Below are 71,728 nucleotides of genomic sequence, written 5' to 3'. Positions count from 1 at the left end.
ATTTTCTGCTCTAATTCCATCTTTTCCGCCTTCCGTTTCCTGCGATCTTCTTCATACCACCTCTTCCTCCCTTTCCTCAGTTCTTCCCACATAATATCTTCCTGAACTCGGAAGCTAGAAGTTGTGCGCTTCACCTATAAATGAAAACAAAGCGATTAGTGGACGTTCAGATTTACATTACATTGGCAGTAATTTGGATTTTCTCTTCTGTTCTTCTCTCTTTAGCTCTGCTTTTCTCCAATTAGCTTCCTCCTTCCTGCGAATTTCATCCATCCGCTGCATGTCTTCTATTTTTTTGTTTTCCCATTTTCTCTCCTCCTCCTCTCGGAGTTTTTCCATCTTTTTCTGTTCCTCCTTTCTTTCTCCTCTGTTCTGCTTTTCTCTTTTCCTCTGTTTTTTTCCATTTCGCTTCCTCCCTCTTGCAAAATTCTTCCTCTTCTCTTTTTTTGTTTTGCCACTTTCTCTCCTCCTCCTCTCTGATTATATCCACCATTCTCTGTTCCACCTCCTCCTTTCTCTTCTGTTCTTCTCTCTTTAGCACTGCTGTTATCCAATTCGCTCCCTCCCTCCTGCGAATGTCATCCATCCGCTGCGTGTCTCGTGCTTTTTTCTTTTCACATTTTCTCTCCACCTCCTCTCTTTTTTCCTTCCTTCTCTGTTCCTCCACCTCTCTTTTTTCCTTCCTTCTCTGTTCCTCCGCCTCTCTTTTTTCCCTCCTTCTCTGTTCCTCCTCCTCCTTTCTCTTCTTCTCCATCATCTTCTGCTCTAATTCCATCTTTTCCGCCTTCCTTTTCCTGCGATCTTCTTCATACCACCTCTTCCTCCCTTTCCTCAGTTCTTCCCACATAATATCTTCCTGAACTCGGAAGCTAGAAGTTGTGCGCTTCACCTATAAATGAAAACAAAGCGATTAGTGGACGTTCAGATTTACATTACATTGGCAGTAATTTGGATTTTCTCTTCTGTTCTTCTCTCTTTAGCTCTGCTTTTCTCCAATTAGCTTCCTCCTTCCTACGAATTTCATCCATCCGCTGCATGTTTTCTATTTTTTTGTTCTCCCAATTTCTCTCCTCCTCCTCTCGGAGTTTTTCCATGTTTTTCTGTTCCTCCTCTTTCTTTCTCCTCTGTTCTGCTTTTCTCTTTTCCTCTGTTTTTTTCCATTTCGCTTCCTCCCTCTTGCAAAATTTTTCCTCTTCTCTTTTTTTGTTTTGCCACTTTCTCTCCTCCTCCTCTCTGATTATATCCACCATTCTCTGTTCCTCCTCCTCCTTTCTCTTCTTTCCTTCTCTGTTTAGCACTGCTGTTATCCAATTCGCTCCCTCCCTCCTGCGAATGTCATCCATCCGCTGCGTGTCTCGTGCTTTTTTCTTTTCACATTTTCTCTCCACCTCCTCTCTTTTTTCCTTCCTTCTCTGTTCCTCCACCTCTCTTTTTTCCTTCCTTCTCTGTTCCTCCGCCTCTCTTTTTTCCCTCCTTCTCTGTTCCTCCTTTCTCTTCTTCTCCATCATTTTCTACTCTAATTCCATCTTTTCCGCCTTCCGTTTCCTGCGATCTTCTTCATACCACCTCTTCCTCCCTTTCCTCAGTTCTTCCCACATAATATCTTCCTGAACTCGGAAGCTAGAAGTTGTGCGCTTCACCTATAAATGAAAACAAAGCGATTAGTGGACGTTCAGATTTACATTACATTGGCAGTAATTTGGATTTTCTCTTCTGTTCTTCTCTCTTTAGCTCTGCTTTTCTCCAATTAGCTTCCTCCTTCCTGCGAATTTCATCCATCCGCTGCATGTCTTCTATTTTTTTGTTTTCCCATTTTCTCTCCTCCTCCTCTCGGAGTTTTTCCATCTTTTTCTGTTCCTCCTTTCTTTCTCCTCTGTTCTGCTTTTCTCTTTTCCTCTGTTTTTTTCCATTTCGCTTCCTCCCTCTTGCAAAATTCTTCCTCTTCTCTTTGTTTGTTTTGCCACTTTCTCTCCTCTTCCTCTCTGATTTTATCCACCATTCTCTGTTCCTCCTCCTCCTTTCTCTTCTGTTCTTTAGCACTGCTGTTATCCAATTCGCTCCCTCCCTCCTGCGAATGTCATCCATCCGCTGCGTGTCTCGTGCTTTTTTCTTTTCACATTTTCTCTCCACCTCCTCTCTTTTTTCCTTCCTTCTCTGTTCCTCCACCTCTCTTTTTTCCTTCCTTCTCTGTTCCTCCGCCTCTCTTTTTTCCCTCCTTCTCTGTTCCTCCTTTCTCTTCTTCTCCATCATTTTCTGCTCTAATTCCATCTTTTCCGCCTTCCGTTTCCTGCGATCTTCTTCATACCACCTCTTCCTCCCTTTCCTCAGTTCTTCCCACATAATATCTTCCTGAACTCGGAAGCTAGAAGTTGTGCGCTTCACCTATAAATGAAAACAAAGCGATTAGTGGACGTTCAGATTTACATTACATTGGCAGTAATTTGGATTTTCTCTTCTGTTCTTCTCTCTTTAGCTCTGCTTTTCTCCAATTAGCTTCCTCCTTCCTGCGAATTTCATCCATCCGCTGCATGTCTTCTATTTTTTTGTTTTCCCATTTTCTCTCCTCCTCCTCTCGGAGTTTTTCCATCTTTTTCTGTTCCTCCTTTCTTTCTCCTCTGTTCTGCTTTTCTCTTTTCCTCTGTTTTTTTCCATTTCGCTTCCTCCCTCTTGCAAAATTCTTCCTCTTCTCTTTTTTTGTTTTGCCACTTTCTCTCCTCCTCCTCTCTGATTATATCCACCATTCTCTGTTCCACCTCCTCCTTTCTCTTCTGTTCTTCTCTCTTTAGCACTGCTGTTATCCAATTCGCTCCCTCCCTCCTGCGAATGTCATCCATCCGCTGCGTGTCTCGTGCTTTTTTCTTTTCACATTTTCTCTCCACCTCCTCTCTTTTTTCCTTCCTTCTCTGTTCCTCCACCTCTCTTTTTTCCTTCCTTCTCTGTTCCTCCGCCTCTCTTTTTTCCCTCCTTCTCTGTTCCTCCTCCTCCTTTCTCTTCTTCTCCATCATCTTCTGCTCTAATTCCATCTTTTCCGCCTTCCTTTTCCTGCGATCTTCTTCATACCACCTCTTCCTCCCTTTCCTCAGTTCTTCCCACATAATATCTTCCTGAACTCGGAAGCTAGAAGTTGTGCGCTTCACCTATAAATGAAAACAAAGCGATTAGTGGACGTTCAGATTTACATTACATTGGCAGTAATTTGGATTTTCTCTTCTGTTCTTCTCTCTTTAGCTCTGCTTTTCTCCAATTAGCTTCCTCCTTCCTACGAATTTCATCCATCCGCTGCATGTTTTCTATTTTTTTGTTCTCCCATTTTCTCTCCTCCTCCTCTCGGAGTTTTTCCATGTTTTTCTGTTCCTCCTCTTTCTTTCTCCTCTGTTCTGCTTTTCTCTTTTCCTCTGTTTTTTTCCATTTCGCTTCCTCCCTCTTGCAAAATTTTTCCTCTTCTCTTTTTTTGTTTTGCCACTTTCTCTCCTCCTCCTCTCTGATTATATCCACCAATCTCTGTTCCTCCTCCTCCTTTCTCTTCTTTCCTTCTCTGTTTAGCACTGCTGTTATCCAATTCGCTCCCTCCCTCCTGCGAATGTCATCCATCCGCTGCGTGTCTCGTGCTTTTTTCTTTTCACATTTTCTCTCCACCTCCTCTCTTTTTTCCTTCCTTCTCTGTTCCTCCACCTCTCTTTTTTCCTTCCTTCTCTGTTCCTCCGCCTCTCTTTTTTCCCTCCTTCTCTGTTCCTCCTTTCTCTTCTTCTCCATCATTTTCTACTCTAATTCCATCTTTTCCGCCTTCCGTTTCCTGCGATCTTCTTCATACCACCTCTTCCTCCCTTTCCTCAGTTCTTCCCACATAATATCTTCCTGAACTCGGAAGCTAGAAGTTGTGCGCTTCACCTATAAATGAAAACAAAGCGATTAGTGGACGTTCAGATTTACATTACATTGGCAGTAATTTGGATTTTCTCTTCTGTTCTTCTCTCTTTAGCTCTGCTTTTCTCCAATTAGCTTCCTCCTTCCTGCGAATTTCATCCATCCGCTGCATGTCTTCTATTTTTTTGTTTTCCCATTTTCTCTCCTCCTCCTCTCGGAGTTTTTCCATCTTTTTCTGTTCCTCCTTTCTTTCTCCTCTGTTCTGCTTTTCTCTTTTCCTCTGTTTTTTTCCATTTCGCTTCCTCCCTCTTGCAAAATTCTTCCTCTTCTCTTTGTTTGTTTTGCCACTTTCTCTCCTCTTCCTCTCTGATTTTATCCACCATTCTCTGTTCCTCCTCCTCCTTTCTCTTCTGTTCTTTAGCACTGCTGTTATCCAATTCGCTCCCTCCCTCCTGCGAATGTCATCCATCCGCTGCGTGTCTCGTGCTTTTTTCTTTTCACATTTTCTCTCCACCTCCTCTCTTTTTTCCTTCCTTCTCTGTTCCTCCACCTCTCTTTTTTCCTTCCTTCTCTGTTCCTCCGCCTCTCTTTTTTCCCTCCTTCTCTGTTCCTCCTTTCTCTTCTTCTCCATCATTTTCTGCTCTAATTCCATCTTTTCCGCCTTCCGTTTCCTGCGATCTTCTTCATACCACCTCTTCCTCCCTTTCCTCAGTTCTTCCCACATAATATCTTCCTGAACTCGGAAGCTAGAAGTTGTGCGCTTCACCTATAAATGAAAACAAAGCGATTAGTGGACGTTCAGATTTACATTACATTGGCAGTAATTTGGATTTTCTCTTCTGTTCTTCTCTCTTTAGCTCTGCTTTTCTCCAATTAGCTTCCTCCTTCCTACGAATTTCATCCATCCGCTGCATGTCTTCTATTTTTTTGTTTTCCCATTTTCTCTCCTCCTCCTCTCGGAGTTTTTCCATCTTTTTCTGTTCCTCCTTTCTTTCTCCTCTGTTCTGCTTTTCTCTTTTCCTCTGTTTTTTTCCATTTCGCTTCCTCCCTCTTGCAAAATTCTTCCTCTTCTCTTTGTTTGTTTTGCCACTTTCTCTCCTCTTCCTCTCTGATTTTATCCACCATTCTCTGTTCCTCCTCCTCCTTTCTCTTCTGTTCTTTAGCACTGCTGTTATCCAATTCGCTCCCTCCCTCCTGCGAATGTCATCCATCCGCTGCGTGTATCGTGCTTTTTTGTTTTCACATTTTCTCTCCACCTCCTCTCTTTTTTCCTTCCTTCTCTGTTCCTCCACCTCTCTTTTTTTCCTTCCTTCTCTGTTCCTTCTCCTCCTTTCTCTTCTTCTCCATCATCTTCTGCTCTAATTCCATCTTTTCCGCCTTCCTTTTCCTGCGATTTTCTTCATACCACCTCTTCCTCCCTTTCCTCAGTTCTTCCCACATAATATCTTCCTGAACTCGGAAGCTAGAAGTTGTGCGCTTCACCTATAAATGAAAACAAAGCGATTAGTGGACGTTCAGATTTACATTACATTGGCAGTAATTTGGATTTTCTCTTCTGTTCTTCTCTCTTTAGCTCTGCTTTTCTCCAATTAGCTTCCTCCTTCCTGCGAATTTCATCCATCCGCTGCATGTCTTCTATTTTTTTGTTTTCCCATTTTCTCTCCTCCTCCTCTCGGAGTTTTTCCATCTTTTTCTGTTCCTCCTCTTTCTTTCTCCTCTGTTCTGCTTTTCTCTTTTCCTCTGTTTTTTTCCATTTCGCTTCCTCCCTCTTGCAAAATTCTTCCTCTTCTCTTTTTTTGTTTTGCCACTTTCTCTCCTCCTCCTCTCTGATTATATCCACCATTCTCTGTTCCTCCTCCTCCTTTCTCTTCTGTTCTTCTCTCTTTCGCACTGCTGTTATCCAATTCGCTCCCTCCCTCCTGCGAATGTCATCCATCCGCTGCGTGTCTCGTGCTTTTTTCTTTTCACATTTTCTCTCCACCTCCTCTCTTTTTTCCTTCCTTCTCTGTTCCTCCACCTCTCTTTTTTCCTTCCTTCTCTGTTCCTCCGCCTCTCTTTTTTCCCTCCTTCTCTGTTCCTCCTCCTCCTTTCTCTTCTTCTCCATCATTTTCTGCTCTAATTCCATCTTTTCCGCCTTTCGTTTCCTGCGATCTTCTTCATACCACCTCTTCCTCCCTTTCCTCAGTTCTTCCCACATAATATCTTCCTGAACTCGGAAGCTAGAAGTTGTGCGCTTCACCTATAAATGAAAACAAAGCGATTAGTGGACGTTCAGATTTACATTACATTGGCAGTAATTTGGATTTTCTCTTCTGTTCTTCTCTCTTTAGCTCTGCTTTTCTCCAATTAGCTTCCTCCTTCCTGCGAATTTCATCCATCCGCTGCATGTCTTCTATTTTTTTGTTTTCCCATTTTCTCTCCTCCTCCTCTCGGAGTTTTTCCATCTTTTTCTGTTCCTCCTCTTTCTTTCTCCTCTGTTCTGCTTTTCTCTTTTCCTCTGTTTTTTTCCATTTCGCTTCCTCCCTCTTGCAAAATTCTTCCTCTTCTCTTTTTTTGTTTTGCCACTTTCTCTCCTCCTCCTCTCTGATTATATCCACCATTCTCTGTTCCACCTCCTCCTTTCTCTTCTGTTCTTCTCTCTTTAGCACTGCTGTTATCCAATTCGCTCCCTCCCTCCTGCGAATGTCATCCATCCGCTGCGTGTCTCGTGCTTTTTTCTTTTCACATTTTCTCTCCACCTCCTCTCTTTTTTCCTTCCTTCTCTGTTCCTCCACCTCTCTTTTTTCCTTCCTTCTCTGTTCCTCCGCCTCTCTTTTTTCCCTCCTTCTCTGTTCCTCCTCCTCCTTTCTCTTCTTCTCCATCATCTTCTGCTCTAATTCCATCTTTTCCGCCTTCCTTTTCCTGCGATCTTCTTCATACCACCTCTTCCTCCCTTTCCTCAGTTCTTCCCACATAATATCTTCCTGAACTCGGAAGCTAGAAGTTGTGCGCTTCACCTATAAATGAAAACAAAGCGATTAGTGGACGTTCAGATTTACATTACATTGGCAGTAATTTGGATTTTCTCTTCTGTTCTTCTCTCTTTAGCTCTGCTTTTCTCCAATTAGCTTCCTCCTTCCTACGAATTTCATCCATCCGCTGCATGTTTTCTATTTTTTTGTTCTCCCATTTTCTCTCCTCCTCCTCTCGGAGTTTTTCCATGTTTTTCTGTTCCTCCTCTTTCTTTCTCCTCTGTTCTGCTTTTCTCTTTTCCTCTGTTTTTTTCCATTTCGCTTCCTCCCTCTTGCAAAATTTTTCCTCTTCTCTTTTTTTGTTTTGCCACTTTCTCTCCTCCTCCTCTCTGATTATATCCACCATTCTCTGTTCCTCCTCCTCCTTTCTCTTCTTTCCTTCTCTGTTTAGCACTGCTGTTATCCAATTCGCTCCCTCCCTCCTGCGAATGTCATCCATCCGCTGCGTGTCTCGTGCTTTTTTCTTTTCACATTTTCTCTCCACCTCCTCTCTTTTTTCCTTCCTTCTCTGTTCCTCCACCTCTCTTTTTTCCTTCCTTCTCTGTTCCTCCGCCTCTCTTTTTTCCCTCCTTCTCTGTTCCTCCTTTCTCTTCTTCTCCATCATCTTCTGCTCTAATTCCATCTTTTCCGCCTTCCGTTTCCTGCGATCTTCTTCATACCACCTCTTCCTCTCTTTCCTCAGTTCTTCCCACATAATATCTTCCTGAACTCGGAAGCTAGAAGTTGTGCGCTTCACCTATAAATGAAAACAAAGCGATTAGTGGACGTTCAGATTTACATTACATTGGCAGTAATTTGGATTTTCTCTTCTGTTCTTCTCTCTTTAGCTCTGCTTTTCTCCAATTAGCTTCCTCCTTCCTACGAATTTCATCCATCCGCTGCATGTCTTCTATTTTTTTGTTCTCCCATTTTCTCTCCTCCTCCTCTCGGAGTTTTTCCATGTTTTTCTGTTCCTCCTCTTTCTTTCTCCTCTGTTCTGCTTTTCTCTTTTCCTCTGTTTTTTTCCATTTCGCTTCCTCCCTCTTGCAAAATTCTTCCTCTTCTCTTTTTTTGTTTTGCCACTTTCTCTCCTCCTCCTCTCTGATTATATCCACCATTCTCTGTTCCTCCTCCTCCTTTCTCTTCTTTCCTTCTCTGTTTAGCACTGCTGTTATCCAATTCGCTCCCTCCCTCCTGCGAATGTCATCCATCCGCTGCGTGTCTCGTGCTTTTTTCTTTTCACATTTTCTCTCCACCTCCTCTCTTTTTTCCTTCCTTCTCTGTTCCTCCACCTCTCTTTTTTCCTTCCTTCTCTGTTCCTCCGCCTCTCTTTTTTCCCTCCTTCTCTGTTCCTCCTTTCTCTTCTTCTCCATCATTTTCTACTCTAATTCCATCTTTTCCGCCTTCCGTTTCCTGCGATCTTCTTCATACCACCTCTTCCTCCCTTTCCTCAGTTCTTCCCACATAATATCTTCCTGAACTCGGAAGCTAGAAGTTGTGCGCTTCACCTATAAATGAAAACAAAGCGATTAGTGGACGTTCAGATTTACATTACATTGGCAGTAATTTGGATTTTCTCTTCTGTTCTTCTCTCTTTAGCTCTGCTTTTCTCCAATTAGCTTCCTCCTTCCTGCGAATTTCATCCATCCGCTGCATGTCTTCTATTTTTTTGTTTTCCCATTTTCTCTCCTCCTCCTCTCGGAGTTTTTCCATCTTTTTCTGTTCCTCCTTTCTTTCTCCTCTGTTCTGCTTTTCTCTTTTCCTCTGTTTTTTTCCATTTCGCTTCCTCCCTCTTGCAAAATTCTTCCTCTTCTCTTTGTTTGTTTTGCCACTTTCTCTCCTCTTCCTCTCTGATTTTATCCACCATTCTCTGTTCCTCCTCCTCCTTTCTCTTCTGTTCTTTAGCACTGCTGTTATCCAATTCGCTCCCTCCCTCCTGCGAATGTCATCCATCCGCTGCGTGTCTCGTGCTTTTTTCTTTTCACATTTTCTCTCCACCTCCTCTCTTTTTTCCTTCCTTCTCTGTTCCTCCACCTCTCTTTTTTCCTTCCTTCTCTGTTCCTCCGCCTCTCTTTTTTCCCTCCTTCTCTGTTCCTCCTTTCTCTTCTTCTCCATCATTTTCTGCTCTAATTCCATCTTTTCCGCCTTCCGTTTCCTGCGATCTTCTTCATACCACCTCTTCCTCCCTTTCCTCAGTTCTTCCCACATAATATCTTCCTGAACTCGGAAGCTAGAAGTTGTGCGCTTCACCTATAAATGAAAACAAAGCGATTAGTGGACGTTCAGATTTACATTACATTGGCAGTAATTTGGATTTTCTCTTCTGTTCTTCTCTCTTTAGCTCTGCTTTTCTCCAATTAGCTTCCTCCTTCCTGCGAATTTCATCCATCCGCTGCATGTCTTCTATTTTTTTGTTTTCCCATTTTCTCTCCTCCTCCTCTCGGAGTTTTTCCATCTTTTTCTGTTCCTCCTCTTTCTTTCTCCTCTGTTCTGCTTTTCTCTTTTCCTCTGTTTTTTTCCATTTCGCTTCCTCCCTCTTGCAAAATTCTTCCTCTTCTCTTTTTTTGTTTTGCCACTTTCTCTCCTCCTCCTCTCTGATTATATCCACCATTCTCTGTTCCACCTCCTCCTTTCTCTTCTGTTCTTCTCTCTTTAGCACTGCTGTTATCCAATTCGCTCCCTCCCTCCTGCGAATGTCATCCATCCGCTGCGTGTCTCGTGCTTTTTTCTTTTCACATTTTCTCTCCACCTCCTCTCTTTTTTCCTTCCTTCTCTGTTCCTCCACCTCTCTTTTTTCCTTCCTTCTCTGTTCCTCCGCCTCTCTTTTTTCCCTCCTTCTCTGTTCCTCCTCCTCCTTTCTCTTCTTCTCCATCATCTTCTGCTCTAATTCCATCTTTTCCGCCTTCCTTTTCCTGCGATCTTCTTCATACCACCTCTTCCTCCCTTTCCTCAGTTCTTCCCACATAATATCTTCCTGAACTCGGAAGCTAGAAGTTGTGCGCTTCACCTATAAATGAAAACAAAGCGATTAGTGGACGTTCAGATTTACATTACATTGGCAGTAATTTGGATTTTCTCTTCTGTTCTTCTCTCTTTAGCTCTGCTTTTCTCCAATTAGCTTCCTCCTTCCTACGAATTTCATCCATCCGCTGCATGTTTTCTATTTTTTTGTTCTCCCATTTTCTCTCCTCCTCCTCTCGGAGTTTTTCCATGTTTTTCTGTTCCTCCTCTTTCTTTCTCCTCTGTTCTGCTTTTCTCTTTTCCTCTGTTTTTTTCCATTTCGCTTCCTCCCTCTTGCAAAATTCTTCCTCTTCTCTTTTTTTGTTTTGCCACTTTCTCTCCTCCTCCTCTCTGATTATATCCACCATTCTCTGTTCCTCCTCCTCCTTTCTCTTCTTTCCTTCTCTGTTTAGCACTGCTGTTATCCAATTCGCTCCCTCCCTCCTGCGAATGTCATCCATCCGCTGCGTGTCTCGTGCTTTTTTCTTTTCACATTTTCTCTCCACCTCCTCTCTTTTTTCCTTCCTTCTCTGTTCCTCCACCTCTCTTTTTTCCTTCCTTCTCTGTTCCTCCGCCTCTCTTTTTTCCCTCCTTCTCTGTTCCTCCTTTCTCTTCTTCTCCATCATTTTCTGCTCTAATTCCATCTTTTCCGCCTTCCGTTTCCTGCGATCTTCTTCATACCACCTCTTCCTCCCTTTCCTCAGTTCTTCCCACATAATATCTTCCTGAACTCGGAAGCTAGAAGTTGTGTGCTTCACCTATAAATGAAAACAAAGCGATTAGTGGACGTTCAGATTTACATTACATTGGCAGTAATTTGGATTTTCTCTTCTGTTCTTCTCTCTTTAGCTCTGCTTTTCTCCAATTAGCTTCCTCCTTCCTGCGAATTTCATCCATCCGCTGCATGTCTTCTATTTTTTTGTTTTCCCATTTTCTCTCCTCCTCCTCTCGGAGTTTTTCCATCTTTTTCTGTTCCTCCTTTCTTTCTCCTCTGTTCTGCTTTTCTCTTTTCCTCTGTTTTTTTCCATTTCGCTTCCTCCCTCTTGCAAAATTCTTCCTCTTCTCTTTTTTTGTTTTGCCACTTTCTCTCCTCCTCCTCTCTGATTATATCCACCATTCTCTGTTCCACCTCCTCCTTTCTCTTCTGTTCTTCTCTCTTTAGCACTGCTGTTATCCAATTCGCTCCCTCCCTCCTGCGAATGTCATCCATCCGCTGCGTGTCTCGTGCTTTTTTCTTTTCACATTTTCTCTCCACCTCCTCTCTTTTTTCCTTCCTTCTCTGTTCCTCCACCTCTCTTTTTTCCTTCCTTCTCTGTTCCTCCGCCTCTCTTTTTTCCCTCCTTCTCTGTTCCTCCTCCTCCTTTCTCTTCTTCTCCATCATCTTCTGCTCTAATTCCATCTTTTCCGCCTTCCTTTTCCTGCGATCTTCTTCATACCACCTCTTCCTCCCTTTCCTCAGTTCTTCCCACATAATATCTTCCTGAACTCGGAAGCTAGAAGTTGTGCGCTTCACCTATAAATGAAAACAAAGCGATTAGTGGACGTTCAGATTTACATTACATTGGCAGTAATTTGGATTTTCTCTTCTGTTCTTCTCTCTTTAGCTCTGCTTTTCTCCAATTAGCTTCCTCCTTCCTACGAATTTCATCCATCCGCTGCATGTTTTCTATTTTTTTGTTCTCCCATTTTCTCTCCTCCTCCTCTCGGAGTTTTTCCATGTTTTTCTGTTCCTCCTCTTTCTTTCTCCTCTGTTCTGCTTTTCTCTTTTCCTCTGTTTTTTTCCATTTCGCTTCCTCCCTCTTGCAAAATTTTTCCTCTTCTCTTTTTTTGTTTTGCCACTTTCTCTCCTCCTCCTCTCTGATTATATCCACCATTCTCTGTTCCTCCTCCTCCTTTCTCTTCTTTCCTTCTCTGTTTAGCACTGCTGTTATCCAATTCGCTCCCTCCCTCCTGCGAATGTCATCCATCCGCTGCGTGTCTCGTGCTTTTTTCTTTTCACATTTTCTCTCCACCTCCTCTCTTTTTTCCTTCCTTCTCTGTTCCTCCACCTCTCTTTTTTCCTTCCTTCTCTGTTCCTCCGCCTCTCTTTTTTCCCTCCTTCTCTGTTCCTCCTTTCTCTTCTTCTCCATCATTTTCTACTCTAATTCCATCTTTTCCGCCTTCCGTTTCCTGCGATCTTCTTCATACCACCTCTTCCTCCCTTTCCTCAGTTCTTCCCACATAATATCTTCCTGAACTCGGAAGCTAGAAGTTGTGCGCTTCACCTATAAATGAAAACAAAGCGATTAGTGGACGTTCAGATTTACATTACATTGGCAGTAATTTGGATTTTCTCTTCTGTTCTTCTCTCTTTAGCTCTGCTTTTCTCCAATTAGCTTCCTCCTTCCTGCGAATTTCATCCATCCGCTGCATGTCTTCTATTTTTTTGTTTTCCCATTTTCTCTCCTCCTCCTCTCGGAGTTTTTCCATCTTTTTCTGTTCCTCCTTTCTTTCTCCTCTGTTCTGCTTTTCTCTTTTCCTCTGTTTTTTTCCATTTCGCTTCCTCCCTCTTGCAAAATTCTTCCTCTTCTCTTTGTTTGTTTTGCCACTTTCTCTCCTCTTCCTCTCTGATTTTATCCACCATTCTCTGTTCCTCCTCCTCCTTTCTCTTCTGTTCTTTAGCACTGCTGTTATCCAATTCGCTCCCTCCCTCCTGCGAATGTCATCCATCCGCTGCGTGTCTCGTGCTTTTTTCTTTTCACATTTTCTCTCCACCTCCTCTCTTTTTTCCTTCCTTCTCTGTTCCTCCACCTCTCTTTTTTCCTTCCTTCTCTGTTCCTCCGCCTCTCTTTTTTCCCTCCTTCTCTGTTCCTCCTTTCTCTTCTTCTCCATCATTTTCTGCTCTAATTCCATCTTTTCCGCCTTCCGTTTCCTGCGATCTTCTTCATACCACCTCTTCCTCCCTTTCCTCAGTTCTTCCCACATAATATCTTCCTGAACTCGGAAGCTAGAAGTTGTGCGCTTCACCTATAAATGAAAACAAAGCGATTAGTGGACGTTCAGATTTACATTACATTGGCAGTAATTTGGATTTTCTCTTCTGTTCTTCTCTCTTTAGCTCTGCTTTTCTCCAATTAGCTTCCTCCTTCCTGCGAATTTCATCCATCCGCTGCATGTCTTCTATTTTTTTGTTTTCCCATTTTCTCTCCTCCTCCTCTCGGAGTTTTTCCATCTTTTTCTGTTCCTCCTTTCTTTCTCCTCTGTTCTGCTTTTCTCTTTTCCTCTGTTTTTTTCCATTTCGCTTCCTCCCTCTTGCAAAATTCTTCCTCTTCTCTTTTTTTGTTTTGCCACTTTCTCTCCTCCTCCTCTCTGATTATATCCACCATTCTCTGTTCCACCTCCTCCTTTCTCTTCTGTTCTTCTCTCTTTAGCACTGCTGTTATCCAATTCGCTCCCTCCCTCCTGCGAATGTCATCCATCCGCTGCGTGTCTCGTGCTTTTTTCTTTTCACATTTTCTCTCCACCTCCTCTCTTTTTTCCTTCCTTCTCTGTTCCTCCACCTCTCTTTTTTCCTTCCTTCTCTGTTCCTCCGCCTCTCTTTTTTCCCTCCTTCTCTGTTCCTCCTCCTCCTTTCTCTTCTTCTCCATCATCTTCTGCTCTAATTCCATCTTTTCCGCCTTCCTTTTCCTGCGATCTTCTTCATACCACCTCTTCCTCCCTTTCCTCAGTTCTTCCCACATAATATCTTCCTGAACTCGGAAGCTAGAAGTTGTGCGCTTCACCTATAAATGAAAACAAAGCGATTAGTGGACGTTCAGATTTACATTACATTGGCAGTAATTTGGATTTTCTCTTCTGTTCTTCTCTCTTTAGCTCTGCTTTTCTCCAATTAGCTTCCTCCTTCCTACGAATTTCATCCATCCGCTGCATGTTTTCTATTTTTTTGTTCTCCCATTTTCTCTCCTCCTCCTCTCGGAGTTTTTCCATGTTTTTCTGTTCCTCCTCTTTCTTTCTCCTCTGTTCTGCTTTTCTCTTTTCCTCTGTTTTTTTCCATTTCGCTTCCTCCCTCTTGCAAAATTTTTCCTCTTCTCTTTTTTTGTTTTGCCACTTTCTCTCCTCCTCCTCTCTGATTATATCCACCATTCTCTGTTCCTCCTCCTCCTTTCTCTTCTTTCCTTCTCTGTTTAGCACTGCTGTTATCCAATTCGCTCCCTCCCTCCTGCGAATGTCATCCATCCGCTGCGTGTCTCGTGCTTTTTTCTTTTCACATTTTCTCTCCACCTCCTCTCTTTTTTCCTTCCTTCTCTGTTCCTCCACCTCTCTTTTTTCCTTCCTTCTCTGTTCCTCCGCCTCTCTTTTTTCCCTCCTTCTCTGTTCCTCCTTTCTCTTCTTCTCCATCATTTTCTACTCTAATTCCATCTTTTCCGCCTTCCGTTTCCTGCGATCTTCTTCATACCACCTCTTCCTCCCTTTCCTCAGTTCTTCCCACATAATATCTTCCTGAACTCGGAAGCTAGAAGTTGTGCGCTTCACCTATAAATGAAAACAAAGCGATTAGTGGACGTTCAGATTTACATTACATTGGCAGTAATTTGGATTTTCTCTTCTGTTCTTCTCTCTTTAGCTCTGCTTTTCTCCAATTAGCTTCCTCCTTCCTGCGAATTTCATCCATCCGCTGCATGTCTTCTATTTTTTTGTTTTCCCATTTTCTCTCCTCCTCCTCTCGGAGTTTTTCCATCTTTTTCTGTTCCTCCTTTCTTTCTCCTCTGTTCTGCTTTTCTCTTTTCCTCTGTTTTTTTCCATTTCGCTTCCTCCCTCTTGCAAAATTCTTCCTCTTCTCTTTGTTTGTTTTGCCACTTTCTCTCCTCTTCCTCTCTGATTTTATCCACCATTCTCTGTTCCTCCTCCTCCTTTCTCTTCTGTTCTTTAGCACTGCTGTTATCCAATTCGCTCCCTCCCTCCTGCGAATGTCATCCATCCGCTGCGTGTCTCGTGCTTTTTTCTTTTCACATTTTCTCTCCACCTCCTCTCTTTTTTCCTTCCTTCTCTGTTCCTCCACCTCTCTTTTTTCCTTCCTTCTCTGTTCCTCCGCCTCTCTTTTTTCCCTCCTTCTCTGTTCCTCCTTTCTCTTCTTCTCCATCATTTTCTGCTCTAATTCCATCTTTTCCGCCTTCCGTTTCCTGCGATCTTCTTCATACCACCTCTTCCTCCCTTTCCTCAGTTCTTCCCACATAATATCTTCCTGAACTCGGAAGCTAGAAGTTGTGCGCTTCACCTATAAATGAAAACAAAGCGATTAGTGGACGTTCAGATTTACATTACATTGGCAGTAATTTGGATTTTCTCTTCTGTTCTTCTCTCTTTAGCTCTGCTTTTCTCCAATTAGCTTCCTCCTTCCTACGAATTTCATCCATCCGCTGCATGTCTTCTATTTTTTTGTTTTCCCATTTTCTCTCCTCCTCCTCTCGGAGTTTTTCCATCTTTTTCTGTTCCTCCTTTCTTTCTCCTCTGTTCTGCTTTTCTCTTTTCCTCTGTTTTTTTCCATTTCGCTTCCTCCCTCTTGCAAAATTCTTCCTCTTCTCTTTGTTTGTTTTGCCACTTTCTCTCCTCTTCCTCTCTGATTTTATCCACCATTCTCTGTTCCTCCTCCTCCTTTCTCTTCTGTTCTTTAGCACTGCTGTTATCCAATTCGCTCCCTCCCTCCTGCGAATGTCATCCATCCGCTGCGTGTATCGTGCTTTTTTGTTTTCACATTTTCTCTCCACCTCCTCTCTTTTTTCCTTCCTTCTCTGTTCCTCCACCTCTCTTTTTTTCCTTCCTTCTCTGTTCCTTCTCCTCCTTTCTCTTCTTCTCCATCATCTTCTGCTCTAATTCCATCTTTTCCGCCTTCCTTTTCCTGCGATTTTCTTCATACCACCTCTTCCTCCCTTTCCTCAGTTCTTCCCACATAATATCTTCCTGAACTCGGAAGCTAGAAGTTGTGCGCTTCACCTATAAATGAAAACAAAGCGATTAGTGGACGTTCAGATTTACATTACATTGGCAGTAATTTGGATTTTCTCTTCTGTTCTTCTCTCTTTAGCTCTGCTTTTCTCCAATTAGCTTCCTCCTTCCTGCGAATTTCATCCATCCGCTGCATGTCTTCTATTTTTTTGTTTTCCCATTTTCTCTCCTCCTCCTCTCGGAGTTTTTCCATCTTTTTCTGTTCCTCCTCTTTCTTTCTCCTCTGTTCTGCTTTTCTCTTTTCCTCTGTTTTTTTCCATTTCGCTTCCTCCCTCTTGCAAAATTCTTCCTCTTCTCTTTTTTTGTTTTGCCACTTTCTCTCCTCCTCCTCTCTGATTATATCCACCATTCTCTGTTCCTCCTCCTCCTTTCTCTTCTGTTCTTCTCTCTTTCGCACTGCTGTTATCCAATTCGCTCCCTCCCTCCTGCGAATGTCATCCATCCGCTGCGTGTCTCGTGCTTTTTTCTTTTCACATTTTCTCTCCACCTCCTCTCTTTTTTCCTTCCTTCTCTGTTCCTCCACCTCTCTTTTTTCCTTCCTTCTCTGTTCCTCCGCCTCTCTTTTTTCCCTCCTTCTCTGTTCCTCCTCCTCCTTTCTCTTCTTCTCCATCATTTTCTGCTCTAATTCCATCTTTTCCGCCTTTCGTTTCCTGCGATCTTCTTCATACCACCTCTTCCTCCCTTTCCTCAGTTCTTCCCACATAATATCTTCCTGAACTCGGAAGCTAGAAGTTGTGCGCTTCACCTATAAATGAAAACAAAGCGATTAGTGGACGTTCAGATTTACATTACATTGGCAGTAATTTGGATTTTCTCTTCTGTTCTTCTCTCTTTAGCTCTGCTTTTCTCCAATTAGCTTCCTCCTTCCTGCGAATTTCATCCATCCGCTGCATGTCTTCTATTTTTTTTTTTCCCATTTTCTCTCCTCCTCCTCTCGGAGTTTTTCCATCTTTTTCTGTTCCTCCTCTTTCTTTCTCCTCTGTTCTGCTTTTCTCTTTTCCTCTGTTTTTTTCCATTTCGCTTCCTCCCTCTTGCAAAATTCTTCCTCTTCTCTTTTTTTGTTTTGCCACTTTCTCTCCTCCTCCTCTCTGATTATATCCACCATTCTCTGTTCCACCTCCTCCTTTCTCTTCTGTTCTTCTCTCTTTAGCACTGCTGTTATCCAATTCGCTCCCTCCCTCCTGCGAATGTCATCCATCCGCTGCGTGTCTCGTGCTTTTTTCTTTTCACATTTTCTCTCCACCTCCTCTCTTTTTTCCTTCCTTCTCTGTTCCTCCACCTCTCTTTTTTCCTTCCTTCTCTGTTCCTCCGCCTCTCTTTTTTCCCTCCTTCTCTGTTCCTCCTCCTCCTTTCTCTTCTTCTCCATCATCTTCTGCTCTAATTCCATCTTTTCCGCCTTCCTTTTCCTGCGATCTTCTTCATACCACCTCTTCCTCCCTTTCCTCAGTTCTTCCCACATAATATCTTCCTGAACTCGGAAGCTAGAAGTTGTGCGCTTCACCTATAAATGAAAACAAAGCGATTAGTGGACGTTCAGATTTACATTACATTGGCAGTAATTTGGATTTTCTCTTCTGTTCTTCTCTCTTTAGCTCTGCTTTTCTCCAATTAGCTTCCTCCTTCCTACGAATTTCATCCATCCGCTGCATGTTTTCTATTTTTTTGTTCTCCCATTTTCTCTCCTCCTCCTCTCGGAGTTTTTCCATGTTTTTCTGTTCCTCCTCTTTCTTTCTCCTCTGTTCTGCTTTTCTCTTTTCCTCTGTTTTTTTCCATTTCGCTTCCTCCCTCTTGCAAAATTTTTCCTCTTCTCTTTTTTTGTTTTGCCACTTTCTCTCCTCCTCCTCTCTGATTATATCCACCATTCTCTGTTCCTCCTCCTCCTTTCTCTTCTTTCCTTCTCTGTTTAGCACTGCTGTTATCCAATTCGCTCCCTCCCTCCTGCGAATGTCATCCATCCGCTGCGTGTCTCGTGCTTTTTTCTTTTCACATTTTCTCTCCACCTCCTCTCTTTTTTCCTTCCTTCTCTGTTCCTCCACCTCTCTTTTTTCCTTCCTTCTCTGTTCCTCCGCCTCTCTTTTTTCCCTCCTTCTCTGTTCCTCCTTTCTCTTCTTCTCCATCATCTTCTGCTCTAATTCCATCTTTTCCGCCTTCCGTTTCCTGCGATCTTCTTCATACCACCTCTTCCTCTCTTTCCTCAGTTCTTCCCACATAATATCTTCCTGAACTCGGAAGCTAGAAGTTGTGCGCTTCACCTATAAATGAAAACAAAGCGATTAGTGGACGTTCAGATTTACATTACATTGGCAGTAATTTGGATTTTCTCTTCTGTTCTTCTCTCTTTAGCTCTGCTTTTCTCCAATTAGCTTCCTCCTTCCTACGAATTTCATCCATCCGCTGCATGTCTTCTATTTTTTTGTTCTCCCATTTTCTCTCCTCCTCCTCTCGGAGTTTTTCCATGTTTTTCTGTTCCTCCTCTTTCTTTCTCCTCTGTTCTGCTTTTCTCTTTTCCTCTGTTTTTTTCCATTTCGCTTCCTCCCTCTTGCAAAATTCTTCCTCTTCTCTTTTTTTGGTTTTGCCACTTTCTCTCCTCCTCCTCTCTGATTATATCCACCATTCTCTGTTCCTCCTCCTCCTTTCTCTTCTTTCCTTCTCTGTTTAGCACTGCTGTTATCCAATTCGCTCCCTCCCTCCTGCGAATGTCATCCATCCGCTGCGTGTCTCGTGCTTTTTTCTTTTCACATTTTCTCTCCACCTCCTCTCTTTTTTCCTTCCTTCTCTGTTCCTCCACCTCTCTTTTTTCCTTCCTTCTCTGTTCCTCCGCCTCTCTTTTTTCCCTCCTTCTCTGTTCCTCCTTTCTCTTCTTCTCCATCATTTTCTGCTCTAATTCCATCTTTTCCGCCTTCCGTTTCCTGCGATCTTCTTCATACCACCTCTTCCTCCCTTTCCTCAGTTCTTCCCACATAATATCTTCCTGAACTCGGAAGCTAGAAGTTGTGCGCTTCACCTATAAATGAAAACAAAGCGATTAGTGGACGTTCAGATTTACATTACATTGGCAGTAATTTGGATTTTCTCTTCTGTTCTTCTCTCTTTAGCTCTGCTTTTCTCCAATTAGCTTCCTCCTTCCTGCGAATTTCATCCATCCGCTGCATGTCTTCTATTTTTTTGTTTTCCCATTTTCTCTCCTCCTCCTCTCGGAGTTTTTCCATCTTTTTCTGTTCCTCCTTTCTTTCTCCTCTGTTCTGCTTTTCTCTTTTCCTCTGTTTTTTTCCATTTCGCTTCCTCCCTCTTGCAAAATTCTTCCTCTTCTCTTTTTTTGTTTTGCCACTTTCTCTCCTCCTCCTCTCTGATTATATCCACCATTCTCTGTTCCACCTCCTCCTTTCTCTTCTGTTCTTCTCTCTTTAGCACTGCTGTTATCCAATTCGCTCCCTCCCTCCTGCGAATGTCATCCATCCGCTGCGTGTCTCGTGCTTTTTTCTTTTCACATTTTCTCTCCACCTCCTCTCTTTTTTCCTTCCTTCTCTGTTCCTCCACCTCTCTTTTTTCCTTCCTTCTCTGTTCCTCCGCCTCTCATTTTTCCCTCCTTCTCTGTTCCTCCTCCTCCTTTCTCTTCTTCTCCATCATCTTCTGCTCTAATTCCATCTTTTCCGCCTTCCTTTTCCTGCGATCTTCTTCATACCACCTCTTCCTCCCTTTCCTCAGTTCTTCCCACATAATATCTTCCTGAACTCGGAAGCTAGAAGTTGTGCGCTTCACCTATAAATGAAAACAAAGCGATTAGTGGACGTTCAGATTTACATTACATTGGCAGTAATTTGGATTTTCTCTTCTGTTCTTCTCTCTTTAGCTCTGCTTTTCTCCAATTAGCTTCCTCCTTCCTACGAATTTCATCCATCCGCTGCATGTTTTCTATTTTTTTGTTCTCCCATTTTCTCTCCTCCTCCTCTCGGAGTTTTTCCATGTTTTTCTGTTCCTCCTCTTTCTTTCTCCTCTGTTCTGCTTTTCTCTTTTCCTCTGTTTTTTTCCATTTCGCTTCCTCCCTCTTGCAAAATTTTTCCTCTTCTCTTTTTTTGTTTTGCCACTTTCTCTTCTCCTCCTCTCTGATTATATCCACCATTCTCTGTTCCTCCTCCTCCTTTCTCTTCTTTCCTTCTCTGTTTAGCACTGCTGTTATCCAATTCGCTCCCTCCCTCCTGCGAATGTCATCCATCCGCTGCGTGTCTCGTGCTTTTTTCTTTTCACATTTTCTCTCCACCTCCTCTCTTTTTTCCTTCCTTCTCTGTTCCTCCACCTCTCTTTTTTCCTTCCTTCTCTGTTCCTCCGCCTCTCTTTTTTCCCTCCTTCTCTGTTCCTCCTTTCTCTTCTTCTCCATCATTTTCTACTCTAATTCCATCTTTTCCGCCTTCCGTTTCCTGCGATCTTCTTCATACCACCTCTTCCTCCCTTTCCTCAGTTCTTCCCACATAATATCTTCCTGAACTCGGAAGCTAGAAGTTGTGCGCTTCACCTATAAATGAAAACAAAGCGATTAGTGGACGTTCAGATTTACATTACATTGGCAGTAATTTGGATTTTCTCTTCTGTTCTTCTCTCTTTAGCTCTGCTTTTCTCCAATTAGCTTCCTCCTTCCTGCGAATTTCATCCATCCGCTGCATGTCTTCTATTTTTTTGTTTTCCCATTTTCTCTCCTCCTCCTCTCGGAGTTTTTCCATCTTTTTCTGTTCCTCCTTTCTTTCTCCTCTGTTCTGCTTTTCTCTTTTCCTCTGTTTTTTTCCATTTCGCTTCCTCCCTCTTGCAAAATTCTTCCTCTTCTCTTTGTTTGTTTTGCCACTTTCTCTCCTCTTCCTCTCTGATTTTATCCACCATTCTCTGTTCCTCCTCCTCCTTTCTCTTCTGTTCTTTAGCACTGCTGTTATCCAATTCGCTCCCTCCCTCCTGCGAATGTCATCCATCCGCTGCGTGTCTCGTGCTTTTTTCTTTTCACATTTTCTCTCCACCTCCTCTCTTTTTTCCTTCCTTCTCTGTTCCTCCACCTCTCTTTTTTCCTTCCTTCTCTGTTCCTCCGCCTCTCTTTTTTCCCTCCTTCTCTGTTCCTCCTTTCTCTTCTTCTCCATCATTTTCTGCTCTAATTCCATCTTTTCCGCCTTCCGTTTCCTGCGATCTTCTTCATACCACCTCTTCCTCCCTTTCCTCAGTTCTTCCCACATAATATCTTCCTGAACTCGGAAGCTAGAAGTTGTGCGCTTCACCTATAAATGAAAACAAAGCGATTAGTGGACGTTCAGATTTACATTACATTGGCAGTAATTTGGATTTTCTCTTCTGTTCTTCTCTCTTTAGCTCTGCTTTTCTCCAATTAGCTTCCTCCTTCCTGCGAATTTCATCCATCCGCTGCATGTCTTCTATTTTTTTGTTTTCCCATTTTCTCTCCTCCTCCTCTCGGAGTTTTTCCATCTTTTTCTGTTCCTCCTTTCTTTCTCCTCTGTTCTGCTTTTCTCTTTTCCTCTGTTTTTTTCCATTTCGCTTCCTCCCTCTTGCAAAATTCTTCCTCTTCTCTTTTTTTGTTTTGCCACTTTCTCTCCTCCTCCTCTCTGATTATATCCACCATTCTCTGTTCCACCTCCTCCTTTCTCTTCTGTTCTTCTCTCTTTAGCACTGCTGTTATCCAATTCGCTCCCTCCCTCCTGCGAATGTCATCCATCCGCTGCGTGTCTCGTGCTTTTTTCTTTTCACATTTTCTCTCCACCTCCTCTCTTTTTTCCTTCCTTCTCTGTTCCTCCACCTCTCTTTTTTCCTTCCTTCTCTGTTCCTCCGCCTCTCTTTTTTCCCTCCTTCTCTGTTCCTCCTCCTCCTTTCTCTTCTTCTCCATCATCTTCTGCTCTAATTCCATCTTTTCCGCCTTCCTTTTCCTGCGATCTTCTTCATACCACCTCTTCCTCCCTTTCCTCAGTTCTTCCCACATAATATCTTCCTGAACTCGGAAGCTAGAAGTTGTGCGCTTCACCTATAAATGAAAACAAAGCGATTAGTGGACGTTCAGATTTACATTACATTGGCAGTAATTTGGATTTTCTCTTCTGTTCTTCTCTCTTTAGCTCTGCTTTTCTCCAATTAGCTTCCTCCTTCCTACGAATTTCATCCATCCGCTGCATGTTTTCTATTTTTTTGTTCTCCCATTTTCTCTCCTCCTCCTCTCGGAGTTTTTCCATGTTTTTCTGTTCCTCCTCTTTCTTTCTCCTCTGTTCTGCTTTTCTCTTTTCCTCTGTTTTTTTCCATTTCGCTTCCTCCCTCTTGCAAAATTTTTCCTCTTCTCTTTTTTTGTTTTGCCACTTTCTCTCCTCCTCCTCTCTGATTATATCCACCATTCTCTGTTCCTCCTCCTCCTTTCTCTTCTTTCCTTCTCTGTTTAGCACTGCTGTTATCCAATTCGCTCCCTCCCTCCTGCGAATGTCATCCATCCGCTGCGTGTCTCGTGCTTTTTTCTTTTCACATTTTCTCTCCACCTCCTCTCTTTTTTCCTTCCTTCTCTGTTCCTCCACCTCTCTTTTTTCCTTCCTTCTCTGTTCCTCCGCCTCTCTTTTTTCCCTCCTTCTCTGTTCCTCCTTTCTCTTCTTCTCCATCATTTTCTACTCTAATTCCATCTTTTCCGCCTTCCGTTTCCTGCGATCTTCTTCATACCACCTCTTCCTCCCTTTCCTCAGTTCTTCCCACATAATATCTTCCTGAACTCGGAAGCTAGAAGTTGTGCGCTTCACCTATAAATGAAAACAAAGCGATTAGTGGACGTTCAGATTTACATTACATTGGCAGTAATTTGGATTTTCTCTTCTGTTCTTCTCTCTTTAGCTCTGCTTTTCTCCAATTAGCTTCCTCCTTCCTGCGAATTTCATCCATCCGCTGCATGTCTTCTATTTTTTTGTTTTCCCATTTTCTCTCCTCCTCCTCTCGGAGTTTTTCCATCTTTTTCTGTTCCTCCTTTCTTTCTCCTCTGTTCTGCTTTTCTCTTTTCCTCTGTTTTTTTCCATTTCGCTTCCTCCCTCTTGCAAAATTCTTCCTCTTCTCTTTGTTTGTTTTGCCACTTTCTCTCCTCTTCCTCTCTGATTTTATCCACCATTCTCTGTTCCTCCTCCTCCTTTCTCTTCTGTTCTTTAGCACTGCTGTTATCCAATTCGCTCCCTCCCTCCTGCGAATGTCATCCATCCGCTGCGTGTCTCGTGCTTTTTTCTTTTCACATTTTCTCTCCACCTCCTCTCTTTTTTCCTTCCTTCTCTGTTCCTCCACCTCTCTTTTTTCCTTCCTTCTCTGTTCCTCCGCCTCTCTTTTTTCCCTCCTTCTCTGTTCCTCCTTTCTCTTCTTCTCCATCATTTTCTGCTCTAATTCCATCTTTTCCGCCTTCCGTTTCCTGCGATCTTCTTCATACCACCTCTTCCTCCCTTTCCTCAGTTCTTCCCACATAATATCTTCCTGAACTCGGAAGCTAGAAGTTGTGCGCTTCACCTATAAATGAAAACAAAGCGATTAGTGGACGTTCAGATTTACATTACATTGGCAGTAATTTGGATTTTCTCTTCTGTTCTTCTCTCTTTAGCTCTGCTTTTCTCCAATTAGCTTCCTCCTTCCTACGAATTTCATCCATCCGCTGCATGTCTTCTATTTTTTTGTTTTCCCATTTTCTCTCCTCCTCCTCTCGGAGTTTTTCCATCTTTTTCTGTTCCTCCTTTCTTTCTCCTCTGTTCTGCTTTTCTCTTTTCCTCTGTTTTTTTCCATTTCGCTTCCTCCCTCTTGCAAAATTCTTCCTCTTCTCTTTGTTTGTTTTGCCACTTTCTCTCCTCTTCCTCTCTGATTTTATCCACCATTCTCTGTTCCTCCTCCTCCTTTCTCTTCTGTTCTTTAGCACTGCTGTTATCCAATTCGCTCCCTCCCTCCTGCGAATGTCATCCATCCGCTGCGTGTATCGTGCTTTTTTGTTTTCACATTTTCTCTCCACCTCCTCTCTTTTTTCCTTCCTTCTCTGTTCCTCCACCTCTCTTTTTTTCCTTCCTTCTCTGTTCCTTCTCCTCCTTTCTCTTCTTCTCCATCATCTTCTGCTCTAATTCCATCTTTTCCGCCTTCCTTTTCCTGCGATTTTCTTCATACCACCTCTTCCTCCCTTTCCTCAGTTCTTCCCACATAATATCTTCCTGAACTCGGAAGCTAGAAGTTGTGCGCTTCACCTATAAATGAAAACAAAGCGATTAGTGGACGTTCAGATTTACATTACATTGGCAGTAATTTGGATTTTCTCTTCTGTTCTTCTCTCTTTAGCTCTGCTTTTCTCCAATTAGCTTCCTCCTTCCTGCGAATTTCATCCATCCGCTGCATGTCTTCTATTTTTTTGTTTTCCCATTTTCTCTCCTCCTCCTCTCGGAGTTTTTCCATCTTTTTCTGTTCCTCCTCTTTCTTTCTCCTCTGTTCTGCTTTTCTCTTTTCCTCTGTTTTTTTCCATTTCGCTTCCTCCCTCTTGCAAAATTCTTCCTCTTCTCTTTTTTTGTTTTGCCACTTTCTCTCCTCCTCCTCTCTGATTATATCCACCATTCTCTGTTCCTCCTCCTCCTTTCTCTTCTGTTCTTCTCTCTTTCGCACTGCTGTTATCCAATTCGCTCCCTCCCTCCTGCGAATGTCATCCATCCGCTGCGTGTCTCGTGCTTTTTTCTTTTCACATTTTCTCTCCACCTCCTCTCTTTTTTCCTTCCTTCTCTGTTCCTCCACCTCTCTTTTTTCCTTCCTTCTCTGTTCCTCCGCCTCTCTTTTTTCCCTCCTTCTCTGTTCCTCCTCCTCCTTTCTCTTCTTCTCCATCATTTTCTGCTCTAATTCCATCTTTTCCGCCTTTCGTTTCCTGCGATCTTCTTCATACCACCTCTTCCTCCCTTTCCTCAGTTCTTCCCACATAATATCTTCCTGAACTCGGAAGCTAGAAGTTGTGCGCTTCACCTATAAATGAAAACAAAGCGATTAGTGGACGTTCAGATTTACATTACATTGGCAGTAATTTGGATTTTCTCTTCTGTTCTTCTCTCTTTAGCTCTGCTTTTCTCCAATTAGCTTCCTCCTTCCTGCGAATTTCATCCATCCGCTGCATGTCTTCTATTTTTTTGTTTTCCCATTTTCTCTCCTCCTCCTCTCGGAGTTTTTCCATCTTTTTCTGTTCCTCCTCTTTCTTTCTCCTCTGTTCTGCTTTTCTCTTTTCCTCTGTTTTTTTCCATTTCGCTTCCTCCCTCTTGCAAAATTCTTCCTCTTCTCTTTTTTTGTTTTGCCACTTTCTCTCCTCCTCCTCTCTGATTATATCCACCATTCTCTGTTCCACCTCCTCCTTTCTCTTCTGTTCTTCTCTCTTTAGCACTGCTGTTATCCAATTCGCTCCCTCCCTCCTGCGAATGTCATCCATCCGCTGCGTGTCTCGTGCTTTTTTCTTTTCACATTTTCTCTCCACCTCCTCTCTTTTTTCCTTCCTTCTCTGTTCCTCCACCTCTCTTTTTTCCTTCCTTCTCTGTTCCTCCGCCTCTCTTTTTTCCCTCCTTCTCTGTTCCTCCTCCTCCTTTCTCTTCTTCTCCATCATCTTCTGCTCTAATTCCATCTTTTCCGCCTTCCTTTTCCTGCGATCTTCTTCATACCACCTCTTCCTCCCTTTCCTCAGTTCTTCCCACATAATATCTTCCTGAACTCGGAAGCTAGAAGTTGTGCGCTTCACCTATAAATGAAAACAAAGCGATTAGTGGACGTTCAGATTTACATTACATTGGCAGTAATTTGGATTTTCTCTTCTGTTCTTCTCTCTTTAGCTCTGCTTTTCTCCAATTAGCTTCCTCCTTCCTACGAATTTCATCCATCCGCTGCATGTTTTCTATTTTTTTGTTCTCCCATTTTCTCTCCTCCTCCTCTCGGAGTTTTTCCATGTTTTTCTGTTCCTCCTCTTTCTTTCTCCTCTGTTCTGCTTTTCTCTTTTCCTCTGTTTTTTTCCATTTCGCTTCCTCCCTCTTGCAAAATTTTTCCTCTTCTCTTTTTTTGTTTTGCCACTTTCTCTCCTCCTCCTCTCTGATTATATCCACCATTCTCTGTTCCTCCTCCTCCTTTCTCTTCTTTCCTTCTCTGTTTAGCACTGCTGTTATCCAATTCGCTCCCTCCCTCCTGCGAATGTCATCCATCCGCTGCGTGTCTCGTGCTTTTTTCTTTTCACATTTTCTCTCCACCTCCTCTCTTTTTTCCTTCCTTCTCTGTTCCTCCACCTCTCTTTTTTCCTTCCTTCTCTGTTCCTCCGCCTCTCTTTTTTCCCTCCTTCTCTGTTCCTCCTTTCTCTTCTTCTCCATCATCTTCTGCTCTAATTCCATCTTTTCCGCCTTCCGTTTCCTGCGATCTTCTTCATACCACCTCTTCCTCTCTTTCCTCAGTTCTTCCCACATAATATCTTCCTGAACTCGGAAGCTAGAAGTTGTGCGCTTCACCTATAAATGAAAACAAAGCGATTAGTGGACGTTCAGATTTACATTACATTGGCAGTAATTTGGATTTTCTCTTCTGTTCTTCTCTCTTTAGCTCTGCTTTTCTCCAATTAGCTTCCTCCTTCCTACGAATTTCATCCATCCGCTGCATGTCTTCTATTTTTTTGTTCTCCCATTTTCTCTCCTCCTCCTCTCGGAGTTTTTCCATGTTTTTCTGTTCCTCCTCTTTCTTTCTCCTCTGTTCTGCTTTTCTCTTTTCCTCTGTTTTTTTCCATTTCGCTTCCTCCCTCTTGCAAAATTCTTCCTCTTCTCTTTTTTTGTTTTGCCACTTTCTCTCCTCCTCCTCTCTGATTATATCCACCATTCTCTGTTCCTCCTCCTCCTTTCTCTTCTTTCCTTCTCTGTTTAGCACTGCTGTTATCCAATTCGCTCCCTCCCTCCTGCGAATGTCATCCATCCGCTGCGTGTCTCGTGCTTTTTTCTTTTCACATTTTCTCTCCACCTCCTCTCTTTTTTCCTTCCTTCTCTGTTCCTCCACCTCTCTTTTTTCCTTCCTTCTCTGTTCCTCCGCCTCTCTTTTTTCCCTCCTTCTCTGTTCCTCCTTTCTCTTCTTCTCCATCATTTTCTGCTCTAATTCCATCTTTTCCGCCTTCCGTTTCCTGCGATCTTCTTCATACCACCTCTTCCTCCCTTTCCTCAGTTCTTCCCACATAATATCTTCCTGAACTCGGAAGCTAGAAGTTGTGCGCTTCACCTATAAATGAAAACAAAGCGATTAGTGGACGTTCAGATTTACATTACATTGGCAGTAATTTGGATTTTCTCTTCTGTTCTTCTCTCTTTAGCTCTGCTTTTCTCCAATTAGCTTCCTCCTTCCTGCGAATTTCATCCATCCGCTGCATGTCTTCTATTTTTTTGTTTTCCCATTTTCTCTCCTCCTCCTCTCGGAGTTTTTCCATCTTTTTCTGTTCCTCCTTTCTTTCTCCTCTGTTCTGCTTTTCTCTTTTCCTCTGTTTTTTTCCATTTCGCTTCCTCCCTCTTGCAAAATTATTCCTCTTCTCTTTTTTTGTTTTGCCACTTTCTCTCCTCTTCCTCTCTGATTTTATCCACCATTCTCTGTTCCTCCTCCTCCTTTCTCTTCTGTTCTTTAGCACTGCTGTTATCCAATTCGCTCCCTCCCTCCTGCGAATGTCATCCATCCGCTGCGTGTCTCGTGCTTTTTTCTTTTCACATTTTCTCTCCACCTCCTCTCTTTTTTCCTTCCTTCTCTGTTCCTCCACCTCTCTTTTTTCCTTCCTTCTCTGTTCCTCCGCCTCTCTTTTTTCCCTCCTTCTCTGTTCCTCCTTTCTCTTCTTCTCCATCATTTTCTGCTCTAATTCCATCTTTTCCGCCTTCCGTTTCCTGCGATCTTCTTCATACCACCTCTTCCTCCCTTTCCTCAGTTCTTCCCACATAATATCTTCCTGAACTCGGAAGCTAGAAGTTGTGCGCTTCACCTATAAATGAAAACAAAGCGATTAGTGGACGTTCAGATTTACATTACATTGGCAGTAATTTGGATTTTCTCTTCTGTTCTTCTCTCTTTAGCTCTGCTTTTCTCCAATTAGCTTCCTCCTTCCTGCGAATTTCATCCATCCGCTGCATGTCTTCTATTTTTTTGTTTTCCCATTTTCTCTCCTCCTCCTCTCGGAGTATTTCCATCTTTTTCTGTTCCTCCTTTCTTTCTCCTCTGTTCTGCTTTTCTCTTTTCCTCTGTTTTTTTCCATTTCGCTTCCTCCCTCTTGCAAAATTCTTCCTCTTCTCTTTTTTTGTTTTGCCACTTTCTCTCCTCCTCCTCTCTGATTATATCCACCATTCTCTGTTCCACCTCCTCCTTTCTCTTCTGTTCTTCTCTCTTTAGCACTGCTGTTATCCAATTCGCTCCCTCCCTCCTGCGAATGTCATCCATCCGCTGCGTGTCTCGTGCTTTTTTCTTTTCACATTTTCTCTCCACCTCCTCTCTTTTTTCCTTCCTTCTCTGTTCCTCCACCTCTCTTTTTTCCTTCCTTCTCTGTTCCTCCGCCTCTCTTTTTTCCCTCCTTCTCTGTTCCTCCTCCTCCTTTCTCTTCTTCTCCATCATCTTCTGCTCTAATTCCATCTTTTCCGCCTTCCTTTTCCTGCGATCTTCTTCATACCACCTCTTCCTCCCTTTCCTCAGTTCTTCCCACATAATATCTTCCTGAACTCGGAAGCTAGAAGTTGTGCGCTTCACCTATAAATGAAAACAAAGCGATTAGTGGACGTTCAGATTTACATTACATTGGCAGTAATTTGGATTTTCTCTTCTGTTCTTCTCTCTTTAGCTCTGCTTTTCTCCAATTAGCTTCCTCCTTCCTACGAATTTCATCCATCCGCTGCATGTTTTCTATTTTTTTGTTCTCCCATTTTCTCTCCTCCTCCTCTCGGAGTTTTTCCATGTTTTTCTGTTCCTCCTCTTTCTTTCTCCTCTGTTCTGCTTTTCTCTTTTCCTCTGTTTTTTTCCATTTCGCTTCCTCCCTCTTGCAAAATTTTTCCTCTTCTCTTTTTTTGTTTTGCCACTTTCTCTCCTCCTCCTCTCTGATTATATCCACCATTCTCTGTTCCTCCTCCTCCTTTCTCTTCTTTCCTTCTCTGTTTAGCACTGCTGTTATCCAATTCGCTCCCTCCCTCCTGCGAATGTCATCCATCCGCTGCGTGTCTCGTGCTTTTTTCTTTTCACATTTTCTCTCCACCTCCTCTCTTTTTTCCTTCCTTCTCTGTTCCTCCACCTCTCTTTTTTCCTTCCTTCTCTGTTCCTCCGCCTCTCTTTTTTCCCTCCTTCTCTGTTCCTCCTTTCTCTTCTTCTCCATCATTTTCTACTCTAATTCCATCTTTTCCGCCTTCCGTTTCCTGCGATCTTCTTCATACCACCTCTTCCTCCCTTTCCTCAGTTCTTCCCACATAATATCTTCCTGAACTCGGAAGCTAGAAGTTGTGCGCTTCACCTATAAATGAAAACAAAGCGATTAGTGGACGTTCAGATTTACATTACATTGGCAGTAATTTGGATTTTCTCTTCTGTTCTTCTCTCTTTAGCTCTGCTTTTCTCCAATTAGCTTCCTCCTTCCTGCGAATTTCATCCATCCGCTGCATGTCTTCTATTTTTTTGTTTTCCCATTTTCTCTCCTCCTCCTCTCGGAGTTTTTCCATCTTTTTCTGTTCCTCCTTTCTTTCTCCTCTGTTCTGCTTTTCTCTTTTCCTCTGTTTTTTTCCATTTCGCTTCCTCCCTCTTGCAAAATTCTTCCTCTTCTCTTTTTTTGTTTTGCCACTTTCTCTCCTCCTCCTCTCTGATTATATCCACCATTCTCTGTTCCTCCTCCTCCTTTCTCTTCTTTCCTTCTCTGTTTAGCACTGCTGTTATCCAATTCGCTCCCTCCCTCCTGCGAATGTCATCCATCCGCTGCGTGTCTCGTGCTTTTTTCTTTTCACATTTTCTCTCCACCTCCTCTCTTTTTTCCTTCCTTCTCTGTTCCTCCACCTCTCTTTTTTCCTTCCTTCTCTGTTCCTCCGCCTCTCTTTTTTCCCTCCTTCTCTGTTCCTCCTTTCTCTTCTTCTCCATCATTTTCTGCTCTAATTCCATCTTTTCCGCCTTCCGTTTCCTGCGATCTTCTTCATACCACCTCTTCCTCCCTTTCCTCAGTTCTTCCCACATAATATCTTCCTGAACTCGGAAGCTAGAAGTTGTGCGCTTCACCTATAAATGAAAACAAAGCGATTAGTGGACGTTCAGATTTACATTACATTGGCAGTAATTTGGATTTTCTCTTCTGTTCTTCTCTCTTTAGCTCTGCTTTTCTCCAATTAGCTTCCTCCTTCCTGCGAATTTCATCCATCCGCTGCATGTCTTCTATTTTTTTGTTTTCCCATTTTCTCTCCTCCTCCTCTCGGAGTTTTTCCATCTTTTTCTGTTCCTCCTTTCTTTCTCCTCTGTTCTGCTTTTCTCTTTTCCTCTGTTTTTTTCCATTTCGCTTCCTCCCTCTTGCAAAATTCTTCCTCTTCTCTTTTTTTGTTTTGCCACTTTCTCTCCTCCTCCTCTCTGATTATATCCACCATTCTCTGTTCCACCTCCTCCTTTCTCTTCTGTTCTTCTCTCTTTAGCACTGCTGTTATCCAATTCGCTCCCTCCCTCCTGCGAATGTCATCCATCCGCTGCGTGTCTCGTGCTTTTTTCTTTTCACATTTTCTCTCCACCTCCTCTCTTTTTTCCTTCCTTCTCTGTTCCTCCACCTCTCTTTTTTCCTTCCTTCTCTGTTCCTCCGCCTCTCTTTTTTCCCTCCTTCTCTGTTCCTCCTCCTCCTTTCTCTTCTTCTCCATCATCTTCTGCTCTAATTCCATCTTTTCCGCCTTCCTTTTCCTGCGATCTTCTTCATACCACCTCTTCCTCCCTTTCCTCAGTTCTTCCCACATAATATCTTCCTGAACTCGGAAGCTAGAAGTTGTGCGCTTCACCTATAAATGAAAACAAAGCGATTAGTGGACGTTCAGATTTACATTACATTGGCAGTAATTTGGATTTTCTCTTCTGTTCTTCTCTCTTTAGCTCTGCTTTTCTCCAATTAGCTTCCTCCTTCCTACGAATTTCATCCATCCGCTGCATGTTTTCTATTTTTTTGTTCTCCCATTTTCTCTCCTCCTCCTCTCGGAGTTTTTCCATCTTTTTCTGTTCCTCCTCTTTCTTTCTCCTCTGTTCTGCTTTTCTCTTTTCCTCTGTTTTTTTCCATTTCGCTTCCTCCCTCTTGCAAAATTTTTCCTCTTCTCTTTTTTTGTTTTGCCACTTTCTCTCCTCCTCCTCTCTGATTATATCCACCATTCTCTGTTCCTCCTCCTCCTTTCTCTTCTTTCCTTCTCTGTTTAGCACTGCTGTTATCCAATTCGCTCCCTCCCTCCTGCGAATGTCATCCATCCGCTGCGTGTCTCGTGCTTTTTTCTTTTCACATTTTCTCTCCACCTCCTCTCTTTTTTCCTTCCTTCTCTGTTCCTCCACCTCTCTTTTTTCCTTCCTTCTCTGTTCCTCCGCCTCTCTTTTTTCCCTCCTTCTCTGTTCCTCCTTTCTCTTCTTCTCCATCATTTTCTACTCTAATTCCATCTTTTCCGCCTTCCGTTTCCTGCGATCTTCTTCATACCACCTCTTCCTCCCTTTCCTCAGTTCTTCCCACATAATATCTTCCTGAACTCGGAAGCTAGAAGTTGTGCGCTTCACCTATAAATGAAAACAAAGCGATTAGTGGACGTTCAGATTTACATTACATTGGCAGTAATTTGGATTTTCTCTTCTGTTCTTCTCTCTTTAGCTCTGCTTTTCTCCAATTAGCTTCCTCCTTCCTGCGAATTTCATCCATCCGCTGCATGTCTTCTATTTTTTTGTTTTCCCATTTTCTCTCCTCCTCCTCTCGGAGTTTTTCCATCTTTTTCTGTTCCTCCTTTCTTTCTCCTCTGTTCTGCTTTTCTCTTTTCCTCTGTTTTTTTCCATTTCGCTTCCTCCCTCTTGCAAAATTCTTCCTCTTCTCTTTGTTTGTTTTGCCACTTTCTCTCCTCTTCCTCTCTGATTTTATCCACCATTCTCTGTTCCTCCTCCTCCTTTCTCTTCTGTTCTTTAGCACTGCTGTTATCCAATTCGCTCCCTCCCTCCTGCGAATGTCATCCATCCGCTGCGTGTATCGTGCTTTTTTGTTTTCACATTTTCTCTCCACCTCCTCTCTTTTTTCCTTCCTTCTCTGTTCCTCCGCCTCTCTTTTTTCCTTCCTTCTCTGTTCCTTCTCCTCCTTTCTCTTCTTCTCCATCATCTTCTGCTCTAATTCCATCTTTTCCGCCTTCCTTTTCCTGCGATTTTCTTCATACCACCTCTTCCTCCCTTTCCTCAGTTCTTCCCACATAATATCTTCCTGAACTCGGAAGCTAGAAGTTGTGCGCTTCACCTATAAATGAAAACAAAGCGATTAGTGGACGTTCAGATTTACATTACATTGGCAGTAATTTGGATTTTCTCTTCTGTTCTTCTCTCTTTAGCTCTGCTTTTCTCCAATTAGCTTCCTCCTTCCTGTGAATTTCATCCATCCGCTGCATGTCTTCTATTTTTTTGTTTTCCCATTTTCTCTCCTCCTCCTCTCGGAGTTTTTCCATCTTTTTCTGTTCCTCCTCTTTCTTTCTCCTCTGTTCTGCTTTTCTCTTTTCCTCTGTTTTTTTCCATTTCGCTTCCTCCCTCTTGCAAAATTCTTCCTCTTCTCTTTTTTTGTTTTGCCACTTTCCCTCCTCCTCCTCTCTGATTATATCCACCATTCTCTGTTCCTCCTCCTCCTTTCTCTTCTGTTCTTCTCTCTTTCGCACTGCTGTTATCCAATTCGCTCCTCCCTCCTGCGAATGTCATCCATCCGCTGCGTGTCTCGTGCTTTTTTCTTTTCACATTTTCTCTCCACCTACTCTCTTTTTTCCTTCCTTCTCTGTTCCTCCACCTCTCTTTTTTCCTTCCTTCTCTGTTCCTCCGCCTCTCTTTTTTCCCTCCTTCTCTGTTCCTCCTTTCTCTTTTTCTCCATCATCTTCTGCTCTAATTCCATCTTTTCCGCCTTCCGTTTCCTGCGATCTTCTTCATACCACCTCTTCCTCCCTTTCCTCAGTTCTTCCCACATAATATCTTCCTGAACTCGGAAGCTAGAAGTTGTGCGCTTCACCTATAAATGAAAACAAAGCGATTAGTGGACGTTCAGATTTACATTACATTGGCAGTAATTTGGATTTTCTCTTCTGTTCTTCTCTCTTTAGCTCTGCTTTTCTCCAATTAGCTTCCTCCTTCCTGCGAATTTCATCCATCCGCTGCATGTCTTCTATTTTTTTGTTTTCCCATTTTCTCTCCTCCTCCTCTCGGAGTTTTTCCATCTTTTTCTGTTCCTCCTTTCTTTCTCCTCTGTTCTGCTTTTCTCTTTTCCTCTGTTTTTTTCCATTTCGCTTCCTCCCTCTTGCAAAATTCTTCCTCTTCTCTTTGTTTGTTTTGCCACTTTCTCTCCTCTTCCTCTCTGATTTTATCCACCATTCTCTGTTCTTCCTCCTCCTTTCTCTTCTGTTCTTTAGCACTGCTGTTATCCAATTCGCTCCCTCCCTCCTGCGAATGTCATCCATCCGCTGCGTGTCTCGTGCTTTTTTCTTTTCACATTTTCTCTCCACCTCCTCTCTTTTTTCCTTCCTTCTCTGTTCCTCCACCTCTCTTTTTTCCTTCCTTCTCTGTTCCTTCTCCTCCTTTCTCTTCTTCTCCATCATCTTCTGCTCTAATTCCATCTTTTCCGCCTTCCTTTTCCTGCGATCTTCTTCATACCACCTCTTCCTCCCTTTCCTCAGTTCTTCCCACATAATATCTTTCTGAACTCGGAAGCTAGAAGTTGTGCGCTTCACCTATAAATGAAAACAAAGCGATTAGTGGACGTTCAGATTTACATTACATTGGCAGTAATTTGGATTTTCTCTTCTGTTCTTCTCTCTTTAGCTCTGCTTTTCTCCAATTAGCTTCCTCCTTCCTGCGAATTTCATCCATCCGCTGCATGTCTTCTATTTTTTTGTTTTCCCATTTTCTCTCCTCCTCCTCTTGGAGTTTTTCCATCTTTTTCTGTTCCTCCTCTGCTTGGGTCCCCCTGCTGGCCTGGGCCCCATACAGGAGGACCGGTGGTACCCCCATATCCACAGCCCTGGGAGAGGTTAACATAGCCACCCAGGGACAGGAAATGTGTTCTTCACAGGATATGTAGGTGAAAATTTAGTGAAAAAGTCTGAAAATGAAAACGAATGCAGCCATGTGTCCATATTAGGTTGATAATGTCATGAGCCCCCCCCCATCCCTTTGTGTATGTGCAGTTGTGGGTGGGTGTCATAAGAATAGTGAAAAAAAATACTTACGAATTGGGTCATTTTTGCACTTCTCAGAATTTGTGTGAAAAATCACAACCGCTCAGCAACCGTCAATTAACGGTTACCAAATATGAAGTAGCCGACAATAAACCTGTAAAGAAAGAAAGACAAGATTAATAATACATTCATGTAACTAGACATCACACAAAGTCAGTGCCCATAACTACCACTAATAGCAATCATACGACTGAACAAGAGCCGAGGGGGGGGGCAGGGTATACATCACCAATAACCACCAATGATTGTGGGATCGATTTAAAAAAAAAAAGAGAGGTGAATATGCAAACCCAAACTTTCCCTCTTTTTTCCATTATCTAATAAAAAATTAAAACCCCGGAGGTCATTGAAGTATAACTAAAGACAAAACTTTTTTTTTTTTGTTTTGGACATGGATTAGTCCCCCTGGCAGGTTCTTATTGCTGTCTGTGTCCCCATCAGGGAGATTCACCCTTCACTTCCTTAGCACAGGCTTTTCTAATTGGTGCAAATAATGAGAAATGGTCATATTGTAATAAATGACATTGTACACAGGCTTTTCTGCATAGACCGGGGCGGATTATATTCTATAGGGCGTTGCCCAGCTTTGGTCTTCATGGAACTGCTACCATATATGGTCAAAGGTGCAAACAAATGCCCAGCCATGTCTCCTGTGCAGTGCAATGGGGATATTAATGTCATGATATCGGTGTCATTAATGAATGTAATTATTTAAATAATATTAATGTAACTGATGTAACTGATTAATGTAATGTAATGATATAATTTAATGAATGCAATTGTTTAATATAATAATGTCATGATATAAGTTGGGGAAAAGCGTGTTACTAATTACAGAGACTTTACATGACATTTGTTTTAATTCCCCCAAAATGTCATCAGCTGAGCTAAACTAAAATTTCAGTTAGGATTTAAAACTATCACAGCCAGCATGTCCCTGTATATACATCATTATTATCTATCTGTACATCTATATATCTATTTATTATATTTAACCCCTCGCCCTCCAGAGGATTTACCCTCCTTAAAGACCACGCCTCTTTTTGCTACTCGGCGCTGCACTAATTTAACTGATAATTGCGCGGTCATGCAATGCTGCACCCAAACGAAATTTACATCCTTTTTTCACACAAATAGATCTTTCTTTTGCTGGTATTTGATCACCTCTGCGCTTTTTATTTTTTGCTCTATAAACAAAAAAAAAAAAAAATTTTGCAGAAAAACTATATTTTTTACTTTTGGCTATAAAAAATATATATTAAACGCAAACTTATAAATTTAGGCCAAAATTTATTCTGCTACATGGTTTTGTTAAAAAAATCCCAATAAGTGTAAATTGATTGCTTTGTGTGAACGTTATAGCGTCTACAAACTGTGCTACAGATACTGCAATTTACTCCATTGTTTTGCTATACAGCGCTGCGCTAGTTTAACTGACAATTGCGCGGTTATGCAATACGGTACATAAATAAAATGTATGTCCTTTTCTTCACACAAATGGAGCTTTCTTTCAGTGGTATTTGATCACCTGTGTGCTTTTTATTTTCGGCGTTATAAACTGAAAAATTTTTTAAGAAAAAAATGTTTTTGTAAAAAATATTTTCTGATTTCGGTCATAAAAAATATCCAAAAAACTAAAATGTCATCATAAATTTAGGCCAAATTGTATTCTGCTACATGTTTTTGGTTATAAAAATCCCAATAAGTGTAAATTGATTGCTTTGTGTGAACGTTATAGCGTCTACAAACTGTGCTACAGATACTGCAATTTACACAGCTTTTACTTTCTGACTGCCCATCACATTTCTTGAGGTGCTAAAATACCAGGACAGTACAAACACCTCCAAATGACCCCTTTTCAGAAAGTAGACACCCTAAGCTATCTGCTGAGAGGCATATTGAGTCCATGGAAGATTTGTTTTTCCACAAGCTACTGGAAAACAATTTTTTTTTTTTTTTACATAAAGTTGTCATTTAAATGATTTATTTCTAAATATATTGGGAGCCTAGCCACATACAGGAGCCTGAAATCCAATGACCACTTTGAAAGCCTGAAGGTGCGTAACTTCCTCATTTCACTTCCTCACTACCTATCACAGTTTTGGAGGCCCTGAAATGTCAGGATCGCACCAACCCTCCCCACCCCACCCCTAAATTACTCCTTTTTGGAAAGTAGACACCCCAAGGAATTTAAAAAGAGGCATGGTGAGTATTTTGCAGATCTCATTTTTTCTCACAAGGTTTTAAAATATGAAAAAAGAAAAGAAAAAATATATTTTTGTTTTTTTTCTTAATTTTCTAAAAACTTGTGGCAACAAACGAGATCTGCAAAATACTCACCATGCTTCTTATCAAATTCCTTGGGGTGTCTACTTTCCAAAACGTGGTCATTTGGTGGGGGGGTTTGGTGCTATGATGGAAATCTCAGGACCTTCGAAACTGTGATAGGTAGTCAGGAAGTGTAATGAGGAAATAAAGCCTTTTAAAAGCCTGAAGGTGCTTATTGGATTTTGGGGTCCTGTACTTGGCTAGACTGCCAAAACGTCTCTCACATGTGGTACCCCCATACTCGGGAGACGTAGCAGAATGTATTTTGGGGAGCAATTCCACATATACCAATGGCATGTGTGAGCAATAAATCATTTAATTGACAATTTTGTGTAAAAAAAAAAAAATTATCTTTGTCATTTTCCAAAAACTTGTGGTAAAAAAATGAATTCTTCTATTCGTTCAACATGCCTCTCAGCAAATAGTTTGGTGTATCTACTTTCCAAAAAGGGGTCGTTTTGGGGGGTGGGGGATTTTATGCCCAGCATTAGAAGTTTGTGCCACACATCACTCACTCTTCAAACCACCTGAAGATCAATTCTTTTCTGACACTTTTTGTTCACATGAAAAAAATCTGTATTTTTTTGCTAGGAAATTAATTTAAACCCCCAAACATTATATTTTTTTTGAAAGCAGATGTTGCACATACGGTAAATAATTCAACTGTGCGAAGGATGGGTCGGGTGAAACCAGAAGTGTTTTATTAGGAATGGCTGTAACAAACACAGAAAACCCTTAATTACATGTGACTGGATATGTTCACTGTAATCACTGTCCTCTATACATTACTAAATATTTCCATATACATTAATAAGTATTTTCCTATACATTAATAAACATCTTTAATGGCAATACTGAATATCTAGACCTCTGCAGATATGCTAGTGACCTATTCTGCATAACAATAGCGTATTACAATAGAGAAATCACATTCCCTGTATCTTAGCGCCAAATCACATAGCTGCAATATATATTCACATTTATGCTACAAGTAATCTGATTGCATAATAGTAACAGCGACATTTACTGACCACCAGGACATGTTAAGTCATTTTGTCCTATTTATCATGTTAAACAGCCTCCTGCTTAACTGTAACAAACACAGAAAACCCTTAATTACATGTGACTGGATATGTTCACTGTAATCACTGGCCTGTAGGAAACAAAGTGTTAGACTTTCAGTTCCTACTTCTCTGTCTTCCTATTATCACAGGAAGTAGTTCTGCCCTCTTGTGATGGTACAATAAAAATGCAATCACTAGTATCTTCTATTGACAAAGATAGATCACTGTTATATTAGGTATTAGGCTTTGGATTTAAATTTTATGGGGCTGCTTATTTTCTACACCTCTTACACAGACACCCTAATGAATAAATTACTCGCACAGCGATTTTTCAAAAGCAAATTAAAAACAAAAATTCACTTTTTTTTACTTTTAATGTACAAAAACACAATACAGTATATTGGCCAATTATTTGGTAAAATATAAAAGATGATGGTATGCCCAGTAAACAGATTCCAAACATGACATTATTTAAAACTGCACATGCCCCGTGCAATGGCGACAAACTGCATACATTTTTAATATCCATAGGCAAGGTTTTAAAAGCTACCATTTTAGATTTACAGAGGAGGTCTAGTGTTCGAATTACTGCCCTTGATCTGACGTTCATGGCGATACCTCACATGCATGGTACAACCGCTGTTTACATACCGACACAGGGTCAAGGCTCGTGCACATAGGTGTGTGTGTGTGTGCATGTGGGGGGGGGGGGGGTTAAGTTATTTTGATTTTTTTTTAATTATTTTTACACTGCCCCTTTCATTTTTTTTATCACTTTTAATGCTATCACAGGGAATGCAAATATCCCCAATAACTTCAATGGGCATTGTCATATATTCTTTTTTTCAGAAATTTGGGGTCTATCAGACTCTAGATATCTCCTCTGCCCTTACATTATCTAATCAAACCAAGATCGGTGTGATCAGATGCTTTCCCAATTTACAAATTGCACTGTTTATATCCTGCGAAACTGAAGTGATGAAATGCTCGTAGCTATCCGATTTCTTAGACTATAGAGATGATTGGCACCATTCTGGTCTCCAATCAGCGCTATGGTTATTTTTTGCTCTATAAAAAAAAGACTGACAATTTTGAGAAAAAAACAATATTTTGGACTTTTTGCTATAACACACGCCCAGTAAAAAAATTTAAAAATCAAATTTTGTCATAAACTTAGGCCAAAATGTATTCTGCGACATGTCTTTGCTAAACAAAAATCCCAATACGTGTAAATTAATTAGTTTACGTGAAAGTTATAGCATTTACAAATGGCGGTGTATATATACTAGAATTTAAATTTTTTATACTAATAATGGCAGCGATCAGCGACCTATGAAGGCGATCAGTGAATTATGCCGGGACTGTGGCAGACATTCTGACACTGGGGGAAAACTGACTTGGGGTCACTGACATCCCCAGTGACACCAATATAGTGATCAGTGTAAAAAAAAACCCACTGCCACTATGTAATTATTGGGGAGGAAGGGGTTAACTTTTGGAGAAAATCAAAGGGTTAACTGTGTGAGCGGAGTGTTTCACTAGGGGGCGGTAATGTGTTCTTCACAGGTACACACTGGTCTGGAAAGCTAAACTCTGCTATCTGGTACAGTGTGCTGGAAACTGACAGGGAGGAGAGCTGCAGTGTAAACATATTTTTCTCCTTCACTGACGTGCGTTGATGAGGTGGCACTGACATGCAGCAATGATGGGCACTGATAGGCGGCACTGGTGGGCACTGATAGGCTGCACTGGTGGGCATTGATGAGGAGGCACTGATGATGCTGCACTGATATGCAGCAATGATGGGCACTGATAGGCGGCACTGACTTGACAGCACTGACTGGCACTGCTGGGTGCTGATTATCAGGGCACTGATCATCACTGCCAATCTGCTGTGTGACATTTGCCGGTTATCGGCAGTACTTTCCTCGTGCCGTCACAGCGTGAGGAAAGTGCTACTGATAACCGGCAAATGTATTTACTCGGTGATCTGCTGTGTCATTGGAGACAGCTGATCACGTGGTAAAAGGCCGCTGTGATTGGCCTTTACTTCATCACACGATCAGCTGTGTCCGTAGGTTGTGATGTGGTTACAATTGTCCTATTGTTGGCCAATTGCACACTGCTGTATTCTCTGCGGTATCTTTTTTTTTTCACTTTAAAAATGTTATTGATTTCAACAAAGAGGTGATACAGAGTAATAAAAGCGTTTAGAAGTGCTGTAATGACATTTCTGAGCAGATGACATTCAGGTAACACACTATATTCGTATATACAGGATGAACTCCAGGAAGAGATGGCGTGCATCCTGACCCGGGTATCAACCAAAACAAAGAGAGAAAAAAAAGAGAGCTACATAAGGTACGTTGAAGCAATTCAAGCCAAGTATTGTCATCATATAATCATCGATGGGGGTGATCAGATGGGTTTCACCACAGATATTCCGGTGACAGGCAGAAACTATGTGATGAGAGGGTCACTGGAGAGATCATTTAGTCAGGGTGACCAATTTGCTAGAAATTTGGGGATTTTTAAATGAGCTTTAGCAAACACATATTCCATATTTAGAATTTGGTTAGGAATGGAAATAAGTTGTGGAATATTTGGTGGTGTTTGATTTTTCCAGGTGCGAGCAACAGATAGGCGTGCTGCTATCAAGATGTGTGTGATAATGGAGTGGTACTGACTAAGCCATCGCTCCAGGCTAATTCCGAGCAGCGCCAGTTGGGGTGTAAGATCATGGGATATACCTATAATTCTTCTAATTAGGGACTGTACATCAATCCAAAAGGAAATTAAAATAGGGCAAGTCCACCAGATGTGTACTGTTGTTCCTCTATGGCCACAATTTCTCCAGCAAGCTGGAGAGTTGGATGGAAAGAGATGGGAGAGGTTTGCTGGTGTGTAATACCAGTTGTGAAGGATTTTTGGGCTCTCTCCCAGTGGATGAGATTTCTAGAGAATCGTAGGGTAGATTGAGTTGCTGCATGCCATTCGGTTAAATCCAGCTAGAAGTTGAGCGATTTGTCCCAAGTTTCCATGGAAGGCAATATTTGTTCTGCGCATTGGGAATGTAGCAGTTTATAGATGTGTGAGATTCCTTTTAACGAGGATGATGGATGTTCAAAGAAGCGTATGATATCTCTCTGCAGTATCTTAATTCTTTCATTAAAACCTCAGTCTGAGCTCTTTGTCTCTAGTAAATTTGGGCCTAGTCTTGTCATGGGAATTGTCCTGCCATTGTCCTCCATGTAGTAAACAAACCTGTTAATGCATTTCATGTTTTCTCTAGTACATTTTAACCAGTTCTCTCATTAGAAAAATGCCCTGCTGCTGGCTAATGTTACATGTTTATCCTCTGCAGTCACTCAAAGTGGAACTTTCTCTATCAACATGGACTATTTTAAATCCTTATGCTGCTAGCATGACTAAATGGATAGGAAGTATAATATATTTATTTGGTTTACATATTTTTTTTCACATTTCTTCAGTGACTTCCTGTTTTCCAGCTTAGAAGAAGTTGTCCAGCAGCAGGACAGATGAAAAAAGGGACATCCACGGTGAACTAACGGCTGATTTCTTTCCATCTTTGAAATCGGGCCTTTTACCATCTGATGAAAAAGCGTGTCGCTAATAATGATAAATAGAAAAAAAAAATATTTTAAAACTGAAATGATTCAGATTGGAATGCTGCTGCTTTATGTAAGCCAAGCTAGATGGAAAAGAAAAAAAATCAATTTCACAGCCCCAATATGCACTGCCAAGGTACACTGTTACACTCGGTTCACATCTGTGCTGGTGGTGCCGCTGCAGAATCCGCACAAATACCTGCAGCCGCACCACCCACACAGAGGAAGGCGGGGGCCAATAATTCTAATGGCACACCACCCACACTGGAAATCGCAACCATACTGGGTTCCCGTGCGGGCTGCGATTTCCTAAGTAGTGCAGGGACTTCTTCCCTGTGTGTCCCGGGGCACGGGGGTCCATGCAAATGAATGCAAATCGCGGCCCGCACGACCGCACAGATGTGAACCTGGGGTAACTGGGACTGTCAGTGAAAATCATACTGTTCTGTAACTCCATACACAGATTCAAGGCATTCCCAAGCATATTATTAACCCCTTGCCCTCCTGAGGATTTACCCCCCTTCCTGACCAGGCCATTTTTCATGATACGGCGCTGCATTACTATAACTGACAATTGTGCGGTGCCAAATTAAATTTACGTCCTTTTTTTTCCCACGAATGGAGCTTTGATTGATTGGTATTTGTTTTTATTTTTTGCACTACAAACAAAAAAAGACCGAAAATTTTGAAAAAAAACCTCATATTTTTGACTTTTTGCTATTAACCATTTGCCGCCCGCCCTATGGCCGAACGGCGGCCGGCAAATGTCATCAGCGTTCCGGGTGGACGCCATATTGCGTCCTCCCGCACATGTGCAGATTGCGCTCCTGCAGAGCCGCGCAGCGGAGCGATCTGTCACCAGTGTCCGTGTACCTTGGACATGGCCAATGACAGATCTGGGTATCGGCCCCCGTTGCCGGTACCATGTGACCTGCGGTGACCAATCACAGCAGGTCACATGACAGTTGTATACAATGGATGGCTTCATTCATGCCATCCATTGTATACTAGTGTCTAGCTGTGAATGGTCACAGCTAATCACATGCACATGTCATGTGATTAGCTGTGGCCAAATCACAGCTAAGCACAAAAAAAAACAAAACCCTGAATGAATCGATGTCATTCAGGTAAATGATTAAGTCATTCTTTGCTATAAGCAAATTGTGTGAAAAAAAAAAATACTGATCATATTGGTGACAATATGTAAAAAAAAAAATAGTGAAACTAATTTTTTTAATTTTTTCATTTTCGGAAAAATTATGACAAAAAAACATACAACTTCAAAAAATTTGCCATGTGTTAGATTTCCAGAGTTATGAAAAAACTCTATTAATATTTCTAGGTTCTTGTAGATGGTTGTGGGAAGAAATCTTTATGGAAGCCAGGTCAGTATGAGCAGTGTGACTTTATTTGATCACACACCAAAAATACAAAGTCAATAAAAAACAGTAAACTCAGATATATGTAGCTTAAAATGAAATAAAAATAAAGAATATAAGTTGCTTGTTCCTTGAATATTAGAAGAAAATGTAGTTCCTTTGAAAAACTTAGATAGAAGTTTTCAGGCCCAGTTTCTTCCTTTGTTCAATGTTAACCTCTTGCCATGTGCTGTCTTTGTTCTTAGTTAACATGCCATGCTTTGAGTTAGAGTGTGTGAAAAGAATGTCTCTGTGTGTGAGTGAATGAAGTGAAGTGTAGTGTGTCTGAGAAGCTTCTGACCTCGTTCTTTGAAAAACTGCATACTTAAAATGCATGAGAAATTAGGTCCTCCCATTAAGCTTTGTTTCAAATTCGCGGGCTCCTAAAACTACTCCCATAATCACTCCCAGCTTAAATAAAAACATGTGTTTCTATTCAAACCACCAAGTCATTATCATGATTGACGTGCAGACTTATGAAAAAGGTTTCTGAAGTTCTTATGATCCATGATTTATGACTACAACCTAAACTCTCAGACTCATTATAAGAATTCAAAATATGGTATACATTTCATAGAGTATTTTAAAAGACAACATGACTTTAAACCTCTGCTGATTACCTTTAGCTCAGACACAAATAATTCACATCTGACCACTGAAATGCAAAACCTCACATTCACATCCAATTAAGAGGGTATTTTCTGCCAGCATATATTTCAAAACTACTAAAGACCGAATTAAAGTTTGGATATTAAAAATTAATATTACATTCCCCTCTGAAATATGAAATTCATATTAATTTATAACAAGCACACATCATTTATATCACAAACACTCAGGTTTTGATTTAGTAATCTCAAATGTATCATTATTTGTAACTGAGTCAGCATAACCAGAAAGTATTTTTCTTTGAAGTATATTTTGTAATAGATTATCTCCTTTCCTAATTTCACTTCTAATTCGCTTATAGAAACTGTTCATTTTACACATCAAACATAATTGAAATATAATACATAATATGATAATAAAAATAATTATTACAGGATGTAATAAAATATTTCCTGCTGCAGATACAATTGAAGTTTTTCCCAACATTGATACAGTACGTTTAAATTTTGACCACCAAGAATGACCTGAAAATTGAGACCATTCATGTTCTATATCTTTTAAACTCCCTTGTTCATGTTTAAATAATATTTCTGCTTTTTGGAGTTCATTTGATAAAGCTATTAGTAAACCTTCATCTTTTTGAATAACATTTGCCCAATCTCTCCATGGGAATTCATCCACTTGAGATATATTGTACTGTATGGGAAGAGCACTTATATTTTTCATAAGCATGTTTGTTAAATTCATTCTCATCCCATTAACACTTATTGCTGAAATATCTCCTTCTATACAGAACAAACCTCGACTTAAGTTTTCTGTATGTGTACAAGAAGAGAAGAAGGATTGAACCCTTTCTGAGTTAGACATAACTTGAAAACAAACTTTCTTTTTATCTACAATTGAGATTAACTCAGAAGTGGTTTTAACCCTTTCTATCCTTGCTGAACATAGAGTATGGTTATGGTAACAAGAATGAAATATACCTTTGTCTTGATTAGGTAGACAAATCACTTTAGACTGAAATTGTAAACATGAAGACAGATCTAATTGTTCTAACTCAAAATTAATATCAGTAAATGCAAAATCTGTATATTGCAGATGATAATATAGTAACTGTGTGTTGCTAACTGGTAATCCCAAGACAGTGATTGGAACCAACATTTGTTCTTTTCCTGCTACAGGAATCATTGAAGAACTATAACATATGTTCTGATAACATCCAATCCACTTATTTACCCACAGATCAGTATGGTTTATGGCATATACATACTCTCTTGGTAAATTTTGTATAATACCTATAGGAGTTATTCCACTTTGAAAAGCTTGAGCTATTATTTTAAAATTTGTGGAATATTCCATCTGAATTTCTAAACATGCTCTGGCTATATGGGAATGCTGTTCACTTGACATTAAATTAAGAGTAATATTCTCTAAGTGTAATATAGATGGACCCATAATATTGGCTGTTTTAATCACCATATTTTCCAATATTTGATTCAAGTTTCTTTGTACTTTAATACTATTGCTTCCCACTAAACCGGCTGTCTCGAGATCAGACTTTAATGTACTAATGTCCATGCTATTTGTAATACTACCAATAGTACCTATTCCTCCTAAAATACCTTCAACTATACCACGTTTATTCCTGTGAGGATTCCTAATATCAGTACCAAACCATCTTTCAATACCTAATTCCATGTTAACCAGATGTTCTTTACATTGTGGAAACCTTGTTGAGATTTTCCATTCTGAAATGTTAAAGTTCCACAATATAATAACAAACTTTCCTTCTCTCAACAGAAGTCTGGTTTGGAAATGGTTAATTTGGAAGGGACTGGCTGGAATAAATTTCTTATCCGTACACTGCGTTCTTTTAGGGGATAGTACAATTACATTTGTATTTACACAAGCAGGAGGATTGGCATCTAGATTTATAGAAAAAGGGTATCCAAAAAATATGATAACACAGAAAATAACAGAGGTAGGAAATATGGATAGAGACACACTTCTGGAAGAAAAAAAGAGAGAAGTAATCCAGGAGGATAATATACCTATTATTATGGACTATAATGTCCATTTTAAAAAAGTAGAGTCAATATTTAATAAACATTGGAATGTCCTGAAGTTGGACCCCATGCTAACAACGTTATTATCAGAACATCCAAGGTTCATTTATCGTAAAGCCTCTACTATTAAATCGAGAGTGGTAAAAAGCGTATTAGAACCCCCACAAATGAATAAATTAACTTTTTTGAGTGAAGAAGGATTTTACCCATGTAGAAAGTGTGTCGGCTGTAGGGCCACGAAAAGTGGCAGACGTAAAAACTTTATAGTGAACACTACTGGACAGGAACACAATATTAGAGACTTCATTACGTGTAAAACTATGGGAGTGGTATATTGCCTACAGTGTGAATGCGGTTATCAATATATTGGGAGGACAAAAAGACCACTCTGGAAGAGGATAGGAGAGCACGTAAGAAATATTTTAAAAGGATTCCCAAAGCATAACGTCTCAAAACATTTCTCCAAGTATCATAATAAGGACCCCACTAAAATGCAGTTCTGGGGTATAGAGAAATATAAAAAGCACTGGAGAGGCAGCAACAAGATAAAAAAATTAAACCAAGCTGAGTCACGCTGGATACATGATATGAGAACGCTAGTCCCGAGAGGCCTAAATGTTGAGTTTGATCTCAATTCTTTTATCAATGATTATTAATTTGCTTGGTTGATGGATTCTAAGATTTGACTGTTTATTTTTATTGTAATATATGGGGAAACTGCATACTCAGGTAGTTTATATATTTATTTATATATATGATTAGTTGTTCGAGTGAGAAGAGTGTATTGTGTATCATTAATGTATATTTTAAAAAATTAATTTTAAAAAATATTTAATCAAGTATTTAGATTTGCCCACATTATATTACATCAATCGAATGTGACGTAGAGAGATGGGTTTAGTTTTACTGTTTTTAATGTATTTCGATTATAATGAATTTTGAGTTTTTTAAGTATAGGATTCATTCTATAATATGTAGCTGGGCTATAGACTGAATGGGAAGACCAGTGTGGATTATGGGTCTCTCATTCAGTTTTATGTTAAATGTTATGGGTACAATATATATATATATCTTTTATTATTATAGATTTTATATGTATATTTTTAATCATTTATTAATTGTGAATAAAGGTATTTTAATTAGGTCTGTTACGTAGTGGCTAGTCTTTAGAAGAAAGCCTATATATGTTTTAGTTTGCGATCATAAGATTAGCAAGAGGAAAGTTACATTAGTAGAGCATTATCATATATGTCCCTATAATTAGGCTCCAAGAAAATGGCGGCCGCAATTAGAATGGGAATAAAGGGCGGGATTGTTATTTCCACCGCAGTATAAAAGAAGACTGCGTCTCCATAGCGATACCCAGAAGAAGTCACGAGGTACGTGACGTAACGCGTAGGCAAAGCGTAGACGCTACTTCCGGTATCCGGAGTGTCGCACTTCCGAGGTGGGACGCCATTTTCCTGGTTATCAGGAAGTGCTATTAGAGGTTGCAGTTTACCCATAGAGGGACGTATTGAGGCTGTACAACCGAATGTAAGTCACTTTTTTTGCTATTTGTGAATAAACCCTACTGATTGGAAATACTACACAATGGAGGATCTGTTTTTTCACTCACTATCTTTGTGAGAGAGAGCTTGCAGACAATCGCTGGTGAGGAACCTGGGAGGCATAGCAGTGAAGGAGTGGAGGAGGCCTGATAGGAGGAATATCAGGAAGGTGCCAAAACCAGGAATTTTGAGGATCCAGGGTGATCCTAAAGGCTTGTGGGCCCCTTGGGGTCGCAGGAAGGAGGTGAGCAGGCATTGCAGCCGAAGTGGATAGAAGTGTGTTGGTTCACGAGTGGCACTATCTATAAACACGATGCATGTATATAAAGAACACTTTGAATAGATGGATGTGAATTGGAATATTGGACATTGAATGAAGTTGAAGTGGCACCGTCACCCGTTATTGATTTATTTATTTATTGTTTGAAGTGACACTATCACAATTTATATATATTTTTATGGATTATGATTTTATTTGTAATAGAGTGTTACTTAGTGGTTTAGAGCACTGAGAAGATCACAGCACTTGTCACATTTATTATTATTATTAATGGTTTTGTTTTATTTATGTTTAAGCGCTACACTAATTTATATTTATATTGTGGAAACCTTGTTGAGATTTTCCATTCTGTAATGTTAAAGTTCCACAATATAATAACAAACTTTCCTTCTCTCAACAGAAGTCTGGTTTGGAAATGGTTAATTTGGAAGGGACTGGCTGGAATAAATTTCTTATCCGTACACTGCGCTCTTTTAGGGGATAGTACAATTACATTTGTATTTACACATTTCTTTGGATAATTTTCTATTGATATGCAGCATTCATATATACCTGTATCATTAATAGATATAGTGTTTTGATGATACACAAAGTTATCATTATCCCAGTTCAAATTACCAAAAATACTTTTATGGATAACATCAGTTTTATCATGAAGAAAACTTCCCAAAAATTCACCATTCCTTTTCCAAGTTAATAATGAATTTTGAGGTAGGTGTATTTGTATACTACACATCAAATTCAGATTATCCTTACCTTCTACAAGTCTTAATGATTGAGGAGATATTTTTATCTCTGGGACAATCAAATCTACCACAGTAACAATTACTTTGACTTTAGTTTGAACCAAAGCTCTTGTCACTTGGAAATCCCATATTTTCACTATGTCCTCTTTTTCATTACCATTTATATTCAAATGTTCAGGATCAAGAAAGTGTGAATAACTTTGTAATTGATACCAAATATCTGTTTTAGAACTTCCTATTTTTCCAGTATTTAACATGTCTATGGAAATATCTCCTGACCAAATAGTAGGTTCATTTCCCTTTAAAACTATTAACCAGTATCCCATATCTGATAAATTACATTCAAAGTTACTAGTTTCGTTATTGATCCTATAAGATCCTTGCATTTTAACAAATTTTGATTTAGACTCTATTTTAGCTCTAACTTCAATATCATTATTATGAACGAAATACAATTCCGAACAACAAGTTCTACCATAACCTATGCACATATATCCTAGCAAGTCTTCAGCTGTATTAATGTTACTGTCTTTAGGAAAAAATCTTTTGTTCCTAATAAGTGTAGTGTCTTTCTTATGTAGGGTTTCAGTCTTGTTAACTTCTGCATTGCTGGAAAAGTTTATGTTGTAGATTACTAATATTGTCATTGTCACTAAGAAAAAAATCAATCCTGTGATAAGTCTTTTCTTTCTACTGCTTTGATTTTCCTTATGTTCTTTTGTTGTAATGTTTATTTTTCTTTGGAATCCGCGATGCTTTGTTTCTTCCGGATTATTGAAATCCATGTCTGCAAAAGAAATGCAGTATCATTATCTCGGTATAAACAATTTGCATTGGTCACTGTGCACCCACATTGTTTGTTGTCTGCGCGCATTTTTTACTGAATTAAGAGGTCTTTGCACTTGTACCATTACTCCTTGAACATCCAAAATATCAAATGGACCTTCCCAGTTGCTTTGCCATGGTCCAGTTTTTCTGAAAGTTTTTACCATTACTTGTCCTCCTTTTTCGAACTTAGAAGAATGTGGAGGAACCAATTTTTGCATGCGAGTAGCTGCATGTGGTACAATAGTGTTCAGATTGTCTTGCAACATCTGTAACCATTTTGTTTTTTCTATTTCCTCTTTTTGCGGCGTTGACAAGAACGGTTCATGGGGAAAAACAATACGCATTTTCCTTCCTGTCATTAACTCAAAAGGAGAATACTGTGTTGCAGAAGATGTTGTACTTCTGACACTCATCAGAACCAATGGTACAGCATCAACCCAAGTATTTCCTCTGTCTAATAACATTTTTGCAATCCTTGATTTAACAGTCCTATTCATTCTTTCCACAATACCTGCAGATTGTGGATGATAGGGCACATGAAATCTCTGTTGTATACCCAAGATTTTACACATTGCCTGCATTATTTTACCTGTGAAGTGGGTTCCTCTGTCACTACTGAGGTTTGTTGGCATACCCCAGACTGGAAAAACATGATTAATTAGCATTTTAGCAGTTGTTAATGCATCATCTTTGCGAACAGGCAAGATTTCAATCCATTTTGAAAAAACATCAACTACAACTAAAGCATACCTGTACCCATTTTTACCTGTAGGTAACGGTCCTATATAGTCTAGTTGTAATGTGGACCATGGTCCATCTGCTGGAGGAGTTCTTTGTAATGGAGGTTTTTGACCCTTTGGTCGAGGATTCACTTGAGCACAGATTAGACAAGATTGAACTACACTGTCTACTGTTTCTTCCATTTTGTCCCAGTAAAATTTTTCCTTGAGTATTTCAAGCAATCTTTGTTTACCTATGTGACCTAGGCTTTCGTGATTGTATTTTGTAAATTCTACCTGTAGATGCTGCGGTATAACAGGACGCAGAAACCCGTGTAAGTCATGATACAAAATTCCGTATTCACATACAAAGGGAAATTTTGGATCAACCTGAGAAGCAGAAAGAGATGGATCCCTTTTCTGTTCTTCTGCAAAGGAGGGAATCTGTGTGTCTGTCTTCCTAACAACATTAACTGAGACTGGTTCAGACTGAATCACTGGTACTCCGTGTAAAGCTGCTTCCTTTGCTAAGAGATCAGCTGTTCTATTGCCTACACTCATCTCATCATTGTCCTTCCTATGAGATGGAATTTTTACAATTGCATAGGCAAAAGGATTTTCCTCTGCTAGCTTAAAAATTGATTCAAGTGTCTCTTTGTGCACTAGGACTTTGTTAGATGCATCTACAAAACCTCTACGTTTCCAAATTGGTAAATAATCTGTCAGGGAACGTACAACATATGAACTGTCACTGTAGATCACTAATGGACTTCTGTTCTCTTCCTTGTCTAATGTCAACACAGTTTTTACTGCTTCAAGTTCTGCCCTTTGAGCTGAAAAATGTCCTGGCAATTTGTGCTGTATGGAATAATTACGCTCTGGATACCAAATTGAATATCCACTGTAATAATTACCTGACATACAGTATCTAGAACCATCAACGAATACAGGTTCATCAATTTTCTCTGCCTCTCTACGGAAAAGAGGAGAGGAAGTTTCTTGGACTTCACATAGACATTCATGTTCTAACCCGTTGTATTCCATCAACTGAGGTAGGACATACTTGGCATTATGTTCAACCTGTTTTTGCTTAGGTGATAGAGCCAACAACCATTGAGAAAATCTTTGGTTGGAAACTCCCGGAACATTTTTCTCAAAAAGAAACTTCAATGTGCTATGTGGAGTTTGTAGAATAATTTTGTTGAATCCTACAATATGCTCTGTTGCTTTTACTGCATAATGTACTCCCACAAGTTGTCTGACACAATCATCAAAACCTTTCTCTACTGGGGTAAGAAGACGTGAGAAGTATCCAAGACTTCTCCAGACTCCTCCCTGTTTCTGAATCAAGACAGCTGAGATTGCAGTTTCTGAAGCATGCACTTGCAAAGCAAATGGTGCTTGCTTATCAACAGTAGCCAAAGCTGGAGCTGTTTGCAAATCATTTTTCAACATCTCAAAAGCTTTTTGCTGTATTTCTGTCCAGGGACCAAATACATTTTCCTCATTGTACTTCAACAAATCATACAATGGTTTGGCTTTTTCTGCAAATGATTCGATAAAATCTCTAGAGAAATTTACCAAACCCAAAAACTGTCTCAGTGCTTTGAATGTGGTTGGTACAGGAAGTGACGCAATAGACTCAATTCTTTCCTGTAAAGGCTGTCTCTTTCCTGGACCAATCAGAACTCCAAGAAATTTTACTTCATTTTTCATGAGCTGCACTTTGCGTGTATTCAGCTTGAGACCTTCATCTTGCAGAAGTGTAAACAATTCTGCTAAGAGAGTCCTGTGTTCAGTTTCAGAATCCGTCATAAGCAAGATATCATCTACATATTGAATTAAACAATCAGGTCTAGAAAATTTAGACAAAACATTTGCTAATGCCTGATGTAATATATACTTAGCAGAATGATATCCTTTTGGAAGACATTTGAGACAATATTGCACATTTCTGTGGACAAATGAAAACTTGTATTGGCAACTCTCAGCCAATTTAATACTAAAATATCCATTTGCAATGTCAAGAACAGAGAACACTTTTGCATTGGCATTTATTTGTGACATGATGTCTGGAGTTTCTGCCACAATGGGTGTACAACTTGGAGTGTATTTGTTTAGCATTCTTAGATCTATCAATAATCTATATGCACTAGGGTCATCACGCTTTGCCACTACCCACAAAGGATTATTAGTAACTGAATTGGCTTTCCTGATGATACCCTGTTCCAAAAATTCTTGTATGATTACTGATACAGGTTCATCAGATTCTGGCGGCAACTTGTATTGTTTTAATGGGGGATGGTCTTTGCCTTGAATATTAACTTCAATATTTTTGAACAGTCCAGCTTCATTTTTACCTTGACTCCACAGTTTTTTGTGTAGTTGTACTAGCTGTTTCAATTCCAAATTATCTCCAGTATCTGGCCATTTATAGTCAGCATCAATTGCTTCTGTCAAACAGATGCTACCGACTTCACAATAATCTGCTGGGTCAATTACCATAGGCTTACGATTAGCAGAGCCTTGCCAAACAATGCCATTGGCTAAATCAAGTATCCACCCTCTTTGAGACAAAACATCAGCACCAATAATGTTCTCTGATCCTTGACAATACCAAAAGTCTATTTCCGTTTGCGAACATCCTGGTATTTCAAAAGACACATTTTTACATTTTTTAGCTTGAACATCACCTTTTCCATTGAAACCTACAACTGTGCATACTGTTGCATTAGATGGAATTGGTATTTTCATGCCTAAAACACTTATTTGGGCTCCACTATCCAAAAGGAAATTTGATTTCTGTCCATTAATTTTAGCTTTTACATAAGGGCGCCCACACTTGTCCAAGAAAATTGGAGCTACATATTCCAGACAATGGAGTTCAACTTCCTTTTCTTTTGCTAGTCATGGTGCAGGTAATAGTGGCTGTCTTGAAGTATTGGATGAATGTGAGTTGTTCACATTTCCTCCATTACTAATTGACATTTCACTAATCTCTCTGATCAGAGGAGCGTAGGGTGAAGATGACTTAACTTCCTGTGAACGAATTGGAGCTGACGGTTCAGGAGAACTAAGTCCATTTTCTTTACCCAAATTTCTCATCTGAATGTCTTTCAAAAACTTCCTACACTGCCATTTCAAATGCCCTGGTTTTGCACAATAGTAACACGTGAGTGGTCTTTGATTCCCTTGTCTTACTCTGTCATTCCTGCGGGGGGCAGCATTTCCTGTCTTGAATTTATCCTGACTGTCAGTCTTAGGATAACTATTCTCAATTAAAGCAATTTTTGGTCTTACATTATTTTGCTTTACTTGTCTCCTGATTTTGTCAATAACATAGGCAGCGTCATCCAAATTATCCTTTTCATTAGCAATCAATAAAGATGCTGGATCAAGGTACTTAAATTTTTTTACAAAATCCTTGACCATAGCAGGGGTCTCATCTTGTAAATTAAAAATCATCCTGTATGCTTTAGAAAATTTAAGTCTGAAGTCATAAGGGTCATCATTAATAGTAGCTCTTAAGGAGTCTAAAATTTCCAAACTAGGTGTCTCCTCTCCTGTTGTGAACAGTAATAACTGTCGTAATCTATCAGTAGCATTGCTATGAATTTCCATATCATCCTCATTCATGAAAGGAGTCTTGACTAACCTACGAGCCATAAAACTGGGGATCCACAACCCAAAAATGCGATTTCTTTGCTCATCAGTTAATTGAAACCTATCACAAAAATTCTCAAAAACATCGGAATTATGGAAAGAATTTTCTCTCATGTTATATGCTGGTATATCCTTCAATATTTTCATTAACTGATCCTGAATCTGTAACTTCAACTTAGATGCTCTAGCAAGTAATTTCTGTCTCTGAACAGTAGTCTCACTGCCTACTTCATCACCCCTGGGTGAGTCTGGGATATATGAGGCTTGGGCAGTTTCTGATTGCTTTTTCTTAGATACCACAGCTATTTGCTTATTTTTTAATATTGCAACATTTTGAGATTCAATTTCTTGCTCAAGATGTTCAATATAGGTACAAAAAGTTTCACAGTTTGCACAATTGGATTCAACAGTATCCTGCATGTCTGTACTCTGTAAGACATTTTTGCTATCTGTCTTAACAACACAAACCACATTTTTCTCTGGCAATTCAAACACCATAGAATTGAAAACTCTAACTAGCTTCACAATGTTACGCAATTTTCTTTTCATCTTATTAAACGTAAATCTAGAGCTATCAATATCAACATTAGCCTGCATACATTGATCATACATAGCTTTCCATAAACCAGTATCAGAAGCATGGCTAGCTAAACCTTGAAATTCCAATTTACTTTCATTAGCTAATGAATCAATAAATTCCATTTTTCTACTCACCGAATGTAGTAAATTTCCTCTTTTGTCCTGGCTTAGGGACTTTTCTGGTCACGACTTGAATCCTCAGATCTCCACAACCAACGTTTTCTGTTCCAGGTTCTGCAATCTTTCCGAAGCTTAATCAATAGAAATAGTTCATCTCAATCCCCTCTGAAGAAGCGAGGACAAATTGAAAAAACGTGGAAAAATCGAATGGCTGGCACTCGCCAATAATGTTAGATTTCCAGAGTTATGAAAAAACTCTATTAATATTTCTAGGTTCTTGTAGATGGTTGTGGGAAGAAATCCTTATGAAAACCAGGTCAGTATAAGCAGTGTGACTTTATTTGATCACACACCAAAAATACAAAGTCAATAAAAAACATTAAAATTCAGATATTTGTAGCTTAAAATGAAATAAAAATAAAGAATAAATTGCCTTGGATCTTAGGAAATAATGTAGTTCCTTTGCATAGCTTAGATAGACGTTTTTGGCCTAGTTTAAGAACGTGCTTCCTTTGTTCTTTGTTCAAGCACGTGCTTTGAGTAAGAGTGTGTGAAAAGAATGTCTCTGTGTGTGAGTGAATGAAGTGAAGTGTAGTGTATCTGAGAAGCTTCTGAGCCTCGTTCTTTGAAAACTGCATACTTAAAATGCATGAGAAATTAGGTCCTCCCATTAATCTTTGTTTCAAATTCGCGGGCTTCTAAAACTACTCCCATAATCACTCCCAGTTTAACTAGAACATGTGTTCCTATTCAAACCACCAAGTCATTATCATGATTGACATGCAGACTATGAAAAAGGTTTCTGAAGTTCTTATGTTACATACAACTGTCAAAATCCATGATTTATGACTACAATTTAAACTCTCAGACTCATTATAAGAACTCACAATATGGTATACATTTCATAGAGTATTTTAAAAAGAAAACATGACTTTAAACCTCTGCTGATTACCTTTAGCTCAGACACAAATAATTCACATCTGACCACTGAAATGCAAAACCTCACATTCACATCCAATTAAGAGGGTATTTTCTGCCAGCATATATTTCAAAACTACTAAAGACCGAATTAAAGTTTGGACATTAAAAATTAATATTACACAGACGCAGTTGGATTTTGCTAACTGCATACAGGAAGATTCATAAGAAATTACATCAGGTAATGAAGGATTACCATCAACTAGAGCAGAAGACCATCGGACAAGAAGGTAAAATTGTTCTTCTGCAATGTGGTCAAAAATTGCTGAAAGATAAATTAGAACATTATCAAAATATAGTCGAGATAGCAGCAGTAAAAGTGTCCCAAAATAAATATAGGAAACGAAGGGGAAGGGTGAACCGTGGGAAAGTCTATTGGGCAATAGCAGCAGCACAGTTGATTGAAATCCAGATGAGTGGGATGCTGATGTGTGGGATTCTTCATCTAGCAATGATTGGGATGATTGCCCCGGAGGACCAAAGGCTGGGAAATCCATCCGGCCAAAATACAAGGTCTGTCTTAGGTAGTGAAATTCCAGGGGATACAGTGGAATAAGGGGCACAGAGAGATCTTGCCCAAAGCAAGACAAATAAAAAATGTGAAATATCTTAGTAACAGTAAGTAAGGACAAAGTGTTATGATTTGGATGCATCATTAGACAAGGATTATTGTGTTAGGTTATGTAGGAGAATTAAAACTGAAGCCGGCACTAAAAACATAGGAAACAGGTGCTCATGAATGAAATGAAAACAGAACAAATGGGTATTGCATTGACCGAGTTGTGTGAGTTTACTACTGACTATAAGTGTTGTATATGAATACATAACATATCTGTTGAGACCCCAGACTGCTATGAAGTCATAGAGAACCATAGAGACCTGGTAAATGGTTTATAACCTTGAAGTAGATATGCTGATTTTGTTTTTTTTTTACTAACCTTCGTATTCTATGTTGTTGCTAAACTTTGTATGTGCATTTGTAACATGTTTTTAAAGAATCCGGATTTAACTATATTGATAAGAATGAGAGAAGTGTTTAATAAGAATGGAATGGATGTGTATGTTGTTGAGAAAGATACATAGTAAGAAAGTGTGGGAAAAAGAGGTGTGGCAGGACTTTGTTTAATTGTCAAGCAGACACTGCTGCAGCCATATCCAAAACATCAGATGCAGAAAGAGAAGCTGAAATTCAGGAAACATGGCTGCAGGGTACAGCCCTTTGGGCTCATTAAAAAAAAAAAGTGGACATTTTGGAGAAAAGGCCATTTACAGGTGGGCACAAGTGAGAGGCATACCTTTGACGTTAGACATTATTAAGCAAACAATAGCACAATGTCCAGTATGTCAACAAACCCAAAAGAGGGAGGTTCCATATACTGTGATGGGACATATAGGGAGAGGACAGCTACCTGGACAGATTTGGCAAATGGATTTCATTGGGCCTCTCCCAGAAAGCCGAAGATGTAAGTATGTATGCACAGCAGTAGACACATTTTCAGGGTTAATGATTGGTTTCCCTTGTCGGTCTGCCACTCAATGGAGTACATTGAGAACTTTGGAAATTATCACACAGTATTATGGTACTCCCCTACATATTCAGACTGACAATGGATCTCATTTCACAGGACAACAGGTAAAGGAATATGCGAAGGAGCATAATATTGAATGGATATATCATATACCCTATTACCCCCAAGCTGCAGGGCTTGTGGAAAGAATGAACGGATTACTAAAATCCACTATGAAGAAGTTGACAGGAACAGAATCTTATGGACAATGGAGGGATAATTTAACTGAAGCCTTACAGATAATAAATAATAGGCCCATTACTGATTCCATGACACCTCTGATGCGGATGTTAACCCCTAATTTGAGTATTGGGGCAGCAAAAGTTGAAACTATAATATATTGGAAAATTAATAAAGAAGCTCAGACACCATACAGAGGAACACCCGCATCAGCTGGTCTGGATCTTTATTCGGTAGACACGATTGTTATAGGACCAGGAAAGGTAAGTACCATCCCTACTGGAATAGGTTGTAAGATACCTGACAATCATTTTGGACAGATATCAACCAGGTCTAGTTTTGCACTCAGAGGAGCCGTAGTCATCGGAGGAGTGATTGACTCGGATTATCAGGGGGAAATAAAGGTAATTATGATCAATCTAGGAGGAGAATCCTTGATTATCGATAAGGGAGAAAGGATGGCACAGTTGCTGTTAATACCCATATACCTGGCCCAACTGGAGGAAGGGCAGGCTCCAACCGAATTGACAGTGCGGGGGGATACAGGATTTGGATCCACCAACACAGTCAATGTAGGAGCCAAAATATGGGTACAGGACGAGAAAGGTCCGCCTGCCCCTGCAGAAGTAATAGCAGTTGGCAAGGACCGAACCCTGTTAATCATGAGACCGGGAATAGAAAAATGGGAATATGTTGCTCAGGAAAAATTTTATTTGAGAGAATAGAGCTGAAATTTGTTTCTGATTACAGATCAAACTAAAACATGTTATCGCCCTTGGAATCCTTGGTATCGGGTGGTCGGCCACCTTATCCGTTGAAGCCTGGACACCAGGAACTAAAGTGACTGACACTCATCAAAGTAGGGTGGGGTGGAGATGGAAAAACTCAACCAAAAACCGGCAGCACGATTCTTTTTCTTGTCCTGCTAATCAAGCTTGCAATATTTTGAATATTACTTTCGATGGAAGCATGTGGGCTGGGGCTCCTGATCCGGCCAGAAGCGGATACCGTCCAACGTATGCATTGCATAAAGACAATGGAAAAGTGAATATAATGGCTCGAGTAAATGTTAGTTGTTGCCAACGTTCTTCTCTTTTTCTTTTCTACAATAAGACTGTTCAAGACATTTTGTATAAGAACTGTACTAAGCACGGAACTAACTTTCTTTTCTATCTAAATGAAACTGAGGTGGTGACGTGTGCCAATAGCACAGTCATACAAAACAGAACTTGGTGGGCACAACATCTGGTTTTTGTTAACATTAATACGTCTCGTGTTGATTCGGGTCATATCAAAAGACTCCCATCTACTTGTGGAAAAGTGGGGCAACATGCCCAGAAGACTATAATACATGCTCAAATTGTTTTTCCACGGACTATGAACTGTCCAAAGCCTGCACGTACTAAACGGGCGTGGTATGATACCATGCTTGGAGGTTATGGGACATTAACGGAGTTTGAATGGTTTTGATATAGAAGCATTAACCAATAGATTACATAATGCTGGTAGCAAATTAAATGATGCTTTAACATTACAAGCTAGCTGGATGCCCACTATATGGCAGCCAGCTAAAATAAGTGCTGGTGTAGATACTATAATGGCCGATTTATAAGCTGTTTCTAATATATTCAATTATGGTTTTGATTAAAATTTTGCTAATTTTGTAAATTGGACAGTATGTTCACTGCAAACTATATATCAACAATAACAGAAAGGAGTTTTTCAGGCCATGCTGATGGCCGGAAATGAACAAATATGGAGGACCGTGTTTAATCAATCGATTGATCCAAAGTTTTGGGTACATTGGAATCTCAGAAGATGGTTTGCAATGACACATTCTGTTCGGGAACAATCCATATGTATAATGTGACCAAATCTAGTGAAATGTGCAAATTTGTGGTAATGCCTTTGATTCTAGGAGTTCCCAGAGATTTACATTATTGGGCTCCAGAATTTTATGGCACATATGTGGATGGTGAAAATAGAATGCATGATCTTTCCTTCTGTGATAATACTTTAGAGGGAAAGATATGTAAGTTGCTGTCTGCTCTATATGAACATTGTTTATTGCAAAATACTGTAAATATTTGTAAATGGACAATTTTATTTTTGACATATAAATATATGATTGAAATTGCACCCCAAACTGTCTGTATGATCACAAACGTGCCCGCCGTACCGAATATGCAAGTCCCCTTTTCAGGGTGTGTAAGTAATATGACAACAGTACATTGGGAAAATTAAATTTTTATTTTAAAAGCAGACACTGAAGTGGATGTACAGACATATTGGAGACATATTAGTTTAGAAGTGCCTAATTGGGATTTTAGCCTATTAAAGTTGGAAAAGATTATTAGCCAATCATCTGAAGTTAAGAAACATATATTAAATTTCTAAACAAATCAATTGCATTGTATATAATAGGGACTACTATTGTTAAAGATAAGCTTGTCAAGGTGGGCTCTAGCATAGCTGATGCAACTTCACACCATTGGTGGGATTTATTTACTGGACATTCTCCTTTGCAACACAAGTCTTGAATTTTTTGATACACCCTGTATTGGGTATTTCTATTGTGGTAATTTTATTATCACTTTGGAATTGTTTTATGGCCTATAAATTGTTTTGTAAAAAGCCAAGAGTATTGATGGTAACATGTGGAACCTAAGTGTTCAATTAAGGACCGATTGTGATACGAGTGTGACAAGTTTGTATAAGAGTGAATGTATAGATTATAATTGAACGCTTGGTTTCCTTATTACCGGAATAAAAGGTTATTACAGGTCTTGGTTTCTTCTGATACAGTAATAAAGAGGCTATTACAGTTCAGACTTGTTTGTGCAGAAGTGGTTGAAATTAGTTTTATCTGGAATTATGATTCATTGTTATGAGAATGGAGCACCCCTTGAAAACAGGCAACTGAGCATGATCCCACGCTGTGTTCACAAGCCGAAATGTATCTACTGCGCAGATACACACGTGAAATAACAATTTTGTCTTATAAGAAGTGGGGATTTCTGAGGAGAAAACGGGACTTAATCTTGGTGCGACAGACGTGTCTTACGGTGTTTTCTCCCGGTTTCCTCCTCGCTGATTGCTGGAAGTCCCCCAATCAAGGCGAAGGGTGATACTACAATATCCGGTGATATATTGATGCTTACTCTTTATGATTTATTCTATATATGATTAGCTATAACCTGTAATAGGAAATATATAATATCAATAAATATACTTTTTTTATTTTACCTAAAAAGACTTAGTCTTTGCCTATCTGGTATGATAGTGAGTGAGTTGCAGACTTAATTTTGAGCAGGTAAAACACCCTTCTATCCCTCTGCCTTGTTTTTGGATCCCTTACCTGAGCTGAGGGGAAGGGGACATGAATGGCGGACTGAAGAAAACCATGTGAGTCAGATATTATCCCATATATACAGCTGAGAAAAGTGAGGCCAGCCTGGGCCGTATTGTATGTTTATCACCCTATAAATGTCCCTGGGGGAGGGGGGGGGACTGTCATGGCTGCTTAGCAACTGACTTCACACTGCTGATAGGTCTGGACCGGGCCTACGGTATTTCTGAGCACACATGTATTGTACGCCGTCCGCACCGAGTACATGTATGGAGGGATTGTACGCCGTCCACACCGAGTACATGTATGATGGGATTGTACGCCGTCCACACCGAGTACATGTATGGAGGGATTGTACGCCGTCTGCACCGAGTACATGTATGGAGGGATTGTACGCCGTCCGCACCGAGTACATGTATGGAGGGATTGTACGCCGTCCGCACCGAGTACATGTATGGAGGGATTGTACGCCGTCCACACAGAGTACATGTATGGTGGGATTGTACGCCGTCCACACCGAGTACACGTATGGTGGGATTGTACGCCGTCCACACCGAGTACACGTATGGTGGGATTGTACGCCGTCCGCACCGAGTACACGTATGGAGGGATTGTACGCCGTCCACACCGAGTACACGTATGATGGGATTGTACGCCGTCCACACAGAGTACATGTATGGTGGGATTGTACGCCGTCCGCACCGAGTACATGTATGGAGGGATTGTACGCCGTCCGCACCGAGTACATGTATGGAGGGATTGTACGCCGTCCGCACCGAGTACATGTATGGAGGGATTGTACGCCATCCACACCGAGTACATGTATGGTGGGATTGTACGCCGTCCCCACCGAGTACATGTATGGAGGGATTGTACGCCGTCCACACCGAGTACATGTATGATGGGATTGTACGCCGTCCGCACCGAGTACACGTATGGTGGGATTGTACGCCGTCCGCACCGAGTACACGTATGGTGGGATTGTACGCCGTCCGCACCGAGTACACGTATGGAGGGATTGTACGCCGTCCGCACCGAGTACACGTATGGAGGGATTGTACGCCGTCCGCACCGAGTACATGTATGATGGGATTGTACGCCATCCGCACCGAGTACATGTATGGAGGGATTGTACGCCGTCCACACCGAGTACACGTATGGAGGGATTGTACGCCGTCCGCACCGAGTACATGTATGGAGGGATTGTACGCCGTCCACACCGAGTACACGTATGATGGGATTGTACGCCGTCCGCACCGAGTACATGTAAGGTGGGATTGTACGCCGTCCGCACCGAGTGAATTTTACTATCCATAGGCGACACTTTAACCGATTATCGCCGCCCGATAGCAGAAATATTGCTACAGGGCAGCAGCGGTGCGCAGAATCACCTATATATATTTAAAGCGGAAGTTACGGAGCGGCCATTTTGGAAAAGGTATTCATCCAGTTTTGCCAGTAGGAGTGTATGCTAAGACACCTTGCTTGTGTGTAAGCACATTTCATTATTAACCCCTCGCCCTCCTGAGGATTTACCCCCCTTCCTGACCACTCCTCTTTTTGCTACTCGGCGCTGCACTAATTCAACTGATAATTGCGCGGTCATGCAACGCTGCACCGAAACAAAATTTACGTCCTTTTTTTCACACAAATAGAGCTTTCTTTCGGCGGTATTTGATCACCTCTGCACTTTTTATTTTTCACGCTATAAACAAAAAAAATCTAAAATTTTGAAGAAAAACAATATTTTTAACTTTCAGCTATAAAAAATATATAGTAAGCTCAAAGTTAGTTATAAATTTAGGCCAAAATGTATTCTGCTACATAGTTTTGGTTAAAAAAATCCCAATAAGTGTAAATTGATTGCTTTGTGTGAAAGTTATAGCGTCTACAAACTGTGGTACAGATACTGCAATTTACATCATCTTGCTATACAGCGCTGCGGTAGCTTAACAGACAATTGCGCGGTCATGCAATACGGTACATAAATGAAATTTACATCCTTTTTTTCCCACAAATTGAGCTTTCTTTCGGTAGTATTTGATTGCCTGTGTGTTTTTTATTTTTTGCTCTATAAAAAAAAAGGCTGACAATTTTGAGAAAAAAATAACAATATTTTTTTTTCATTATACTAATAATGGCGGCGATCAGCGACTTATGGCGGTGATCAGCAATTTATGACAGTGATCAGCGACTTATGGCAGGACTGCGGCGGACATTTTGACACTGGGGGGGAACTGACTTGGAGTCACTGACATCCCCAGTGACACCAATACAGTGATCAGTGCAAAAAAAAAAAACACTGACACTACTAATGGCACTGGGGAGGAAGGGGTTAACTTTTTTATTAAATGAAAGGGTTAACTGTGTGAGGGGAGTGTTTTACTAGTGGGTGGGGTGTGTACTTCACAGGAACACGCTGATCCCCAGAGATAGTCTTCTCTCAGGTTCAGCATACTCTGAACTGACAGATAGCAGAGCTGCAATGTAAACACTGCAGCCGTGCCATTGTAGTGGATTGTGATAGACAGTCCACGTTTTATTAGATGATCAGTAAAATGACAATTTTATAGTCTTGCTACATTCTGTTTCTTGCTCTTTAAATTCCTTACTCTCTTAAGTAAACAATCAGATATAGGTTTACAGAACAATGATGATAATTAAGATGGCGCCTTCATCCGGAGTCTCACCCTTGGTGACTCATTAGGAGAAAAGTATCTTTTAATGTAAACAACCCCCATAAAAGGGAATGAGTCTTTTTGGGGAAAATGATTGGAAGATATCAACACGGATGGACGAACATGCAGAAACCCAGTGGACTTTTCACCCAATCAATGTATATGCTTTGCCTGCATCATAAGCCCTATAAATGATACTGTTAGTTCCTCAATAAAACAGAATTTTAGGAAGTTGGCAAACTGCGAAGTGTCAGTGTCTTACTTCCACGTGCACGTATTCTCATATTAATTTGGCTCACTGGTAGATCACGGTAAATGGTCTGTAAGTGACCTAGTCCAAGACATTTGGCGCCCAACGTGGGGCCACCGGAAGCCATGTTGACTCTGGGCTTAGTACACCGATACACCATACACACCTCATGCCAGCTGCCCCCCCCCCCTTTGCCCAGCATTTGCCCAGTGCTTACTGTCTCTGGCTCCCAACCACCTTCGGCCCTCCACACACCCCTAATGCCTGTAGTACCACCACCACCAAAACAAACAGAGGCTTCAGACCAAGTTGAACTGAAGACACCCACAGAATGGCCGGGCTGGAATTTTACAGATGTGGTGACCCCTACCTCTCTGCCAGACAGAAGAGGATGGGCTCAAGAAGTGACAGCGGCCACGGCGGATCGCCAGGTCACACAGGCAGATGATGCCGGCTCCATCTGCCCCCCAACGGGACCGCCCACCCCTGGAGGGCCGCAGTCCAGATCCAGAGAAACACCCGATGCCTTTTTACCGGCGCATAGCCCAGATCCACAAGACCTATTCCACAGCCTGGAGGGATTTGGTCAGTCTGTGTGAGATCAAGGCTGGGGATGCATATTGGCCGATAATGGAAAAGGATCTCACCAGAGTAAAGCCAAATGAGGACACCACTTATGCCTCGGGAATTTCTTTCTGTGACCAGTTGCAGCAGTGGGCCAGAGAGAGACTGGCGGACCAGGCCACCACATTGCAGGACATTACCCAAGACAAGACTGAGTCGGTGGAAAAGTTCCATACCAGACTAACACAGGTGTTTACAGACCTGGGATTCAGTGTCCATAACAAGGTACATACTCAAATGCTGGCCTCTGCATTTGTATCAGGACTAAAGGAGTCTGTTTGCAAGGGTTTGATCACTGCCCGTCCAGAGTACCGCACCCTCCACCTGGATATACTGCTGGTGGCAAAAGGTCTGGAAGTGGCCCCGACGACCCGGAAGCCGACACCACTCATGTTGTCAGCTGGAGAGCAGGTCCCCAGAAGAAACCTACTTGTTTGCTTCAACTGTGGAAAACCAGGACATTTCAGAAGGGAATGCAGAGCTCCCAGACGTTCACGACGACTCAATGACTACAACTCAGGGTGAGAAGAGTCTGCAATGCCACCACCTCCACCGCTTCCAGGACCAACACACACAGGTCCTACCAAAGAACATTTCAACCTTCTCCAATAGGACAGGGGCAAGCCTGTGTCCACTCCCCTTATGACAGTTTCTTCTCATGGATATGGTGCTAGTGGGCCCCTAGCAAAGGTCACTGTTCCCATTGAGGGACATCCTCCGGACGTTTCAGTTCGCCCCTTGCCAGACCATGTAGAACAGGCCTTACAGGAGCTGCCACTCTTTGGTCCACCGGACCTGAGGATATTGGCCATCTGAAAGTTGCTCCAGTGTTAGTCCAGCTTAAGCCTGGAGCACCATTGCCACGGAAGCCTCAATACCCTCTGAAGCAAGCCCAGATGGACGCCATCTCCAAACAAGTCAAAATACTTCTGGAAAATGGGGCAATTATTCCCTGTGTGTCCCCATGCAATACACCCCTTTTCCCAGTGAAGAAAAGAACTCCAAAAGGTGAGCCCACCAAATATCGCATGGTTCAAGATCTGAGAGCAGTCAATGAGGCAACTATTTTGGAAACCCCCATTGTACCAAACCCCCACACCCTGCTTGCAGGGGTACCTCCCACAGCCCAAGTGTTCACAGTTAATGACTTGGCAAATGCCTTTTTCAGTGTTCCACTGGACCCCTCCTGCATGTATCTCTTCGCCTTTACCCATGCTATGCTGGCCGACAGTATACCTGGAGAGTTATGCCCCAAGGGGCCCAAAGTTCGCCAAGCCAATTTGCAAAGGCCATGACAATTATCCTCAGCACCTGGCAACAGTCACACCCGGAAGTCATAGTGCTCCAATATGTGGATGACTTGCTCCTATGTGCCACCAACCATTCTGAAGGAAAAATCGCCTCTCTGAGCCTCCTCCACCACCTGGCTGAACAGGGCTGCAAGGTTTCTAAGGACAAGTTACAGTGGTGCCAAACTTCTGTCATTTTCTTGGGACATTGCATTTCCCAAGCCACTCGTCACCTCATGCCGGATGGAGTACGGGCTATCCAGAATGTCCCAATATTTCAGGGACCAAAAGCCCTGCATGTTTTCCTAGGGTTGGTTTCCTATTGTCGTTCCTGGATCCCAGGAGCCTCCATCTTGATGCAATCCCTTTATGATGCCCTGAAATCTGAACCCTTTTCCCTGACAGAAGAAGCTGTACTTGATTTCCATCGCCTGAAAAAAGCCATCTCCACTGCACCTGCATTAAGTCTACCAGATTATGATGAGCCCTTCAAACTTTTTGTGGCTGAGAGACAGGGTCATGCAACAGGAGTTCTGGCACAACACCATGGGGGTCGCCTCTGGGTTATTACTCCTGCAGGCTAGACCCGGTTGCACGAGGTGGTCCCTCCTGTCTGAGGGCTGTTTTTGCTGCTCATCTTCTTCTGGATAAAACGGCAGATTTGGTCTTAGGACATCCACTCACACTTCTTGCCCCCCATGACATTACCGCAGTACTGAACCAAACCCAACCAAAACATCTATCTGCCGCCAGGCATCTGCGACTGCAAGGCTCCCTTCTTTTACCTGATCATGTCACCCTGGTCAGATGCACCCAGATAAACCCTGAAACTCTTCTCCCTCTTCCGGGGGGGGGGGGGGGTAGGCGAAGCAGAAGAAGACACCGAAGACATGGCACCAGAGGATGTGGTACATGACTGTTTGGAACTTATGCAGGCAGAAACTACACACCTACCAACAGTCCATGATACGCCCCTATCAAATCCTGACCTAATACTCTTTGTGGATGGATCCCGCTTTGCAGATAATGCTGGCACCTACCACACTGGATATGCTGTGACTACCGACACAATGGTACTGCAAGCTAGGCCTCTTCCACCTTTTATGACTGCACAAGAGCCTGAACTAAGGGCCCTCACCAAAGCCTGTGAATTAACAAAAGGACAGACAGCTAACATTTACACGGACTCCAGATATGCACTGGGGGTTGCACTTGATTTTGGCCTAATCTGGAAAATGAGGGGCTTTTTCACGGCAGCTGGGACTCCTGTAAAGCATGGAAAGGCGATCAACCGCCTTATGGAAACACTCTTACTACCAGCCCAAGTGGCCATACTGAAGGTGAAGGTCCACGGTAAATTGACCACTATGGAGGCAAAAGGAAATCATCTGGCAGACATGGCTGCTAAGCAAGCTGCGGTCAGGGAGCAGGAAGAGGATGAAGAGATGTGCAGTGAGGTGATGCCTGTGCTAATTCATCAGCCCAAGGACAACCAACTCCAGGAAGCCCAGGATAATGCTTCAGAAGAAGAAAGGAAGGAATGGATGCAGAAAGGAGCAGTTGAGGACAAAGGATTGTGGGTGGTGGGGAAGAAGGTTTTGCTTCCCAGATCCTTATATCCGGCAACAGTGCAGTGGGCACATGGAGCGTCACATCTGTCCAAGATGCTAATGAACTCTTTGATCAGTAAATACTATGTGGCACCCGGAATTACGGCTTACACAGACAGATTTTGTAAGTCTTGTGTTGTATGTGCCAAGTGCAATCCTGGAAGACCTGAGAAACCTCCAAGCAAACATCTGGCCAGGGCACTATATCCATTTCAGAGGATCCAGATAGATCATATCCAGATGCCAAAAAGTGGACGATTTGAATATGCCCTAGTGGTGGTGGATATGTTCTCAGGATGGCCAGAGGCATTCGCAGTAACCAACCAGACAGCAAGAACCACTGCCAAGAAGCTGCTCACGGAGATAGTCTGCAGATATGGAGTGCCCGAGGTGGTTGAAAGCGATCAGGGACTGGCTTTTACTGCCAATGTCACAAAAGAGATCTGGGGGGGCTGTGGGGGTCACACTTGAGTTTCACACACCCTATCATCCCCAGAGTAGTGGGAAGGTAGAGCACCTAAATGGGGTCCTGAAGTCAAGAATGTTAAAAATGGCCCAAGAGGTAGGCATGGGATGGCCGGACAGCTTGCCTATTGCTCTTTTCAGTGTTAGATACACACCAAGGGGAAGTCATGGGTTTTCTCCCTATGAGATTTTGTTTGGGTCCGCCCCTAGACTGGGTACCTACTATCCTCAACAATTACAATTGCAGTCTGACTCATTGACAAAGTATGTGATATCTTTGACACGTGTGTTGACTAATATCCATGTGCAAGTATTCGCCTCCATTCCAGATCCTGAGGCGGACATAGGAACACACACTTTACAACCTGGAGACTGGGTCTTGGTCAAAAAGTTTCTGCGAAAACATACATTGGAACCCAGATATGACGGTCCTTTCCAGGTGCTCCTGGTGACTGCCACTTCAGTGAAGTTGGAGGGAAAGTCCACCTGGATACACGCCTCACATTGCAAGAAGGTTCCACCTCCAGAGGACGAGGCCCTGTCCGTGTCACCCACACCACAATGATTGTGTTGCATATCCTTTTTTGGTGGAAATGGGAGGGGGCCAACAGGTGGCCATCACTCACAAGGGTGAGTCCACCCAGGTTTGGTATAATTCATCCAACACACAAGTAGCAACATTTTTCTTCAATCATAGCCTGTGCAAGAACACACCTGTCCCCATTGCCTCCACAATATATATATGTGTTACAGATAATTATTGGGGAGCAGATTGTGGCTACTGGGGATCAGTGGGATGGAACATGAGACCGGTTTGGGGGTATAAGCCACAAAGTGCAGTAGAGCGGAAAGACCGGTATGGAAAATCTCTAATTTCCCGAATGACACTCACTTACCACCCCTAAGGTAGATAGGTGATCCACAAAAATGAACAAGCAATTCACTGTAGCCATCCCCCTTACTCTGACCATAGAGAGTCCGGGAGATCAGGGAACTTACCTTCTAGGGGTGTTATATCCCAGAGGTGGCACAATCCACCATTGTGAGTTCCAACTGAAAGATATATACCTTTCAAAAGAGTGGTTGGCCCCCCTTAATCATTCTCTCCCTTCTCCCAATCCCCAAGCCTCCATGCCATAATGCCATTGCACATCCTCTCAGATCCATTACTTAAGGTGCCTCCCAAACCCCCCCATGCAACCAAGCACAAACGAAGTGCCCCGCAAGGGAGTTTTGACCCCCATGTCTATATAGATGCGATAGGAGTCCCAAGGGGGGTACCCGATGAATTCAAGGCCAGAGACCAGGTGGCCGCAGGATTTGAATCCCTATTCCTCTTCATCACTGAGAACAAGAATGTAGATTGGATAAACTACATCTACTATAATCAACAACGGTTTGTAAACTACACACGAGATGCCCTAAAGGGGATAGCAGAGCAGTTGGAGGCTACTTCTAACATGGTCTTTCAAAATCGTATGACACTCGATATGTTATTAGCTGAAAAAGGGGGGGGGGTCTGTAAAATGATACCAAAGACCGTGACCTGCTGTACGTATATCCCAGATAACAGAGGCCCAAATGGGAAGGTGACACTGGCCATCAAGAAGTTGGAGGACCTGTCAAATGAGCTTAAGGAAAACTCAGGTATTACACATCCCTGGGATCAGTGATTTGGATGGCTGAGTGGCTGGCAGAAAGCCCTCGCCCAAACAGGGGTGGTTATCCTGGGTATTATCATTCTAATGGCAATAGTCGCCTGCTGTGTGATCCCTTGCATTAAGAGGCTAATAGGGAAAGCTGTGAACGAGATCTCCCCTACATTCCTGAACTATAACAATGTTGAACTCCCCCGTGAAGAAAGGGAATCCTATACTCCCTTACAGACTATGGCCCCTGATTATCATATTTCAGATTTATAAAAAAAAAAAAAGGGAATGCTACAAATTTCCCCCCCCAACAGACAACTATAAGCAGGGAAAGACAGTGCCTGACTGTGGCCTTCTCAGGACGTATCGAGACACTAGGGATGGATTAGCCACTCAGGGGCTCTATATGCGTCTTAAAAGAGTTCCTAGGGGAGGGCCACCAGGCAGTTAGGAAATCAGAAGACATAGGGACAGTCAGGAATAAAATAGCCATTTTAAGGGGGGATTGTAGTGGATTGTGATAGACAGTCCACGTTTTATAAGATGATCAGTAAAATGACAATTTTATAGTCTTGCTACATTCTGTTTCTTGCTCTTTAAATTCCTTACTCTCTTAAGTAAACAATCAGATATAGGTTGACAGAACAATGATGATAATTAAGATGGCGCCTTCATCCGGAGTCTCACCCTTGGTGACTCATTAGGAGAAAAGTATCTTTTAATGTAAACAACCCCCATAAAAGGGAATGAGTCTTTTTGGGGAAAATGATTGGAAGATATCAACACGGATGGACGAACATGCAGAAACCCAGTGGACTTTTCACCCAATCAATGTATATGCTTTGCCTGCATCATAAGCCCTATAAATGATACTGTTAGTTCCTCAATAAAACAGAATTTTAGGAAGTAGGCAAACTGCGAAGTGTCAGTGTCTTACTTCCACGTGCACGTATTCTCATATTAATTTGGCTCACTGGTAGATCACGGTAAATGGTCTGTAAGTGACCTAGTCCAAGACACCATCTGTCAATGATTACCGGTAATCGCCGGCACCCGGCGGCTAATGACCCGCCGGGATCCGGTAATGGACTCCCGCTGTTGCAATCTGTCGTTATAGCACTGCGTTACTATAACTGACAAATGCGCGGTCCCAAATTAAATTTATGTCCTTTTTTCCCACAATGGAGCTTTCTTTCTGTGGTATTTGATTGATTGGTATTTGTTGTTTTGCACTATAAAAAAAAGACAATTTTGAAAAAAAAAAACATATTTGTGACTTTTTGCTATTAACCACGTGCCGCCCTGCCACTGCATATATACGTGTGCAGGGCGGCACTGGGGCGCAAAAATGGGCTCCGCGCTCCCGACGTTTTCGTGGGCAGAGGGCGCATGCTCCCGCCGACCCGCGGGTGACACCATGGCCATCAAGAAGATGGCGGCGGGAGCAGACATGCGATAGGAGCTCCTGCGCTCCTAGCCCCAATCCGCTGCCATCCGGCCCGCAGCGGACCCCAGCAGGGCCCCTAAGACACTCCCGGCCCAGCCCGACCACCAGGGTAAGCTCCTGGACCTTTTCCCGGAGCTCCGGGAATCGCGGCCTACCCGCGCACCCGAAGCCGGGGCCTCAATTTTTGCCGCGACCGGACCGCATCGCCGGACACCCGCCCGGACCGTCTCCGCTCTGAATACCGGATACCACTGACCTGCCTGCCTGCCCAGGGCCCTCCCCATCAGCCCTGGGTCCTCATTGACTACCCTAGACCACCAGGAACAGCAAGCAAGGACCACCAAGCTGACAGCAGCCCAGGACCACCCCCGGATACCTGCATGGCAGCACCACCAGAACGGGTAAGCTGCCAGCACCGATCCCCACAGACCTGCCAGCCTTCGCAGGGCCCTCCCCACTAGCCCTGTGTCCATCCCTGACCACCAGGAATCAGCTCAGGCCCACTGATCGCTGCTCCGCTGCCCAACCCATACGTCGGTTCTGGGCCCACCCCTGGTCACCCTGCACCCAGCTACCGGGCACCCAGCTACCGCCCCTGGACACCCACCGCCCAGCTACCGGGCACCCAGCTACCACCCAGCTACCACCCCTGGTCACCCAGCTACTGGGCACCCTGCTACCACCCCTGGACACCCAGCACCCAGCTACCGGGCACCCAGCTACCACCCCTGGACACCCAGCACCCAGCTACCGGGCACCCAGCTATCACCTCTGGACACCCAACACCCGGACCACCCAGCGAATCAAGACGTCGCCCAGCGAATCTCCCGGACCACCCAGCGAATCTCCAGCCACCGAGCCGTCAACATCACCAGACGCTGTGGCTACCAACACCCCCAGACATCGCACCCTACGACCCCTCCACTCGCCGATCCACTGGACCCACTGAAGACCCCTCGGACGCCAGCATACTGCACTCACAGATTGCAGCTACAGAAGGACTCTAATGGACTTCACGGTGATACAGACTCTCCACATCACCTCGCCCTGACCCGTATCCCTTCACCTCCCCCGACCCGAACAGCACTGCACTCACCCCAGCATGCCACCTGCACTTCTCCTCCTCGTCTTCCTCTCCTCCATCCCAAAAATCGCCTCCCTCTACCCGCCCACCCCCCCAAAACAGCTCTACATTGCCCCTCCACTTCTGCCCTCTCCACACTACGGCACTCACCACCTCCTCCTGGTACTCCACTCCCCGGTCGACCCACGTGCCACCACTACCAGACCCACACGCTCCTACACCTCCCATTCCCATGCCACCCTCCTCACCCTTCTCCTTCTCCTATCCGCTGGGGACATCTCCCCGAACCCTGGCCCCTCACCACCTCTCCCCCCCTCCAGGGACCCCCCTGCCCCCGCCAGCCGCCGCAACCCCCTCAACCTCATACCTGTGCGCCTCCTCCCCGCATCCATCCCCCCTCTCTCGGTTGCACTTCTGAACGCCCGTTCGGTTTGCAACAAACTAACTGCCATCCATGACCTCTTTATCTCCCGCTCCCTCAACCTCCTAGCCATCACCGAAACCTGGATACAGGCCACTGACACTACCTCCCCTGCGGCACTCTCCCATGGAGGTCTCATCTGGTCCCATTCACCAAGACTGAGCGGTCACAAAGGTGGTGGTGTCGGCCTGCTCTTATCACCGCTGAGCACCTTCCAGGTCCTCCCTAACCCCCCCTCCCTAACCTTCTCCTCCTTCGAAGCTCACTGCATCCGGCTCT

At 42.0% G+C, this 71,728-nt stretch overlaps 1 protein-coding gene and 1 pseudogene across 1 annotated transcript; one reads left to right on the top strand and one right to left on the bottom strand.

Moving 5' to 3' along the window:
* Nucleotides 1–42,678: 42,678 nt before the first annotated feature.
* Nucleotides 42,679–48,595, bottom strand: LOC149434622 (uncharacterized). The gene is made up of 2 exons (XM_089663576.1): nucleotides 47,755–48,595; nucleotides 42,679–45,231 (listed from the first exon to the last, which is right to left on the bottom strand). The coding sequence occupies exons 1-2, from the start codon at nucleotides 48,593–48,595 to the stop codon at nucleotides 43,523–43,525; spliced, it is 2,550 nt and encodes an 849-aa protein (XP_089519702.1). The 3' UTR covers nucleotides 42,679–43,522.
* Nucleotides 48,596–55,758: 7,163 nt separating this feature from the next.
* Nucleotides 55,759–58,503, top strand: LOC149434621 (uncharacterized; annotated as a pseudogene).
* Nucleotides 58,504–71,728: the final 13,225 nt, after the last annotated feature.

Source organism: Staurois parvus, unplaced genomic scaffold, assembly GCF_062004578.1.
Source record: "Staurois parvus isolate SC_StPar_1 unplaced genomic scaffold, SC_StPar_1.0 ptg001723l, whole genome shotgun sequence".
Lineage (NCBI taxonomy): Eukaryota > Metazoa > Chordata > Amphibia > Anura > Ranidae > Staurois > Staurois parvus.
This window is presented reverse-complemented; position numbering and strand designations above follow the sequence as displayed.

Coding starts and splice junctions, on each gene's coding strand:
- LOC149434622 (XM_089663576.1), bottom strand. CDS start 48,595: ATGACAATATTAGTAATCTACAACATAAACTTTTCCAGCAATGCAGAA. Junction 45,232..47,754: donor TATATCTATTAATGATACAG/GTATATATGAAT, acceptor CTATAAATCTAG/ATGCCAATCCTCCTGCTTGT.